General features: G+C 45.5%; 1 protein-coding gene, 1 long non-coding RNA gene and 1 other non-coding gene across 4 annotated transcripts; 1 reads left to right on the forward strand and 2 right to left on the reverse strand.

Moving 5' to 3' along the window:
- Nucleotides 1-6,747: 6,747 nt before the first annotated feature.
- Zbed3 (zinc finger BED-type containing 3) lies at nt 6,748-17,778 on the reverse strand. 2 transcript variants are annotated; one of them, XM_028871666.2, is made up of 2 exons: nt 17,696-17,778; nt 6,748-8,410 (listed from the first exon to the last, which is right to left on the reverse strand). In XM_028871666.2, exon 2 carries the CDS (start codon nt 8,394-8,396, stop codon nt 7,683-7,685), a length of 714 nt encoding a protein of 237 aa, XP_028727499.1. In that variant the 5' UTR covers nt 8,397-8,410; nt 17,696-17,778; the 3' UTR covers nt 6,748-7,682. The 2 variants fall into 2 exon arrangements, with proteins under 2 accessions (XP_028727499.1, XP_037065390.1); XM_037209495.1 differs by lacking the exon at nt 17,696-17,778 and adding an exon at nt 17,543-17,621.
- Nucleotides 11,540-11,678, reverse strand: LOC114694707. The gene has a single exon (XR_003734738.1). It is a non-coding gene; the product is annotated as a small nucleolar RNA SNORA47 (small nucleolar RNA).
- A 474-nt stretch (nt 17,779-18,252) lies between the features above and the next one.
- On the forward strand, nt 18,253-22,970 carry LOC119088733. Its single transcript, XR_005092435.1, has 4 exons — nt 18,253-18,333; nt 20,088-20,191; nt 21,222-21,332; nt 21,869-22,970. It is a non-coding gene; the product is annotated as an uncharacterized LOC119088733 (long non-coding RNA).
- Nucleotides 22,971-53,841: the final 30,871 nt, after the last annotated feature.

The following is a 53,841-nucleotide window of genomic DNA, read 5'->3' on the forward strand; positions in this document are numbered from 1 at the left end:
CCACAAGCTGGGTGCTGTTTTGGATTCTTAGGGAGACCACAATGAACAAAGCATACAGATAACCTGCTGCCTTTATGAATCCTTGTTGTAAATATTATTTTAAGATGTGTTACATTTGTTTTTGCAATGGAACATTTGTAAAGTGATGCAAAGATGTGTTGCATTCTTTTATGTTGCATTTGTCTAACTCTGAAGCTGTGTTACTGTGGCTGTCTAAAACATCTGATGGTCTAATAAAGAGCTGAACAGTCAATATCAAGGCAGGAGAAAGGATGGGCAGGGCTGGCAGACAGAGAGAATAAATGGAAGGAGAAAACTGGGAGAAAAAAGAAGAAAGAGCAAGAGAATAAGGAGAGGACACTAGGGGCCAGCTACCTAGCCACACAGCCAGCCACAGAGTAAGAGTTTAAGTAAGTTATAAGAAATAAGAAAAGGAAAAAGCCTGGAGACAAAAGGTAGATGGGATAATTTAAAGTTAAGAAAAGCTGACAGGAAACAAGCCAAGCTAAAGCCGGGCATTCATAAGAAAGAATAAGCCTCTGTGTGTGATTTATTTGGGAGCTGGGTGGTGCCCCCCCCCCCAAAGAACAAAGAGCCAAAGAACCAAAGAGTAAGAAAAAAAATCCTATGTTTATTTTCAGGTAGAACTGGGCAAAATGCAAAGGCCAAATGATGCAGGAAAGACCTGATAATGCTATGGTTTTGATTCCAAATAATTTCTATTCATTTACAAAGTTTTAAAGCTAGATTTTTTTTTGGGTGGGGTGTGGGAGTCTGCTGGAGTCCAGCTCTGACCTGTTGAAGGGTTCCAGGGAGGAGGAGAGAGGAATGAGGAAGTATTAGAAATATAGACCTAGGTGAAGAGAAAGACAGAGACACAAGATAGCTTTAGGAGGGCCATGGGTCAATACCCAGTCATCTCGAAATGTATTCTAATGGGCTTTTTATACACTACCAAGGGGAGAGGCAAAAGACCTCCCTCTTTCAAGATCAAAGCACAATGTACAACCAAGTGTAGACCCTTCAAAATACCTTCAAAATACCACGCCCCTGGCCAAATCATCCTATTATGCAGCCCTGCTGGGTAAAGCAAGCTCAGAGTCTCTGACCTTGAATAAGGCCTTACTAGGGAGCCCCTGTGGGCCCCCACAGTGTGTGTGTGGGGGGGGGTTAGGTGGATTTTTATCTTTTTTCATGTTTTCAGATCTATCTTCAAACCTATTTACAAGAGTCTTAGGAACTCTGTCTTTAACTATTCTTAGTCATCTTTTTGAGATTTGAGACAGGAGGATGACAGTAAAATCTTGCCAAGGCTGTGACCCCTCATTTGATGGCACATCTTAACACCTGAGGTTTTAGCAACAGCAGTGTAGACACTGGGCTGCACCCTTTTCAATCTAGCAGTAAATGATGGTCATGCCAAAAATCAAGACAGAAGCTGTGAGCCAAGCTGCTAGGTGCTTATGCTGACTGAGATGGTCCCTGGAGGTCAAAGAGGGGAGGCCCATGTATGTGGACAGAAGGGTGTCCCTGCTTGCTTAGGAAGAAAGTGCTCTCAAAGTTATTCTATGGAGAAGTGAGCTCTCCTCTGTGTGAAAACGCCATGCACTGCTCAGTGAGCAGAAGACAGTGGCTGGTGGAATGTTATTAGATGTATTTGAACATGTGAGAGTGAATTACTTAACTTCCCATTACCGGCAGACTCAAAGGTTAGGAAGGTCACCGGCTCATTCACCTGAACATTACTTAACTTGACCAAAAGCCCATGAGAATCATTCTGAAAGAACAAAGCCCTCGTTACCACTTAATGTTTCTTTCTTAAAGCCCTATTTTAATTCTAGGAAGTCTGATCTCAGAAATGTCGTAATTAAGGTTTTCATAAGAAACATTTAATACTGTTTAAGTACATAATAACTGCTAGTGTTCCATGTCATAAACCAACTAAAACGGCTTTAATCTCTTCCGTAACTACACCTGCCTCACTTAACCTAAGGTATGGTGCTGTCAGACCAGCTGATTAGGCACACAAAAATAATTACCATGGCTTTATTAGAATCTCACCTTATTAGTCAGAAGTATTAACCTCGCTAATCATGTACCATAGTCGCTGGGCTCTAGCACTATTTTTAAATATGAAAAATTTTCTGAAAGACGCAGATTTGCTAAGTCAAAGGCTATCTTAAAAAACTGGCTAGATCCAGTGAGTACTCAGGGAGGGGTTTGGAAGCAGGAAGCACTTTTGAAATGACTGTATACTCTGCCGGGTCACTGTGTAGGGACAACTTTTGTGAGGCTTGTCATGTGACCTATAATCACAGGTAACAATTTTGATTGGAGGGAGCAGTTCCTTTGGGGTTGGGAGGGAGAATGACTTTGTAAACTCTTTCTGTGGCTTGTGTGAGCCTCACTCAAGAATTCTCCCAGGGAGGGAAGCCTGTCCTTCCCAAGGGCCTTGGGGTTGGGTGTGAGCTCCTTTTCAGGTAAAGTAAGAAATGCAAGTCCTAGGCATGGGGCCTAACCTTATGCCAGCATTTGCCTGACTAGTTAGTATCTTCCTCACACCACCCTTGACTGTTGTTAGGCCCAGATCACGGGAACCCCCAAAAGACCATCACAGAGACCAAATCCCATATGTAAAAGCAAAGAGTCTTTATTTCAAGCTCCAGCTTGGTCTCTCTGTTCGACACAGCAGTGAGAGCAGAGAGCCCTGAGCCCAGGCAATGTGGGGTTATCATAGCAGAGGTAGGCAAGGGGACTTTCAGGGTTTGAGACCCTGATTTGTCTAGGGGTATCTGTAAAAGGGGACTAGATATATGCTAGGCTCAGGGACATCTGGCAATCTTATTGATGGTTGGAATGTTTGGGATCTCAGGTTCTTTCCCTTAGATGCTGGCCCATCGCTGGGTGAATCCCTGGGTGGTGTCAGCTTATGGCTTTCCCCGGATCAGGGTGTTGCCTGCCAGTAAGCCTGTCACGGCAGCTGTATCTGGGCCTCTAAGCCTGTCATGGCAACTGTGTGGTCAAGTTGCTTTGCTATGCGCCCCCCCCCATATGATATTGTTTCTAAATGCAGGTAATAAGGGAATCTTGTTAGCCAAGCAACTGATTCACTGAACTAGCGATTGTTGCTCCGGTGTCTTCCTGTAACAGTAGTGTATCAGAGCCAAGGAGACCTTAATTAGATTGTCTCATCCACGTTCCAGGAGCACACTGAGGGGAATGGTGGGTACCAAGTTCAGACCTTCCGAAATGGAGCTCTCGAGTCGGCTTGTTCCAGCTTCCTTTCTGTTGCTCCGACACAACACTCTGACCAAAGCAACATGCTGGAGGTGAGGGTTTGTTTGCCTGACACTTCAGGTCACAGCCAGTCATGGAGGAAGTCAGGGCAGGAACCTGAAGCAGAAGTCAGAAGCAATGCTGCTTGCCAGTTCACCCAAATACTCATGCTTTGTTACCTTTCTTACACAGCCCAGGATCGCCTGCCAGGGAACGGTGCTGCCCACAGTGGGCTGGCTTCTCCTTGTCAATCAGGACAATCCTCGACAGACACGCCCACTGGCCAGTTAGAGCTGGGTAATCCCTTAATTGAGACTCCCTTCTTAGATGATCTAGGCTGGGTCAAGTTGACATTAAGGCTAACTAGGGCAGTGTCCAGGAGAACAAAACGAAATCCTAGGCAAAAGGCAAAACCACAACAGTGTCTGTGACTCCAGTCTGGGATTTTTAAGGGCATAGCAGTCACAGTGGAAACTCAGTCCTCGCCAATCAAATCCAAGCCAAGGATGACAGATTGGTGGTATCACCGCCATGCTCCCCCTACGTTCATGCTTCTCCTCCGGTTTCCAACACAGCGTACATGGAAACATCAGGACAGGTGAGAGTTGTAATTCCAAGCACCCATGTTCTCCTCTCTCATTACAACAGCAGGACAGTGCCATCAGCAAGCCCTGTCACCTTAGACAGCCCCGATGATACACGCAAGACATGTCCTGGTTACCAGCCAGCAATGACGGCTCCCTGTGAGCAGTCTGCCCTGGCCAGAGGGTCGATCCAATCCCTGACCCCACCTCTGAGCTCTCAGACTCCACCTCTGCTGACTCCAGAATGCCAAACTGCCAGCTCTTCCCAAGAGATGTTGTGTTTGCCAGGAGCCGTCAAGGCCAGAGGCAGGATGCCTGTAGAGGAGGCTGGAGAGAGGTGACTGCCACCGCCAGTCTGAGTGGTCTGAGCTCATTTTCCTGTCAAATGATGGCAGAGTAGACTAGGGATGGATTTCTCTCTAGGCTTTTTCAGAAATGGTGGTAATATACACCCTTGGGTTTGACTAAGGAAATTGAGCACAGAGGGAAAGGGTTTGTCTGCAAATGTAGATGATTTTATTAGATAAGAAAGGTTTGGCATAGGAAATTGCAACTGTTGATGTCTACAGACAGAGTTAGCCTCCTCCTTGACTCCCAGACAGCACCCAAACCCTTCCAGCTCCTGTCGGTATTCTCTATAGTAAAGGATCTAAAAGTGTAATTCTAAAAGTGACTCCTTAGTTTGATGGCTCTGATCATTGGTGAGACAGAAGAGTAACATTTCTCAGGGTCTTCTTTGCTTCTAAAATATCTAACTCAGATCCTACAGCCTGATTTATAAATGTACCTGAAGCTAAATTCCAATCATTGGGAGAAATGACATTAGGCTAACAAACACTGCAAATAATTAATGAAATAGCAGGTTTGGGAAGCTGTCTTTCTGTTCTTAGACTGTGGCATGACATTCACATGACCTGTGTAAGAAAAGGGAGTATTACAAACTATTCTCCATGACAACCGAAATTTGTCTATTGGGGTCAAACCAATAACTAATAACCGGTGCCTTTAAAATCTTCGTTTATTGACTAAAGAATTATGCAAAATTGAACAGGGGTGTGCTGCAAATGCCTTTAATCCAAACACTCTGGAGGCAGAGGAAGGTAGAGCTCTGTGAATTTGAGGCCAGCCTGGTCTACATAGCAAGTCTCAGGCCATTTGGGGGGGGACACGCACGCGCGCACACACACACACACACACACACACACACACTCTACTTCTAGTTAATCTACTTTTCTGTTGGGAATTTTAGAGAATTAAAGACAAATGAATTATGACTAACTACAGAAGAACTTGTAAAGTATCAGAGTACACCTGATACCTCAGATACTTGTAAGCACAGGTAAGGGACACCCCCACCCTGCTGCTCAAGCCTTCCAGTAGGGAAGGCAAGACCCCAAGAGCTATGTGCTGGCTGGACTGTTCAGAGGAGTTAATACCTCTATACAAGAGTCGTGGTCTCACAAACCAGTGGGGATTTATCACATGCTAGGCAGGTACTCTGCCACTGAGCTGTACCCCAGCCCTGGGTAGAACTTATTCCTGGAGACTGAAGGGATTTAGAGGAAGGCAAAATGAAGCAGAGGTACTAAGAACAGGCTGTGGGCCAAGTTGAGAGATGGGGGCGGGCAGTGAGGCATGTCAGGAGGCGGAGCGTGCAGCGTTTCATAGGACTCAGTACTCCTTAGGATTCTGTGAATCCAGCAGTTCCAGCAGCTGCTTCATCGTGGTTGTGCATGGGTGAAAGCCTCTGAGCATGCCTTCTCCTCTACCCAATAACATGCCAGGGGTCACTATGTGACTGAGTTGTGTGTGTGTGTGTGTGTGTGTGTGTGTGGGTCTTTGGAGACAAGGTCTCAGGTAGCCCAGGTTGGCTTCACACTTGCTCTGTAGCTCAGGATGACCTCGAACACCTGATTCTCCTGCCTCTACCTCCCAGGTGCAGGGAGTACAGCAGTGCATCATCATGCGTCTAGTCTAGCACAGCTGTGGCCCATGGTGAATGCTCAGGAAATGTGAATGTCACTATTTTCACCAACTAGAAATGGAGGCAGGTGAGCTGTCCACACTCGGGGGTCAGTGCAGCAGCTAGGAAGGACATGACAACCTGCAGACAGCGGGCCACATGCAGAGCCTGCCTTGACCACTCCCCCAACTGTAATCTTGTACAAATTAACCTTCTCCCATTTTCTTTAAAAATATTTTTATTGCATTTGTGTGTGGGCGTGCCATAGTGCGTGCATGGACGTCAGAGAACAACTTGTGGGAATCGGTTCCCTCCTTCCACCATGTGGGTCAGATCCTGATTTTGGACTCGGGTCTTCAGGCTTGGCAACAAGCATCTTTACCCACTGACACCTTGCTGACATTTGTCTTGGGCATGACGCAGGCACAGTAGCAACACCTCACCTTGGAGCTGCTGTGTGCTTGATAGTGCTGGGTCCCCAGAAAATGCTAGTTATCTGGTGTTGGTGGTGGCAGATATGCAGGCAGTGGGAAGAGCCATGGAACAGGCAACTGGGCATGAATGTCCAGATCCAGGGCGGACAGTCACGGCTGGGGTAGCTCAGTGAGTTGCTGGCAGAAGTTACTTAAGCTAAGGAAATGGACCAGGGGCTGAATTTAGAAGTTGGCCTATCAAAACAACCAGACACATTTAAAATACAAGTGGATGCTTAAAAAAGCTCACATATGTGATATGAATGCATATATATATTCATTTTATTAGCCTTTCAACTTTTCCTAGATGGTTCAAGTTAAAAAAAAAAAAAAAACAACTTGAGTACAAAACTCAAGTAAAAACATTTTGGGAACTGTGTACACCTTTAGTCTCAGTGATCAGGATAAGGCAGGTGGATCTCTATGAGTTCGAGGCCAGCCTGGTCTGCACAGTGAGTTCCAGGACAGTCAGGGCTGCATAGAAAGACTGTCTCAAAAAAAAAAAAAAAAAAACTCTAGAAAAGCATGTTCTACATCAAAAGAAGGGACCTCAGAAAGGGAGAACAAGGGCTGTGGAAAACCATATTTGGTTTTGGGTGGTAGCTTAGCCCGCAGTGACGCATGGGAAGGGACCAGTAGAATGGGACATGGTGAGTGTGGGCAACAAGGACTTCTTGACCTTCAGGGGTAGCAGGCATTGCTGGAAACAGGATGGAGAAAGAGAGGGAATGAGATGGGTTGATGCTGTAAGGTGGCGGGGTGACGTGGCCTCAGGTTTCTCCTTTGGTTCAGGGAGAGGTCTTTGGGGGCCTGTAGGGCAAGGGACTGCTCTTTTAGTGACAGATGATGTCTTGCTAGTTAGGTGGCAAGAGGTGAGGCAGGAAATGGGAGAATAGACCTACCACTGGGTTCCATCCAGGGAAAGATGAGTTAAGGAAAGAGTTGCTCATGGCCTTGGGTGGAGGGGGAGCCATGTGAGGTGACTGGGGCAAAGAGGGGTATCTCTGGGACTGGCCCACTGCGGGGTTCTGTGGATGCTGAAGGCAGGGAGCCAGGGAGTCAATGAAAAAGTCCCGTTTTGGGACTTGGTGCTGGGCCAAGTTTAAACATTAGGAAAGAGTAGACCGGATTCCTGGATAAAAAAGCCTCATCTTCCCTCCCCTGCAAGGCGTATAGGCAGGCGGTGTGATGAGTCTTTGGTGTTCAGAGAACCTTCTGGCTTTAAAAGCCTCCAGCCCTAAGGCACTAGGCAGAGGTTGCTGGAGCCGGGTCCTCCTGCGGTGCGGTCCATCCCGTGCACCCGACCCAGGCTCCTGGAAGGAGTCCTTGGGGCGCTGCCTGGCGCCTGGCGCGGGGTGCTTAGGCTGACTCATGGAGGCGGCCTTGCTACAGCAGGACCTTGGTGATCACATCGTCGTCGCCCCCGAGGACGTCCCCGTCAGGGTCCTCCTTGAGGAGCGGAGGCGGAGGAGAAGGCGGCGCCGGGACCCCCAGCCCCGAGCTCCGCTCCCGCAGCCAGACGCTCAGCGCCTCGCGCTCGGCCTGCAGCTGGCGGCGCGCCTGCGCCATGGCCCGCTCCTCCTGCCGCAGAGCCCTGCGCCTGCGCTCCAGCGCGCGTTCGGCCTGCCGGAGGGCCGCCTCGCGCCGCTCCAGCTCCTGCTCGCGCCGGCTGCCGCGCACCGCCAGCTCGCCCATCTGCTCCAGCAGGCGCGCCCAGTCGCCCTCGGCCGCCGCGGCGGTGGCGGTGGCGGGCGGCGCAGGGCAGGGCGCGGCGGGCGGCGAGCCCCGGGCCCCGCTCTTCTCCAGCTCCCGCAGGTGCGCGCCGCTCAGGTGTCGCCACAGCGCCCGCGTCCACGCCTGGAAGCCCGGGTGGCCGCCCACCCGCTCCCCGCACAGCCGGCAGGTGGCCCAGGTGCCTGTCGTCGTCGGGTGCCCGGGCCGAGCCGGGGCCAGATGGAAGTAGCCCCAGGCCTCCGTGTAGGGCGTCCCCAGGTGGCCCGGCGCGGCGGGTGCCAGCCCGGGACAGGGGCCGCCCTGGCCTGCGCTGTCACCAGGCCTCCAGCTGTCTTCCATGGTCTCCAGGGGCTCTTCACTCCTCATTCCTTCTGCAGTGTCTGCATCCAGGGGGGAAGAAGAAGAACAGTAACCCACTGACCAATGACTAAGTTCTTTCCATGAGGAAGACAACTCACCCACACAACACACTCCCCCCACCCCCAAAGCCTTAAAAAGGTGGCATCTGCTCTTTGATGGACAAGTTGGAATGGACCAAATGTGTGGATCTAGACAAACTTTCTCTGAAAGTTAAAAAAGAAAATAATACTTAGACTCTGAGCTCTTCTGAGGACTTATCTCAGGAAGGATCATAGCCAAGGGAGAATCAGGCTTAGTGAACTAGCCAGTGACTGCTCATACTACCAGGCCCTGAGGGACCAGCAGCAGAGATCGTAGAATCACAGAATCTATCAAATCAATAAAAAGACCAGGAGAAATATAACATCTGTATATTACATGCTGCATATATATATACTTACATATATATGTATATATATACTTACATATATATGTGTATATATACTTACATATATATGTATATACATACACATATACAGTGTATATACTTGGGTTCCCTATTTTACAAAACAAATAATGGGCATAAAGGGCCAGAAATGTCCTGACATAATAGTTGATGCTTTCAATACTCAATGCCATCTCCAGACAGATCATCCAAACTAAAGATAAAAGAAATTTCAGAGTTAAACTATACTTTAAATTATAGATATATGCAGAATATCCACCCAAAAGACATGGGCTGTAAGTTCTTTTCAGTGGTCTACGGAACCTTCTTTAAAACAGGACTCCTTGTAGTTTTCAAAGAAAGTCTTAATAAATACAAAGGCATCAGCAAATCATAGTGCAGTAGAACAAGAAGTCAAAAGCAATCTCTTTTGACTGTCCATACATTTAGAAGTAGACCACACTTTTTTAAATGAACAGTGGATCTTGAAAAAAACTCAGGAAATTTCAAATGAATATGAAAGCAGAACCTCTGGGATACAGCCAAGGCAGCTCCAAGAGGAAAACTTATAGCTCTGCATGCTTACATTAAAAATCTAGACAGGTTGCAATAAACAGGCTAATGATGTACCCCGGGGCCTTACAGAAGGAACAAGTTAAACACCAAAGGAGTAGATGGCAGGAAATTATTAAGACAAGGACAGAAATTAATGAAATGTAAACTAAATGAATAAACTAAATGAATAATATATTAAAAATCAATCACAAAGTCAGTTCTTTGAAAACAACAATCTCAGAATGACAACCCTCTAGCCAATATAACCAAAATAATGAGAGACTATCCCAGTGTGTAAAACTAGAGATGGACTGAAGGAGGGCACACCAGATCCTAATGAACTCGGAGATTAGCATGTTTTTGAAGATGTTTTCCAAAGCACTGTAAAATTCAGAAGGATTAGGCAAATTCCTGACTACATATAACCTACCAAAATTTAAATCTAGAGGATATGAACAATTTAAACAGCTTAGTAACAGGCAATGGCATTAAAGTCTCCCAACAAAGAAAGGTGAGGTCACTGCTGAATCCTATCAAACATTTAAAAGAAGAAGCTAATACAAATTCGTCTCAAAACTGTGAACATAAAATAGAAACATTACTAAACTCTTTACAAAGCAAGCATTCCTCAATGCCAAGTCCAGATATGGACTCAACAAAGAAAACTACAGACCAATATCTCTGATCGCAATAGGTGCTGAAGTATGATCTGTCTTTCATTTCTTCAAGGCTTTCCTGCACTTATTGAGATCATATGGGTTTTCTTTCCCTTAAGCCTATTTTATGTATGCTCTTACATCTATCATCGAGAAAACCATCACCAACAAGTGATGGCCAAGACATGGGAAAAGGGAACCCTTCTCTAAGGCTGGTGGGAATGGAAATTAGTGTAGTTATTATGCTCAGTGTATGTGGGGTGTTCCTTAGAAAATTAATGCCATAATACGTTACTATCTATCTGTACCATATGTGGTGTATATATGCCTGAACAATTCAAAGTCAACACACCACAGAAATATTTGCACATCCATGTTTATTGCTGAACTATTCATAATAGTCAAGATACGGAACCAGGGGCTGAAGAGATGAATTAGCAGTGAAGGGCACACATTGCCCTCTCAGAGAACTCAAGTTCAGTTCCCAGCACCATGTTAGGTGACAACTTATAACTCCAGGTCCAGGGGTACTTATGTGCATACACCCCCAAATACACATAATTAAAAATAAAAAGTACTCTTAAGATACTGAACCAGCTTAGATGTCTGTCAACAGATGAATAAAGGTGTGGTATGTAAAGAAAAGTGAAATTACGACATTCACAGGGAAATGGATGGAACTGGAGAGCTGTATGTGAATAAGCCAGACTCAGAAAGACAAATGCCATGTTTTCCCTCAGATACAGAATATAGATGTAAGTTTATTTACAAACGTTAGGTATTTGTGTAGGACATGGATGTAGAAAGTAGAGAAAGGAGTCTATAGGGCTAGGGAGGGGACAAGAGAGGACAACAGAATCCATATGTCATAGGAGCAGAAGGTAGAATCATTTAGGGGAGAAAGAAGACCATTAAGATGGGTGAGGGGGGCAAGAGTAAGAACAAAGTGTGGAGATATATCTATGTATGAAAGTGTCACAGTGAAACTTGAATCTATCCTTTCCAGGGCTCCTTTTAATTACTAGATATAAACAGAAGACGGGATACTATTATATTGAATCTAATTTATTTCATAAGTGTAAAATGATTTGACTATCTGTACCATATGTGGTGTATATATGCCTGAACAATTCAAAGTCAACACACCACAGAAATATGTGCACATCCATGTTTATTGAACTATTCATAATAGTCAAGATATAGAACCAGGGGCTGAAGAGATGAATTAGCAGTGAAGGGCACACATTGACAGGCATGTGAGCCTGCACATTTTTTTCACCTGTGTCAAGGGCTCAGAGTCCCCATTGCTGATGCACCTCTAACAGTGCCAAGGGTGACTCCTGACTGCCAAGCTTTTGGCATCCCCGTGAACTGTGAGCTGGGTTGCCTGTAAATTCTGAGATGCGCAGAGGAGAATCTGACATATGTGCTATCTGCACTGGAAGAGTTAATGTGGGCACAGCAGGAGAGTGCTGGTTTTATGTCCCTCACCTGAGCCAGGGACAAGCAACACTGAGATGTGGGCCAGCACAGTGCTGCCCCTCCAAGGTGCTGGAGAGGGACATCCTTTGCCTGGTCAGCCCTTTACTGTCGGAGGTCTTAACCAATGGAAGGCAGCATGGTATGGAACTGCCCCACCTTCTCAGTCCTCCATAGTGGGCTGCATTCTGGCTCCATGTGATGGGACTTTATATCTAGGGTGGTACCCCAGTCCTAACATCTGTCCAGCCCTGGAATATAGCCCGAGTTCATTTCAGCTTCACCCGGAGCACAGCAGAAAGTCCAGGCTCATCCATCTAGCACTGGAACTCCTCGCCACAACAGAGCACACCAGGAGTTCTTACAGGGGGACTTTAAAAGGCAAATGATCCACTATAAAACCAGGCAAGAAACATGAGCAGGCAAATGACTTCAGGGCCAATTCAAATGTCTGTGGAAAGGCAACTCTGTTCAGGGACGTCTATAAGGGCAAGAGCAAACTGTCATCCTAACATCCAAAGACAGGCAGGTGTAACTATCGAAGTCAGGAAGGGGGCAGAAAATAGGGCACATTCACTTTCCTGCTGAAGGTTGGAGCGCTTTGAGGAAGGCCATCTGGAAGTTTCTACATTAGTTAAAAATAGATGTGATATCCATTCTGTAGAACTAAAGTTATATGTGGTAGACTGTTTTATTTCATCGTTATTTAGAATGGGAATCATGGCTGAGTATATAATGCCTGTTTGCAACAGAGAATATTATGCAGTCATTCAAAGGATGGGGAATCTGCCAGGTGTTCTAGGGAAGTTTTGGGGGTGGGGAAGAAAAGCTAGATGTTGTAAAGTGTATACAAAATCCCATCATTTCTAGATAATACCAGATCATTATAGTATTGTAAGGATACAGGTGTGCCTCAATTCATGATGCAGTTACAGCCTAGAACTCATCATATGTGGAAAACACTTTGAGGAGAAACTGCATTTAATATAGTTAGTCTACCAAGCACCATGACTGGGCACCATAGGGCACTACAGAGCATCAGCTGTTTCTTCTCATGACTGCCAGGCTCCGAAGAGCTGCAGCTGGACATTCCTGCCCAGCTGCCCCTGCTGTGTGCTGTGTGCTACTAGCCAGAAAAGATCAAGTGTCAAAATAAAAACTACGGCTTCTATGGAATGTCTACCTCTTGCACACCACCATCGTGTCCAAAACTAGATGGAGCCATCTCCACAGATTTAGGTTGGGAAAATAAGGGAGGAGACACTACAGATTGAGGCGGAAGGTGATGGGAAAGTAGGAACCACAAAAGCCAAAGAAAAAGCCTCTAAGAAAGCCATATGGTCAAAGTATATATACAGCAGGGTCTATATGTAAATAAAAAGTGAGCTTTAATAAACAATCCTCGGCATATCAGCTATGAGTTCAGATAGGGGCAGACCTTACTTAAGGAGGCTGAAGGCGATGGTCCCAAGGGTAAAACCCCTGCTGAGGCACTTGGGAGATCCATATGCACAGGGAGATGCCATCGAGAGGAAGGAAGTGAATGTCTAGGGTCAACCAGTACGGCATGGTTTCCATGTGCCTTGCACAAGCAGGAGATCCTGTACCCACTGGAAGCAGAGGGCGTGATGGGAGAGGAAGGGGCTCAACCTGTGGACCTCCTTGACACAGAGCAGACACGTTAGCTGCGCCCGCTGCAGGTGCCTCTCCCAGGATGAGGATTACATGCTTCTAAAGGGTGGCCGAAGTGGGGGATGCCGGACTCCCAGCACCATGCAAATTTAAGGCGTGGACTACAGAGGAGAGACTGGCATTTCCTGCTCAGCTGCCCATACACGGAGATTTCAGTGGCTGAAAAACAGTGTTGTGTTCCTGGTGGGCATTCAAAATGGGAAGAATCCCTAAGGATTCGTAATGCCAAAGGGAAACCAGCGAGGGTAAGAGACCCATGACCACTGCTCCTCAGATTTATTTTCACTTCCTAAATGGACCTTCACACAACAAATAGCCTGCTCATCACTCAGGTCCGGGGGACTCCAGGAAGGTGGGCTAGCCCCAGCTGGGCGATGTCTGTTCTCCTTGATCGAGCCCCAAATCACGATGCATAACCATTAACTATGTGAGCAGCTAACAGAAAGAAAAGGCAAGACAAGAGCACCCCTTCATTCTTTTCCTTAAGCATTTTTTTTAAAAAACAGGCACAAAGTGGCCAAGAGATGCGATTATTTTGCTTATGTCCACTTGCTCCATCCCACTCTCTCGTCCAAATGTTCACTATGCACCTGCTCAGAGTTCCAGACGAGCCTGCTGCCGACCAGACCAGCTGAGAAGAGCAGCACAGAACTCTGCCTTCTGGTACCTCACTCACCACCTGGGAGGGGGTGAAGAGATGTTTCCAGTGCTAATTCTGATATCCTTGGTTAAGTTAGACCAGGGTTTGGCTCCAAACGAGCTCTACTTTGTTAGTCTATAACGCGGCGTCTGAGTCACTGTTTTAACATGAAACACAGTCAAGCTACACCCAAGTACTGCTGGGATGGACACAACTCAGCCACAGCAACTTAACAATAAACTTTTGAGTCCAGTTTCAAGGGTGACAAGGCCAATGTGAAGTCTTTTGTGGCAAGAAGGGAGCTGAGCTTCACTTGGGGATCTGCTCTCTAGAAGGAGGACGGGTAAGCTTACATCTGCGGGACATAACAGATTCCCATTCATTATTCCTGCATTGGAGTCTCTCCTGAGAAATTCTATTCTTCTAGTAACCTATCGGGTTAAATCCAGAGTCCTCACTGTGACCTCCCCAAGTACCAACCCAGAAGCTGAAGGAAGCCACTAAAACCCGCTGAGGTGGCTCAGCACGTTAGGCACCTGTCCCCAAGCCTGGTGACCTGAGATTGAGCACTGGGACTCACTTGGTATAAGGAGAGAACCAACTCCCACAAATTATCCTTAGACCTCTACACACGTGGGCACCCACACACATACACAAAAAACAAATGCAAAACTTTTAGAAAGCTACTGGCATGGTCTTCTTATACACTATACATATGGCCATATACATGTATACTTGTATGACTATAAATTTTGTCATAAGACAAGCAGACATTTCCACTATTGGCATAGAAGCACAATCTCTATTAATTCTTTCGTTGGCAGGGGTTCTTCTGTTTTCTTTCTGTGCTGTTGGAGACTGAACCCAGGATTCACACACACTAGGTGAATGCCCTGGCACTGAGTTACAGCCCCTATAAATGGACTTAATGAGGGGGGAAAAAAACCTATATTAGGTCTCAAACTCAGGACAAAGAGCTAACTGAGGTGCCTATCAAAGGGGAGGACGGCCTGGTGGCATCTCTCTCAACAGCACAATACCTGTTACAGAGTCCTGGCTCCTCTCAGCACTTCTCAGCCTGCCCCTGACCTTAAACCCCCCAGCTCAAGGGCTGGGCTTCCCTTCCCCCAGTCTCTGATCCCTATGTAACCTCAACCATTTTGGCTACCCAGGCTCTTGGTGTCTTGCCCTCCTGGCTTTCTTCTGGCCTCTCAGCCCCTTTTTTCTCCCCTCTTCCTCTCTTAATCCTCCCCACACCCCTCATGAACCGGTTCAGTCTGGACCCTTCCAGATGCCTCTGGCTGTGTTCTCCCTCATCTCTGCAATAAACCTCCTCACCCCGTACCTAGGAGCATCTCCCCCATCCTTTCCACCATTGGCTGCAAAGCCGCCTGCTCGGAAGTACGCCTTTATTTCAGATACCTTGCTTTGTGTAGTTCATACGGTCATTCTACAAACGACCCATGGAAATGGATTTCGCTAGTGTATGCTTATGCTTGCACACCTTAGAAGAACTGGGTAGGCAAGGGGCCAAAGAACCAGGAAATGTTTTCCAAAGGCAATGACAAGGGAGGCAGTACAGTCCTGTTTGTCCTGCAGTCAAGGCTAATCACCTCAGTTTGCGGGGCGGAGTAATAAACAAATATGTGCTGATTGAGCCTGGGTCTACCATGAGAAGCAGACACGATTATGAAATCCACCGATTATGTGGAAGCACTAACGGCATGTTCGTCTCCTTCATCCAACAGTGCTTTAAATCAGAGCAGACCACAATTGAACAATTAGCCACGACAGCTGAGGTGTCAAGGAAACTACAGTCCGTTCACCTGTGATCTGTCTATCTCCGAGAACCTATTAGTTCCCTGCCATGTGTTCATATATTTACAAATAGACCCAGACAACTAGAAAAATTAGTCTGTAATCATCAGCCAGAAGGCACACATGAAATTAAAAGCCAGTAAAGGGGCTGGAGAGATGGCTCGGTGGTTAAGAACACTTGCTGCTCTTCCAGAGGACCAGCATTCCATTCCCAGCATCCAGGTCCAGCTGCTCCCAAGAGCCTGTAACCCAGCTCTGTGGAATCTGACAGTCTGTTTCCACAGGCATCCCTCATGTACATGCACACACACGGGGTCGGGGCATACACATAAAAATAAATCCTTTTTTGAAGTTGGTAAAAATGACTGCAAAGTGTAAAATGTATTGTGAAATAACAGGTTAGTGTGAAAATATTAGCAAAAGGTTACATATGGGCTATAAAACAAAACAAAACAAAACACACACTGGATCCGTAGCTAATGACGTTACCTTAATGTTTTAAGCTGAATTCTCAGCTCTTTCTACTATTAGCTAAAGGCCAGTAAAGAACTCTGTTAATACATTTTAAAATGAAAAGTATAAAGCATTGTGCCCTAAAGTGGACCTTTATTGCACTTGGGCATTAGTTTATTATATATACATATATAATATGTATATATGTGTGTGTGTATAACACACACACACATTCCCTTGGGAAAAGGTGGTGATCCAGTTTATCTTGAAGACCCCCATTTCTAAGGAATCATGAGGATTTAAAAATGCTCTGCTGCCAGGCAGTGATGGTGAACACCTTTATTTCCAGCACTCAGGAGGCAGAGGCAGGCGAATTTCTGTGAGTTCGAGGCCAAACTGGTCTACAGAGTGAGATCCAGGACAGGCTCCAAAGCTACACAGAGAAACCCTGTCTTGAAAAACAAAACAAAACAAAAATAAAATGAAATAAAATAAAAATGCTCTGCTTTGAAGACCTTTGTTTTAAAATATTTTTAAGTTGAGAATTACCTGGTTTTGGACTCTTGGTATTTTTACACAATTTCCTAACTTTTTTTGTCACTTGCCTCGAACTATTTTGGAGGCCAAAAGGTGTACTAATACAGTGCAGGAAACTGCCAGGAGTGGTGGCCCATGTTTTAAATCCCCCACTTGGCAGGCAGAGGCAAGTGGTCTCCCTGAGACCTAGGCCAGCCTAGTCTACAGGCAAGTTCCAGATCACCCAGGGATATACAGTGAGACCCTGTTTTAAAAATAAAAAAAAAAAAGTAATAACACTAATTATTTCAATTTATGAAACTAATCCTTTAGCAGCTGTTCTAAACCCCGGATCTCAGCGATGGCAAGTACTTATTTCTTTTTTCTCCCAATGAGGAAACCCCCAGCCTGTTTAGGAAAAACTTTGGGAAGGGTCACGGACGGCTTATGCAGCCACCAGCTCCAGTCAGTGTGCTGGGAAGGATGGGGGAACTCTTTTGTTTGTGTCTAGTGGAGGAGGGGATACTGGCTCACACCGGTTTTCTTCCCTGCACAAGTGGGAAACACGAACTAAGTCCACACAATTCGTGCAAGAGGCCCCTGCTGGGCGCACAGCTACCGGCTGGGCTCAGAGTCAGTCTTCAGGGCAACTTTACAGGGATGGCTTTTCCTTCTTCCCCGGGAGCTGGGAAGCCCAGAGGCCTCTCTGCCAAGCCAGGGGTGGCAGGCACCCCCGGCAGGCACTCACGGATCCCGCTCGGGAGCAACACAACCAGGGGTCTCCCGAGGTCCCCGCGGCCTCCCCGCACCCCACTCACTGCGCTCAGGCCGCAGGCGTCCCTCCCCTCCCGCCACGCCTCCACCCGCGGTCTCCCCGGTCCCCGCCCCCAAGGCTCTCCCCCCCGGACCCCCAAAGTACCGCAGCTCCCGGGTGTCCACGCAGTCCCGTGATGTCCTCGCGGTCCCCCGTGTCCCCCGTCCTCCCGGCTCCGCGCCGCGGGCGTCCCTCCCCTCCCGCCACGCCCCTGCCCCCCGGACCCGCCGCGCGCCGCAGTGCCCCAGCCAAGCTCACCCGGACGTCGCCGCGATGCTCGCCCCTCGTCTCCCGGCTCCTCGCAGACATTTTGTCCCGGACGGAAAGGGCCGCTTCCCCCCTTAAAGACACAGCGCTCAATTCGAGCATCTGGGGGCGTCCGGGATTGGGGGTGGGGGAGCGATGACGCGTGGTCTGGACGCCCGAGCGCCGGGGAGCCCCTCTTAAACCCATCCCGGTCGATGAGGGGTTTAGAGGAGCGGGTGGAGAACTAGTTTAATGAAGTGAAATTTTTCCGGGGTTTTAAAATGATGCAAGAGCACAGTGATGCTGAACGCGTTAACTGCGGTTCTGCACGTTTGCGTTAACCTTCCAAGACCTGGATTCAGCTGGTCCAGGTCCTCCGCGGGGCGCGGTGCTCGCGATCTTTCATCAGTTTAAGATCTCTGATAGGGCACAAGTCAGAAATCCTTGCTATCAAGGTCTGAAGAGGAAAAGGTGTCCACCAAAACATCAGCATGGGGTACTACTTTTGTCTTGATTATATCCAGTAAAGCGTCTTCGTGATTTACAACAATTACATCAGCTGCGCGCGGCTGCGTTCTACGGCGGTTTTCTGTACTCCACGCTCTGGGTGGAAAGATAAACTTTTTCAGGACTTGCTCGCTGCAGTGCGGGTGAGCGCCCTGGGGCTTTGCAGGTTGAGGGAGGAAGTCCTGTTGTCTAGTGTTTGCTGTTTCAGCCAAGTAAATATTCCCACCAGGTGGATTTTAATCTACAAATAGTCGTAAAGAAATGACTTTGCCAAGTTCCTGGATGCACCAGTTAGCTCTTGTGAAATGGCACATTCTGCTCTTCGTTTATTCATTTAAAAATTGCGCTGTTTTTTGTTTGTTTGTTTGTTTGTTTTAATTACTGGTGTATTGGGGCAGTGCAGAGTGGTGGATCTGTGCGTGTATGAGTGCAATGCCAGTGGGGTCCAGAAGAGGGCGATGGATCTCCTGTAACTGATTGGGCGATTAGCAATGGCCTGTAACTCCAATGTGGGCTAGGAATCCAACTTGAATTCTCTGGAGGGGTGGTGGTACCTGCTTTTACCCTCTGAGCTATCTCTTCAGTCCAAAGCCTTGCTAGCCGGGAGACGATGAGCAAACAAACATAAAAATAAAAGAAACAAGGAATGATTGGGTAAATAGTACAATCCATGTTGATTGCTTGGGTTCAGTAATTTAGAAATGGAATTGCTGGGGATGAACCCTTATCCTTGCTCACACTAAGTGCTTGCTTGCTCGGCCATGGAACTATTACTACAACCCTCCTCTTTTTTTTTTTTTTTTTAAACCTGATAGGTAAACCATGGAAAGTCTATTTGTTGACTTTTCTTTTTACTATGCCAAGAAAGATTTCAGAAGAAAGAAAAGCCTGGTTGGGTATCTCTAAAGGAATAATTTTGCAATGGAGAGGTTAATTATTAGATCCCTTACTACCTTTTAAATTGTATTTAAAACTGTTTTCATACACTATTTTTTATCATAGTCCTTTTTTAACCCACCAAATCAACAAAAAAGCACATAAAAACATGGTATATTATACTTATAGAATGAATATATATATATATATATATATAATGAGAATGACTTACAGGCTGTGGCCCAGATAATCAGCAATGGCTGCCTATGAACAGAAAGTCCAAGAATCCAGTAGCTGTTCAGTCCATGAGGCTGGATGTCTCAGCTGGTCTTCAGTAGACACTGGAATCTCAAAAAAGTAGGCTCTAATGCCAGTGAAGGAATGAACTTGCTAGCAAGCAGAGAGTAAGCAGGCAAAGAGCAAAAGCTTCCTTCTTCCATGCTTTATATAGGTATGGGCCAGATTAGAGGTGGGTTTTTCCACCTCAAAAAAAAAAAAAAAATCGGGATTACAGGTGTATCGTTGCAGAGTATTTGTTTAACTATGCAAAGATGTGTTGCATTTAACTATGTAAGATGTGTTGCATTTATGTTGTAGAATGTTTGTTTAACTATGTACAGATGTGTTGCATTTGTTTAACTATGTAAAGATGTGCTGCTGTTTTACCTTGCCTGCCTAAGGCACCTGATTGGTCTAATAAAACGCAGAACCGCCAGTAGCAAGGGAGAAGGTATAGGAGGAACTTCTGGGCAGGGAGCGTAAGTAGGAGGAGGAATTTAGGCTTGGAGGAGAAAGAAAGAAAAAGAGATGCCAGGGAGATGCCATGGGCCAGCCAACCAGATATGAGGGAAACAGGAAAGCAGGACATACAGAATGAAAGAAAGGTGAAAAGCCCCAAGGCAAAATGTAGATGAAGAGAAACCCGTTAAATTAAGTTAAAAGAGTTAGTGGGACAAGCCTTGGCTAAGACCTAGCATTTCATAGTTAATAATAAGTCTCTATGTCTTTATTTGGGAGCTAGTTGATGACCCAAAGAAAATTCCAACTACAGTGTATCTTCTTACCTCAAAAATACTGAATGGAAGTGGATCTTCTTACTTCAAATTATGCAAAACTCCCTCACAGGTATGCCCTCCATTTTTGGGTTTTAGTTAATTCCAGATGTAGTCAGGCTGATAACCAAGAATAACCACCACACACGGAGATGGGTTTGTGTTGGCTAATTACTCGGAGCATGAGGCCTGGTGTGTGATTGATGTACAGTATTACTCTGTTGGCAAACAAAAGTCCCCCTCTCTCTCAGGGGGAGTGGGACTTCGTGCGGACTTCTTCCCGGCACTGGGTTGTTGTCTGGCTGGTCCTTTTGCAGGCTTTACACCCTGTCACATCTCTGTGAGTTATTATGTGCATCAGCCTTAGTATGTCTGAAGGATACTGTTTCCTTGGAATCATTCACACCTTCGGTCCTTACAATCTTCCCACCTCCTCTCCTACATAGATCCCTAAGCCTTGAGCGGAGAGATGTGATGGAGACATCCCAGTTAGGACTGAGTGCTCCGAAGTCTCCCACTCTCTGCATGCTGTCCAGTTGTGGGTCTCTGTGTTAATTCCTGTCTACTGCAAGAAGCTCCTCTGATGAAGGTTGAGTGCTGCCCTGATTCCATCTGTGGGTGCAGCAGTGTGTCACTAGGAGTTGCTTATTGCTGTGTTAATTTAGCAGAATCTTACTAGTAGGTTTTGCCTCAGGGGCCATAACCTATCTAGTTTCAGGCTCTTAGCCTCATTGACAGTGCCAGGTATGGCTTCTATCTCATGGAGGGAGCCTGTCTACCACTTTTTTTTTTTTCAAGACAGGGTTTAATTTTGGAGCCTGTCCTGGAACTTGCTCTGTAGCCCAGGCTGGCCTCGAACTCACAGAGAGCCGCCTGCCTCTGCCTCCTGAGTGCAGGGATTAAAGGCATGCACCACCACTGCCCAGCCCTGCCTACCACTTTTTATCAAAAGGACACTTAGCGTTACAGATAACTGATGAAAAGTATCTAACATGAGTGAGTTCAATTAAAACTGTCTCTTAATTCATGTTTTCTATATTAATGAACTTATCACACTTGGTATATTGTTTAGTAAGAGGCCTCATTTATTTGCTTGTTTTCAGGGGTGGCGACGGAACCCATGGCTTCTCTGATGCAAGTGCTCCATCCTGGGGCCACATCCCCAGCCCAAGGTGTCATTCTTTGAGTGCCAGAGAATCCATTTGGCAGCTCAGGTTGGTGGCACACTGTATCTGAGGCCTAGGCAGAAGGAGTCCAAGTTCTAGGCCAGCCTGGACAGTTTAGCCAGACTCTATCTCAAAAGAAGAAGGCTGAGGCTACAGGCCAATAGTTGTGGGTACAGGGTTCAGTCATCTGACTTCAAACCGAACATGTAATGAAGTATATGATATTTTTGTTAGTTTACAGTATGGTGTATTCTCCTTTTTTTTTTTTTTTTTAGATTTTAAAATTATATTATTTATTTGTGTGTGTGTGTGTGTGTGTGTGTGTATGTGTGTGTGTGTGTGTGTGTGTGTGTGTGTGTGTGTGTGTGTGTTGAGGTCAGAGGACAACTTTCCAAAGTTGATTCCCTCTTTCTGCTATGTAGGTTTTGGAAATTGAACTCAAAGTCATAGAGTTTGGTGGTGGCACCTGGATCCTGCTAAGCCTACTTCATTGGCCACCCCATTCCCCCTTCTTTTACAATTGGTCTTATTATAAACCCAGGTTGTCTGGAGTTGATGACTGGTCCTTTGGTCTCCCCTTCCAGAATACTGGGCTTACCATTGCGTACACCACACCTGGTGTATCTTTTTCATGATGCTTCCAGATGGAGTCTTGACCAAATACCAGATCAGTCGGCCAGCTTTAGAATCCCTATTAGCTGGGATTGTGAACCTACAACGTGGCATCCACCAGACAAGCAGAAACTGGGAACTGGGAGTAAGCCCGGAGTTTCATAAGAGCTGCCTTCAAGATTTCAGCTGAGGGTGATGCAACTCCAGGAGAGCGACGATGACGTAAGAGGAAAGTAGTCCAGCCCCATAATGAATTGAGAACATCCAAAGACATTTGAAAGTGATAACATTTCAAGACCTGAAGATTTCGGGACTTGGTCTCCAGGCATTATGATTTGTTATGCTATCTAGATATGTTTGGTCTATTTTTTTTTAAACACCAGAGGAAAACGAGTCTGTCTTTCCTATGTTTGATATCACACTTAACAGTTTCTATAGTCAGACATCTCTTCTTTGTAGTTTTAAATTAATTTTTAAATCCAATTACAAAATATGCATCGAAGTAACTAATAACTGTAATAAACGCTGCTTTCCCTTACGTTTTTTGCTTACGCTCCAGCAGGAAAAATATTCTTCAGTTCATATCTGTTAGTTCACTCAGTGGCAGTGCTACAGACAATGGCCTATGATGATGGCCAGGCCCAACCCAGGCCAGATTCTTACCAGGTAAATGGAAACCTAAACTCAGCATTCCTCAGAAATCCCTGTGAGGTGGCCTTCTGCTTGCCAGAAAAGCTGCTGCTTCTCTTCTCTGCCCACAGTGGTCAACCCACCTTGGGCAAAGGGCATCTAGTTCCCTATTAACCCAAACAGCCTGCTCAGAAACCCCCACATGCTGATGATCATAAAAATCTGCTTGTTTTCCCAGCAAGCTTCCGCTCTCTACTCCCTGAGGCCCCCAGCAGGTTGTCCCCTAATAAACTGTTTTTCTACACAAGGAGTGGTCTAGATTGGTGGTTTCACTGGACCTTGCTTATAATATCTTGGTGGGGGCAAGTCCTCTAGCTTTTACTGTTCTCTTAAGAATATATAAATAGTATCTAATTTTCATTTAAAAAAAAGTCCCTCGGCCAGGCGATGGTGGCCCACGCCTTTAATACCAGCACTCGGGAGGCAGAGGCAGGTGGATCTCTGTGAGTTCTAGGCCAACCTGGTCTACAGAGCAAGATCCAGGACAGGCACCAAAGCTACACAGAGAAACCCTGTCTGGAAAAACAAAACAAAATAAAATAAAATATTAAAAAATCCCTCATTTCTGTGTGCTACCCTGGAATTTGGCAAAGAGTAGGGGCTCAAATTTCATTGTTAAGACAGAATATTTGTAATCCAGATTTGGGCCAGAAATAGCTCAAAATCAGCTGTGTCATATTTATTTAAAAACAAAAACTGTTTGAAAAAAGTATTTATGGAGATTGCCTAAGATATACAAGCCCTGAGCCATGAACTTGGAGTACAGCATTTTGGTGCATCCTTGATGTGGGTTTGCTCTGTAGTTTTTTTGCTTTTTTAATACTACTTTATCTGGTTTGTGTACCAGACTAATCTGGCCTCAGTAAATGAATCGAGAAGTGCTCTTTTCTCTTCTTTTGTCTTAAAGAGTTTATGATGATCTGGAAACACTTGAATGGTAAGAATGTCTTTTTTAAACAGAGGGGACCATCTGGGTCTTCCCGTCATTATGGACACACTTTGTTCTTGTCTCACAATTCCACACATCTCTAGAATGAGTGTTAGTCATTTTCAACATCTCATTCCCTGTCTGGCCCCCACCTCTCTCCTCCTGAAACCCTTATTCTAGCAAATGCTCCTCCTGCTTTCCTGCCTTCATATGTGGCCCACTGAGTTTAACTAGTTGTCTGCAGGAGTGTGGGTGGGGCATATTTACTGGAGCAAAGGTAACTTCTCAGTGGCCGTACCACTGAAGAAAGTGACACCCTCTACCCCAACAGCCCATAGCTCCCACCTGTCCTTCAGGAAGAGGTAGAGCGTCTCATGGGCCCCTCCACAGCCCTGAGGGAATGTTATTGGGCCCAGCCTCCTGACGTCTTGTTCAGATAACCACAGTTTCAAGCTGTTCCTGAGTGCAATGGTCATCTTTTTGTTGTACATCTCCCCATTCTCTGGCTCTTGCATTCTTCATGCCTCATCTTCTATGATGTTCTCTGATCCTTAGTGGGGGTGATACAGTGATTCCCTTTAGGGCCGAGCACGCCACCATCACATATGGGTTTCTGCACTAACCACTGTCCACTGCTGTGAAAAGATTCTCTAATGAAGGTGTAAGGGACCAGCCCCCACACTTATTTACCCCAGGAACTCTTGAGGCTTGAGCGATAAGAGACTTATTAAGAAGCAAAGAGAAACAGAGAGAAAATACAGGATAAACTCAGGTGGGCCTGGATCTTTATCCACTGGTCCAGAACTTTATTCCAAAGTCTATTTATAACAATGCCAAGGGGTGGAGCAAAAGCCCTCCCCCTTGCTAGTTACAGTCAAGTGTAGACCCTTACAAACACCTGGTACCCGGGCCCGTGGTCCAATCAATCTCTTATACGGTCCTGCTGGGTACAGCCACTAGGAAACCTGGTGGGCTCCAACATGAAGGCTGGCTGCAGCATTAATCTATGGGTATAACCACCAGGATTTAGAAGACAGTTTGACAATGTGATCCTGTAGCTAAACAATAGTACTAGCTAGATTCACCAGTAGGGCCTATGACCTCCCAGGCCACAGACTCTGGACCAGATTTACAAAACCATTCTGTCCTTTGCAGAGAGCTTCAAATCTAGTCAGAGAGCAGTAGGTTGCCCTCATTTTTTAAAGATTTATTTATTTATTTATTTACTTATTTATTTATTTATTTATTATGTATATAGTGTTCCTCCTGCATGTATGCTTACAGGCCAGAAGAGGGCACCAGATCTCATTACAGATGGCTCTGAGCCACCATGTGGTTGCTGGGAATTGAACTCAGGACTTCTGGAAGAACAGCCAGTGCTCTTAACCTCTGGGCCATCTCTCCAGCCCCGTAGGTTACCCTCATAACAGCCATGCCAGTATTGTACTAATTAGCACATCTTGTCTGGCAGTTCATAACTATAGCTCACAGGATTCACAGCTGGATAAGACTGTTGATCATACCCTCCCTCTCCTCCCTGCAACAGTCTGCCCGGCACCTTCTGGCACCATGAAAAGCTATCCAGGAGGGAGGGGCTCCCAGCTCAGGTCCAGCTTGATTTCTCCATGTCCTGTGACCAACGCCAGTGGCGTGTTCAGCAATAGGGGTCTTACTCTCCAATGGGTAACCGAGCGCAATGGCAGTAGCCTGTATCCTTTCAGATGGATGTATCTGAACCTGCCTGGCCCACATCTCAGAGGGAGCTATCCTCCACCTGGCACTGGTTCTTCTCTTTAGGAGCCCGTGGCTTCTGGGAGGAGCATTATCTATTCACGGAGGGTAAAATGGATCATTCTTTTTTAAAAAGTACTAATTACATCTCTTCATGTGTTTGAGGTCTAGATTGTTTCTTCTTGTGCCAGTTTTGGTAGTCTGATAGTGTGTATCTTTTAGGGACCCATTCATTTCACTTTATATGCTGGGTACAGTTGTTATAGCATTTAAGTCCTTGTTATTGCTGTTGGTTGATGGTGACATGCTCTCTTTCATTTGGTTCCCATACAGGGTTCTATCAAACTGTCTCTTGATGTCATACCATCTGCCTTCAGTGAGGCAGCTTGTAGGAACACTTGCCTGAAGTTCATCATCAGATGATGCTGCCCCCTTACCACTGACTACTGCATCCCAAGTTTCCTCTCTGTAGATCCGGAGACTTTCTCTGATGTCATAGTGTCATAGTGCAGTGCATCTCCAGGACAGCTCGGACCTGGTGTATATAACAAGCTGTCCTCTTGCTTTAGTTCCCCGGGAGGCTAGTTCAAATTTAGTGCATCAGTTTCACAAAAGAAATGGCTTAATGCATCAGATAGGCATTCTTTCATAGTTCTGGTGACTGGAGGTCAAAATCAAGGTGTCAGCAGGTCATGCCACTCAGTTTTTAGGAAAATATTTATGGAGATTTCTCCTGAGGATATGAATTATAAAGCTGTGTTTTTGCACCACTGTTTTGTAGCAGAAAAAAAAATGGCTGTCTTCCTATGGGAATTCTCAGAAAGTCATTAGACATCACTTTATATTTCTTAGAACTATTAGGAAGAAATGGTTTAGAGATTTGTCCCAGATTTCCAGCTCATTTTCAGAATCCATTAGTCCACTCTCCCGGCAAGCCTGCCTCTATTATCTCACACTCTCCTCTCCCGCGGTTCAAAGGTGCCCTGGAAAGGCTTTTCTGGCCGTTTCACTCGGCACCACACTTGCAGTTTCTGTAAAAATGCATTTAGGTGACCCGATCGTCAGAATCAAACTCGTCTACTGCAACACATCCTGAGAATTGTTTCTGTCTAAAAGTAGGCTTCTGTTTTTGCCTTTTAGTTGTAAATTAAAGGACAGGGGTAAATGTTTTGGTTTATTTTCCACTGTCATAACAAAATCTCAGAGGCTGGATACAGTACAAAGAAAATAGGTTAGTTTAGCTTATTTTTTTTCTGAAGGTCCAAGCATATGGTACTGGTATCTGTTTCTCTCATGAGGGCATTCACAATGGTGGCAGCCTATGTAGAGGGGTGAATGGCAGGCTTTCTTACAGACCCAATCCCTGGACAACTGATTTAGTCCCAGAAGACCTTCATTAATCCCTTCTAAAGGAAACGCCCATGACCTAATCAACTTTCCAGTTGACTCCAGCTCTCAACATGCCTATAATGGAGATCAAACTTCTGGGAAAAAAATAGGGTATTTGGGGGAACTTTTAGAAGAAACACATGTACTAATTGCTCTTCTCTTGTGGTCAAATACTTGACAGTAATAATGTAAGAGAGGAAAGAAGCAGGGGTATAGAATTGGTAGAGTGCTTGCCCAGCATGTACCATATCCTGGGTTCAATGCCCAGCACTTTATAAAGCTGAGCCATGCTGGCACGCATCTATAATCCCAGCATCCAGGAGGTAGAGACAGGAGGACCAAAAGTTCAGGGTCATTCTCAGATACAGAGCAAGTTCAATGTAACGTGAATCTCAAAAGACCTTATTAATAAAAACAAACCCAGAGCCAGATATTGAGGTGAACGCTGAAAGATCAGAGAAGCAGAACAAGCCACAGCTAACCTCACCTCGTCAATTCCTCAGCTGATCTTGTTTCCTCAAACTGGAAGCCTCTGAGTCCTCACCTGAATGGATCTCAGCTGAACTGTTGCTAAAAGCCTAAAAGCTTAACAAGCCCTCTAGTTCCTGGTCCTCACGCCTTATATACCTTTCTGTTTCCTGCCATCACTTCCTGGGATTAAAGGCATGCGCCTTTTCCAAGCAAGACATGAGATCTCAAGTCCTGGGATTAAAGGTGTGTGCACCATGCCTGGCTTCTATGTCTATCTAGCGGCTGTTCTGTTCTCTGACCCCAGATAAGTTTATTAGGGTGCACAATATATTGGGGGACACAATACCACCACAGTTCAAGACCAACCTGAGCTACTTGAGACACCAACTTAAGGAAGGGACTTACTTGGGCTGTGTGAGAGGGGCCAGTCCATCCCCGTAGGGAAGTCATGGCCACAGGAGTGTGAGGTGGCTGGTTTTATCAGACGGGCAGTCAGGACACAGTGTGGGCAAGAAGCAAGCCTGAGAGAGCCCGCAAAGCTCACTTCCCGGTGACCCATTTCCTTCAGCTGGGCCCAGTCTCCTAAGACTTTCATAGCGTTTCAAAAACAGCACCGCTGGCTGGGGAACCAGGAGTCCAAACACACGAGCCCAAGGGAGACATTTCACACGCAGCCAGAAGCGTTCTCAAGTGATAGCACGAGAGGAGGGACGTGAAAGCAAACGGGAAGAGAGAGAGCAGCAGCCTCAGGGCCTCGTCTGGGATGCACAGAGGGGAGCAGAACAGGGGACAGGACACAGGGAGAGAGTCCCCACTGCTTGTTCTGCCCTCCAGTGTGGCTGGCTGGAGCAGACGTGGGCTGCAGGCCTCGCTCTCTGAGATTTCAGGAGTCCATCTCTCCAGCTGTGGTCAGGGTTGACATGACCTGGCCCGGCTGGCCAGACATTTCCCACAGGTTCCAGAAGGTTTTATACATCCCTTTTGTAACAGGAAAAAGATACACTTGCTCAGAAGTGCTGGTTTAGAGATTTTTCTGAGAAAATTATAAAGACCAAGACCAGAATTAACTCATTTTTTCTTCCTTCCTTCTTTCTTTCTTTCTTTCTTTCTTTCTTTCTTTCTTTCTTTCTTTCTTTCTTTCTTTCTTTCTTTCTTTCTTTCTTTCTTCCTTCCTTCCTTCCTTCCTTCCTTCCTTCCTTCCTTCTTTCTTTCTCTCTCTCTCTCTTTCTTTTTCTTTTTTTTTTTTTTACTTACTCTGCACCAGGAGAAAATTAAGTAATTACCCATGGATGTGAGACTTGGATTAGACAAGTAGACATCTGATATTCAGGTCCACAGTGTGTTGCTCTGTCTCCAGAGAAACTATCAGAACACTATTACATTGGCTTTGTCTGGCTCTGTGTGGAGTCATCCAGCCTGCCTGCCTGCCTGGGATTTAGTCACTCCAGAATCTTCTTCTCTGACCTCCCAGATGTACCTGTTATTTGAGTCCCAACTCTTATGAAGACTTTTTAGATCACTTTGAAATGGCAGGTGCCCCAAATGGTATATTTTATATATTCTCCTCTATAGAGCCAGGTATTGTGGTAGGCAATGATAGATTTCAGTAAATACTTGGAAGGGATTGAAAAATCCAACACAAATAGCATGATTAGGAGTAGATCTCAGCAATGCAGCATGTGCTTAGCATGTTTGATATCTTGGGTTGATCCCTAGCACAGTCACCCACCCACACCAACACATGTGATGCACCACTTATGTATGGCAATAATAACCAGCTTTATGGACACAGAAAGCAGAATGGCTGGGTGGTGGCGGTGGCGGCCGTGGTGGCGCCGCACACCTTTAATCCTTGGGAGGCAGAGCCAGGTGGATCTCTGAATTTGAGGCCAGCCTGCTCTACAGAGCGAGATCCAGGACGGGCACCAAAACTACACAGAGAAACCCTGTCTTAAAAAATAAAAAAAAATAAAAAAGAAAGAAAGCAGAATGGTAGTTGCTGGTAGCCAGAGAAGAAAGAGGGGGCCAGTGATTAATGTGGACAGTGTTTCAGACTGAGAAAGCCTCTGAAGTTTGCATGACAATGTGATGCACTGAATGATACTGAACCATGCTTTTGAAGTCCCACTTTGAACAGCATGTTGGGCAGACTCTAGTTCCGGAACTCAGCATCCCACTTGCCAGCCCCATTTTTTTAAACTGAGAAGCTTTATAGCAAGCTTTTAGTTTAGGTTGTTTGTGGGAGCCCGTTTTCGGGTTCCTCGTAGCTTTACCCAGCAGGTCCTCATAGAGGATGATTAGGACCACGGGCCTGAGTGCAGGTGTCTGAGATGGTCTGCACTTGGCTGTGCTGGGGGAGGAGGTCTTTTGCTCCACCCCTTGGGGTCTTTATAAATACCTGGGGCAGAGACAGTCGAGGCCATTGGAATAGGTTCCAGGCCCTCTCGAGGCTATCCTTTATTTTCTATCTGTTTATCTCCACAAGATTCTCAGCTATAAATCCTTCTATCTAATATTTCCTGCCGCTCACACTCAAGAAAACTCTGGGGAGCTGTAGGGGTGGTGGGTAAACGCCCCACAGTTGTTGTCTTTAAAGTTCATCTGCATGAGAAGAGTTAGGACAGTCGAAACCCACCACAGCAAAGTTCTCATGTCTCAGAGTCTGGGGGGGGGGCGGGGGGAGATCTCAGGAATGACATACTCATGCATGGGAAGTTTCTCATCTGTTCTCTTGTTTTTTCTTCTGTGACTTCTGTGTGGATTTAAGCACAGCAGACCCCACTCATCCCCTGGGATGTGTGCCCTCACATGTACCCAACCCCCTGGAAGACACCAAGCTGGTGGCTGGGCAGGGGTGGGGGTAGCTCTTTTCTTTCAGACTGACTGTCCCCACCCAGTTCAAAAAAAGCCACCAGTGGCTCCTGGGCTTATGTGCTCATCTGTGCTCTTTTCTTTAGATCAAGTTACCTCGGTGGCTGAGGTGCTATAGGGCACAATGGGAAGGGTAGTATCTCCTGTGGGAGGAATCCCTTAAAAATAGGACTGTGGGTAGGGAAAAGTAAGTTCTCCATCCTGCCCTGCACGCTGTGGGCAAGCCAAAGGGCCAGCAGCTGCAGACTTCAGCTTGAAGGCCCCCTCCCCTTTTTATTGATAATTATTAGTATGCTCTGACACCTGTTTCAAGCTCTAGAAAGTTGGCATCTAAAATTATTTTTTGCCTTGGTTTCCTATTGGGACATTTATGACGTTTGACAGCAGAAATGTTTCATGAAAAATACTTCCAACAAACCCAAGACGTAGTTTACACTTTGAGATGGCTATCATCCTACTTCTGTTTATTAGTATGATACTGTATTATTTTACCCCATTCCTCAGTACTATGGGATACTTCCCCCCTTTCTTCAAGTAGGTCTCCATTTGATGGTGACCGAGAGTTTCCATTTTCTCCATAGGTTGTACATTTATAGCCCCGGGGCAGAGCAGGGATGCTGGATACCTCAAAAACACTGCTGGGTTTGAATAACATAAAAAACGACTTCATTGAATTCTAACTTTGGACCCTGTGCATGTAGCTAGTGCAGAGCAGAGACCAGAACTCAGGATTCTGGCCTCAGTCCCCAGTTCATCTTACCTGTTCTGAACGGAAACCGTCCACTACCACGTGGGAAGGGCCCAAGAGCGAGCAATGGGGAGCAGAGGCACGTAGCGGAGGACACGGGCTTTGACAACAATGGCTCTGGAGTCGGGTTCCACCATGCCCTGGCTCTGAGAGCTTGCTGCGGCCTCTTTGCCTCTCTGCCCTTGTGTGACTTTCCACGGGAGACTGTTCCACCCAGATGGAGAGGGCAGTGTCAGACCAAAGAACGAACTCCATCCAAGTGTAGTGGTGAACCAGAGATTTTTCTTCGAGTTGCTTATAGGAGCTTGGATGATCTGTGCAGTTGTATCAAGAGGTTTGCCCCTCACAGGGTGGGGAGGTGGTGGTGGTGCATGCCTTTAATCTCATCAAAAGCAGAGGCAGGGCAGATAGATCCAAGGCTGCACAGAGAAACCCTGCCATGACTCCCCCCCCCCAAAAAAAAAAACAGCCAACAAAAGGAAGTTCACCTCAGCATGGGTGACATCCCCTGAGAGCCTCATTGCTGGTGTTCCCCATGAGGGTTATAGGCAGCTACAGTACTGAAGCATCTCCCCCAGTAATTATTGACCACTGTTGTGAGCTCGGTGAATATGTCCACTCTATCTTCCCTCCACAAGGCTCTGCCAATAGGTCCCATCTCCTGAGGGTCTCCTGTGGTGATTCAAGATGGCAGCCATCATGTCTGACCCAGACAGAACCACTACACAGCAGCTCCGTGTACCCCTCCTGGTAAAGTGGTTTTTACTATTTTCTGTCTGTCTGTCTCCTCTGCTGCATCCTTGCATGGCTTCAGTGACTTGGACCTGATTGGGGTGGCCAGAGAATGAAGACAGACGACAGACAGACAAAAAGCTCAGATCAGGTGGCCTGGGCTCTCAGCTGGGAAAGCTTCAGCATCACAGAAGTGCAGTGTGTTTATTATATGGAGTTGAACAGAGAGGTGGGGTTATTGTGTACAGCAGGACAGGGAGGCGGGGCTATTACATAGAGATAAACAAGGAGGCGGGGCTATTACATAGAGATAAACAAGGAGGCGGGGTTATTACATAGAGATAAACAAGGAGCAGGGTTATTGTATACAGCTTGGTCGAGGGGATGTCAGTCTGGATAGGAGCAGTCACTGTAGGGGGCAGTCTTCAGGATGTAAACATCTGGGGTGGGGGAGAAAGCTATAGTAGACACACTACGCTCACACTGTCTTACTCACACTAGGCCTCCCGGGGAAGGCTTTGCCATGCTTCTGACTTCACTCTAGGGGAGGCTTTACCATTCCTCCGTGGGTCTGAGGCTCTGGGTTCTTTGACATGGCTAGCTCATGTCAACACATACACCTGCTCAGCCTGGGCTTTCTTCACTCCACATTCCCCTCTTTCCCTGCCTTTTTCTCAGTGCCTAGGGCTTCTGATTAAATATCAAATGAAACTGATGAGAAGGGCATCCTTGTCTGTGAAGTTCCTTAGAGAAAAATATCCAGGTTTTTACCATAATATAGGGTAATGACCTGTTGGTTCTTCACAGGCATGCTACAATCTGGTGTGTGTGTATGTTTTAAATAGCACCCTATTCTTTCAATTCTAAAATAAAAGCCAGTGATAAAATACTATCACACATACACCCAAATCTTTTGTTGGACTAAATTCTAAACAATTGCTGAAATTACTCTTGAAATTTCATGGATGTGTTATGTGCATTTCAAATCCACACATTTGTGCCAAGTATCCTTTAATGATGGTATTTTACATGGGCATTGAAAAGAATTACCAGTTAGGTCTAGGGAGATGACTGAGTTGGGAAGTGCTTGCCTCGAAAGCATGAGGATTTGATTTTGATCCCCAGAACCCCTGTAAAAAAAAGTCCAGGCGTAGTGACCAATGCTTTAATCCCAGTGCTGGGGAGGCAGGGACAGGTGGATCCCTAGGGCTCGGTGGTCTGCCAGTTTATCCTATGTGGCCAGCAGAGGCTATCCTTTGGCCTCCACACATGTGCAAATATGTCATCCACCATTCATACACAGGTGTACCTGCGTACACACACACACACACACACACACACACACACACACACACACACTTCCCCAGTTATGTGGGTAGTGCTGTGTTCCCTACCTCTCTTCCAAGCATACCCTGAATTGGCCCCAATGCATGGTTCTTTTCGAGAAAAACTTTCTAACAGGTCCCTGTTAGAAATCCCTGCAGCTTGCTTCTAGTGCACTTTGTATCTCCACTGTTGAAGATTCCCATATTCCCACATTTCAACCTCCAAGTCCTCAAAAAATTTTTTTTGGGCACAATGATTGAAAGATGAAGAAACAGAACTTCCCTCTATATGACCACTGGAGATTTTGTGTTTAAAATTTGAAACAGTGGAGCTGTCAAATGTAATGTTTTCATTTGGTGAGGGGAAACTTTTATTCCTATATTACATATTTTACTGATTTGAGCAAGATCTTTAAAGTTGAGTTTTTTCACTTTAATTATGATGATTGTTGCTTATTACTAATTATAATATCCTTTTTTTGGTGACAGATCATTATGCATGTCTAAGACTATTTTCCTTAAAAATACATCGGCGTGTCTCAAGGGTATGGAACTCAATAGCAGAGTCCCTGCTTCCCATCATCCATTCCCTGGGTCCCATCTCCACCCCCTCCAAAGTTAATGGAATGAAAAAAAGTCATCATTTTTACATATTTGTACTGTAATTGCTTCTTTCTATTCTTATTTTTCTACTCTCTGATTTATTTGAATGCTTCTGTATAGAGGAGTCAATCAAAGAAACTCTTTCAGAGCCAGCTTTCTACCTCTTGGGGTTGAAGATGACAATTTTAAGAATTTGTTCTGGTTGTGAAATTCTATGAGTCATCTGATCAGGACATATAAGGAATTGTTCTTACTGTTGTTTGAATTAGTGAGCAACAAAAGAGACTCTGGAGACTTCTCAGATGGGATTGAAAGAACAGCAAGATAATGAAATATTGAAGCGCTTTCTAAAGGCAACAATGAGTTCGTCCTCAGCTGTTTCAATTGCGCTCATTTCCATCACAGATGATGATTATACACTTTGTGCCCAAGGTGATGGGGTCTTTGCTAAGTTAAACTGGAGAGGTAGACTCCAGTAGTGACTAACCAAAGCTGTGTCTATCCCCAAAGCTTCTTCTGGATGCTCAGCTCACATCCATCTCTGCCTGAGCTGGGAGATGAGGAAGAAACTCATATTTGATGCTGTCCTTTTACTGACAGATGCATATACAGTATCAGAGGTCAGACCTCAAGATGTCCGTGGGCCAGCTGCATCTTCGGAATCACTGCAAGAGCATGCATAACCACGGAATCATATCTGGGAGCTGGGAGGTGTCCTTGAACGTATTTGTGGTTTGGAGAATACATGATGAAGTTTGAGCACCATTCATGTAGAAGGTATGGTCAGTGAAGAAAACAAGACTGGAACCATGGTACAAGGCTGAGAAAATAAAAATTAACATAGTTTTACTGCCTTTGTTACAGCACAATGCTTCTAATTGCTAAATGGATATTCTTTTGTCCATAAGACTTGTTCTGCAAAATCAAGACCTATTTCAAAGTAGGGCCAAGGGCTATAGACTCAAAATAGAAGATGCTGCTGCTAAGACAAGTTCCAAAGCGACACCTATCACCCGCAACCCATGGCGTAAACGAAAGGGCAGGGAAACCGTGGGTCTCTAATGAGAGTTCAGTCTCGTGAACTCTTCTCTGAACAGACTTGCAATGGGGGCTTGGCCCCTGGGACTTAGTAGCTAATTATAAGGACTGCCAGGGAACAATGGGTAATCTGCATCTCAGCTTCACGTTAGATTTGTCATAATTGTGTCTGTCATGGCAGCCAGGCAGAGGGAATGGAGACAAGCTGCAGCTTTCCAGAGAAGTTCCAAGATGCTGCTCTGCAGGCTGGAGACAGGGTGCCAGTTGTCAGCCACAGATGAAGGCTGAACCTCTCGTGTCGGAGGATGCAGTACACGCCCAGGTGCCTCTGTGTCAGAGGTCAATGACCCCTTGCCCTGGGCCATGAGGTAACTAGTTTTTCCAGACAACACTGCCTTTTTAGTTATATCTCTCACTCAGCTGTTTCCCTTCAGTAAGTTGGGTATCAGGCAGTGAGCTTCCAAGTTCCATGTCAAAATCATTTGATACAATTCAACATCTTTTCAAAGGTCCTCATCAGACTTGAAGCTGAAGATGCTGTAAGCTGCTACCTGGGCTCTTTTAATAATTAAGAAAAATCACTTTGACTATTAAATTAAGAATGGATTGTGGTGAGAGAGGCAAACGTCAAGGACATATCTAGGAAGGTATTATAGTAGGTCAGGGAAAGATGAAACCTGAGACTCTGGAGGCATTCAAAGAAAGGGAAGCTATTTGGTAAATTAAAATTGACAGGGTATATTCGTAGATTGGCCATGGGGATGAGAAAAATTACAAGGGTAGCATCCTGCTTGGTTAGATGGGCAGAGTTGCCCTTACCCAGGAAAGTCAGAGTGACGGGGAATGTCCATTCTCTTCTGGAGGGACCCAGTCTACGCCACAGGCCCCTAAGATCAATGATAGGAGTCTGATATCTGTGGGAAAAACTGTGTGATACGAATGGGCATGAGGTAATTCCAAGCATGTGAATAGATTTCAGTATGTCAGAATGTCGATGAAGGATGTTCTGAACAGTTCTGAAGCAAATTGGTAGGAGGATGGACCATCATTGATGCCAACACCAGAGAACAGGTAAGAAAGGTATGCTCTGGGGGCCTTTACAGCAAAGCTCTTTACTATTATCTCATTTGGACATTGCTCTAGCCATGTGAGGTAGATGTTGTTGTCCTCTTTTAGGTAACTGGTGTCCCAGTTTATCCAATTATCTGCCCAAAGCTATTGAATAGTGAATGGGTTTTTAAATATAAAACTTCTGAAGCTGGAGATCCTGTAAGTCCCACTGAGGATCACTAGGAGAGCTGAATAGAAAACCTCTTTAAACCTCTGAATTAAGACATGGTCTCCAGCCGGGCGGTGGTGGCGCACGCCTTTAATCCCAGCACTTGGGAGGCAGAGCCAGGCGGATCTCTGTGAGTTCGAGGCCAGCCTGGGCTACCAAGTGAGTCCCAGGAAAGGCACAAAGCTACACAGAGAAACCCTGTCTCGAAAAAACCAAAAAAAAAAAAAAAGACATGGTCTCCAATGCAAGTGTTAAAAAAAATGGAGAAGAAACACTATAAATGGGGAAGAAACAGATATAGAGGTCATTACGATTGGCTTTGGTGTGACTTGACACAAGTTAGAATCACCTGAGTAGGGAGCCTTACCTGAAGAACTGTCCTGGCTGCCTCGATTGATGTGGGCAAAAATCATAAGGTGCAAAAATTCAAATATCTAAACAGATGAATAGATAGAACATGGCATTCACAGATAACGGAATACTTTGTAGTCCAGGCTGGCCTCGAACTCACTGTTTCGCAGGAAGGCCTTCCACTGTGGCAGTCCTCGTACCTCAGCCTCTTGACTCCCAAGCTTGCAGGTGAATACACCATTCCCAGCTATCATTTATAGTTTTGAAGTTTTGGTTGGGAATCTTAGCATTTAGCAGCTGAACTATCTTTCCAGCTTTATTATTCATATTTTAAAGGAAATGAAATTCCAACATATGCTACAAAATAAATATTTGAAAGCATGAAAGAAAAGGTTTTATATAATTCTATTAATACAAAATTCATAGGACATAAAGGTTATTGGTAGGTGGGGTAAGGGGAGACTGGGGGGATTCTGTATAGTAGACAGTTTCAGTCTGGGCTGCTGAGACTGATAGATGGTGGTTATGGCTGTCCATCAGTGTATGTATTCTTAATGGCACTGAACTGTGCCCTTTAAATGGGCAAAGTGATAACCTTCTGTATGTTTTATCACAATGAAAACTGTCTTGAAAGTGAGCTCCGCATGTTCAAGGAGGAACTACGTCTGATTTGTCAGAACATGTCATTTGATGGTAGCGACACAAATTCAGTTTTATGTAGTGGTATCTATGTGTATTTCCTACAGAGCTAAACAATCTGTTTGCATAAATCTAAATTGCATTTCCCTCTATGATTTCCATAACATGTTCAGAGATCTGCCATAAATGAACAGTGGAAAAAAACAAAACAAAACAAAAACCTCTTCCCATACTTCCACATCCCAAGGCTTCCCGCCTCCTTCCTTAATGCTATGCCAGGAAGATTCTAGCATCTGGACTCGATTTATTGCAGATCGTTATTTTGCCAAAGTCTGAGGAAACCATCCTACTCTTGGATTGTTCCTTGCCGGGACATAGATTTAAGTCAAGGAAGAGAGCTCCGGCATCCACAGAAGTCTCTGTATTATTCAATTTTTTTTTTTTTTTAAATTTCTGTTCTTCCCCAACAGCCTCAAGACCTGGTGTCACAAGCATGCCTGGGGTCCTGCCCATGTGCTTTAAGCAAGTCCTTTCATTTCCTCAATAAGTCATTTCCTCCTAGAGCAGAGCCACGCTTTGCCATCTGCTGAGCCGAGTCCTGTCCGTGATTGTGTTCCTGGAGTCCGAGAGTAGATGTGGGTGAGGGCTGGGAGAAGAGCAAGTATCTACTCTGCAGGGCAAGTGTCTACTCTGCAGGTTCAGGGTCGCCTAGCAGGGTGAGCCTGATCCCCTGGACGGTTAAAACAGACCCCGTGATTCAGCATTTTCAAACCCTGTCTCGGGTCTTTAAACCTTCGAGTTTTCCTAGCAGGAGCCCGACTTTGCAAGAGGACACCGACTTTAGCTTTCATCCAGTCTCTTTCATAAGCCTTACTGGATGGCTTAATTTTCAAGACAGTATCCCCTGCATCTGCAAAAGATGCCTCTCTCAACGTTGCCATGGCGATTTCTTTCTCAAGCCCCACTGCATTTGAGTAGTTAGTAAGCTCACCTGACTCTGTCATTTCCTTTCTTCAAGACTTCCAAAGCAAATTCACAAGGCTAATGACTATTCCGTTCTTTACGCTGTAATTAACGTTGCCACAATATTGCTCAAATACCACAGCTTCCACGTGACCTGGGGCTGCTCTGTCCACTTGTGTGTCACCCCCGTCCTCCACAGGTGAAAGTCCTGTGTGGCCACTCCGTCTGCACCTACTGTCCGCAATGGCCTGCTCTTTCTGTCCCCTTACGACGCCCCAACCACAGAGAGCCCAAAAGGAGGAATTGCCCAGCATTTCCCAACTGTGTACTTGTGCCTGCACAGCAGCTACCCAGGGCATCATGGATGCTGGTGTCAGAGAAGTGCTAGAGTGACATCTGGAGGTCCAGTGTCTGGACTAAGACGCCATCACTCTGTGTGAAGCTAGCTGGTGACCTCACGGAACTGTGACTGGATTGAGTGACTAGTGCTGTGGGATGGTCTGTATGTCAAATCTGTTGCTCTGATTGGTCAATCAATAAAACACTGATTGGCCGGTAGCCAGTCAGGAAGTATAGGCGGGACTAACAGAGAGGAGAATTGAGGAAACAGGAAGGCAGAGAGGGAGACTGCCTGGAGCCGCCACCAGAACAAGCAAGGTGTAAGGGACCTAATAAGCCACAAGCCACGTGGCAAAATATAGATTAATAAAAATGGACTAAATGTAAGAGTAAGTGCTAGACAATGATAGGCCTGAGCTAATGGCCAAGCAGTTTAAATAATGTAAGCGTCTATGTGTTTATTTTATAAGTGGGCTCCGGGACTGGGGGGACTTGGTGGGACCCAGAGGAAAAATCTCTCCAGCTACAGACTAGACTAAAGGGATGTGACTCTCACTGCTCAAGGTTCTGGTAGCCTCTCCCTGGGATTAGCGTTCTAAACAGTCTCGGCTCAAAGCTGAGCCTTTACTTCAGCCCATAGAAGTTGGAGGGCAATGCTTAGGTACGTTCACCAGAACAAGGACAAAACCTATTACATAACAAATATTCTGACTCCTTTTTGCCTGTGTGGTGGTTCAGACCCTGAGCTTGGCCAAGTCTCAAGACCATGATCACAAATCTACTTCTCAGGGGACAGAGGAGATGGCTTAGCAGGTATGTTAGGACACTTGCTGGGTAGGTATGAGAACCTGAGTTCAAATCTCCAGCCACATGTAAAGAGCTGGGCATGGCTACAGGTATGTCTGTTACTGGGATGTGAGGGTTGGAAACGGGATGTCTGGGGCTTGCTGACTACCAGCCTAACTCTAGGTTCAGTGAGAGATCCTATCTCGAGGGGCATAGTGTGGAGCATGATAGAGCAGGATGCCCAATGCACTCCTCTGGCTTCCATGAACGTACACAAGTGTATGTATGTTCCTGTCTCCGTCTTTCTGTGTTGTTCTTTGACTCTGTCTGTCTGTCTGTCTGTCTGTATGTCTGCCTCTCTCTCTCTCTCTCTCTCTCTCTCTCTCTCTCTCTCTCTCTCTCTCACACACACACACACACTTCATAGTGGACTAAGGTAGAAACTAGGTTTAAGAGTCCTAAACTTGGTCGATCCCGGTCCTCAGGGGAGACCTTGATCTGGAGGAGGTGGGAATGGGGGGTGGGATGGGGGGAGGGGGAGGGGGGCGAGAGTGGGAGAACAGGGGAATCTGTGGCTATTATGTTGAACTAAATGATGTTGTAAAATAAATTTACTTAAAATAAAATAAAAAAAATAAATAAATAAAATAAAAAAAAAAAGAAAAAAAAAAAAAAAAAAAAGAGTCCTAAACTTGACTGCCTTGTCGTTAGCCAGATGGTAACTTAATAGTAACTTCATTTGCTAGCAGTTTGCAGTGTAAAAACAGCTCAGATAGTTTCTTTGTTCAGCTATTCAACATGAAATCTGTTGTGTGATCTAATATGCTCACACAAGAAAATTAACAGTTTTTCCATGCTACTTTATTGCTGATAGGACCTCCCGGTTGAAAGTATATCTTGGTATGGGAAGAAAGACACACACTTGTTAGAAAGCCATCATGAGTATTTACCAGTGGTTGAAGTTACAGCTGTGTAAGGCTTTCCCAAGACATATGGGAAAATTCCGAACAGAACACAGAGAAGAATGAAATAATAAATCCCATCTTCCCTTCAGCAGCATCTTCACCCAGATGCCCGAGGAATCTGGAATGCTAGGCATGCTTTTGTGGGTAGCCGGATGGTCATCGTAAGAGAGGAACATTTTTCTCACTGTTCTCATCCCAGCTTGAGTGAGCGATCACATCGCCTAGCTTGGAAATGGATTTTTCCCCTCCGCAGTAGGTTTATTTGCTCAGGTTTCTGTTTGCCAGAGGAGGGCTGAGGGCCCGGGGCCAGGCACAAGGCATGGCTAGCTGTGCACACTGGAGAGAGCCGTGTCCTCCTGTTTTTTGGTAATTTGCTATAAATTGGTGCTGCTGATCCTCAGAGTTTTATCTAGTTCTGTTCTTCTCCTGTTGGAATAGCATTCGTTTTCCTTGGCTGTGGGATACAGTCCGTGATCTTCGCACTGGCCCTCACATTACTGGCTGGTGTTTCACGGTCACCGAATTGGCATAACGTCACCCACCTTCTGCATAGTTGACTCTTGTGTTTTCAGCAGCAGGGGCTGCTCACTGTTTTCCATCTTCGTTCAGGGAAACCAGAAAAATGTTGCTTTGAAATTGATTTTTTTTAAAAAAAAAAGTATGTTTTTCTAATGAGATTCTTCTGTGACCTTGATTGTGTTTTCCCAACTCTCTTTTGATTTCACACCGAGACTCAGTTGTTTTCGAAGTCTGGAGCCCAGGGGAAAAAGTGGGGAACTGTACTCTATGCTGATCAGAAGCCATATGGGTCTCTGGGGTTTCATTCGTATAGAGTTATGGAGGGGAACTGCATTTAGAGGGATATTTTGGCAAACTGGAGTGCGTCGGGGGAAAAGCGAACAGGTTGGTCCAAGCAATGCACGATGAATAATTAACAGGGAGAAGTAGGCCTGGGCGAGACAATAGCTGTCTGTAAAGGCTGTGCCGAAGTACAGATAGGACTGTGGGGCAGTTAGTGGGAGGCAAGCTGCAGCTTATTATGGGATTGCATTGGAAGCAGTCAGTGTTGAAGCTGGACCGACTCACGGAGGAGTGCATTTCCCTCTTTAGAAGTTATACACAAAGCCAATATGCAAGCATCGAGGCAGGTGTGATGGATGTGACTGAAATCCCCCTTGGGAGGCTGAGTTAGGTAGGAAGGTCACTTGAGCCTGTGAGGTCCAGGCCAGCCTGTGCCACATAGACACTGCTTTTTTTCTTTTCTTTGCAGATGTGTGTGTGTGTGTGTGTGTGTGTGTGTGTGTGTGTGTGTGTGTATGTACACTTGTGTGTTGAGACCCTGGACATCTTCGCCCAAGTGCTATGCACCATTTTATTGATAAGGTCTCTCACTAGCCTATGACTTACTGAATAAGGCTGGCTGGCTGGCTAGTGACAGGGATCCATCTGCCTGTCTCCTCCTTTCCATCCCTGGGATTACAGCAGTTACCACCCTACCTATAAAAAATATCTTCAAGTTTTTTTCGACAGTTTCAAGCATGGACATAAGGAATTTTAGTTGTTTTCACCTCCCCCGATTCTCCTTGCTCATTCCCCTTCTCCTGATGAAGCTCTTCTTCCCAGTAAGTGCTCCTTGGGTTTTCATGTCTTTTTTTTTTTTATTTGTTGTGGGTGGGAGGTTACTCAGTGGAATAAGGGAAAATTACCAGTGACTACACCACTGAAGAATACCTCCCTTCCCCAACAACTGTTAATTGCTAGCAGTTCCTCAAGGAGCATGGGGCATCATGGACTCCCCCCCCCCCCAATTCATGATGAAGTGTTGATGAGCCCAGTCATCTGAAGGTATTGTCCAGCCCAGCTTCTGTGAGATCGTAAGTACAAGTGCTATGTCATATCCGGAAGACATCTTTTTGCTTCACTCCTTGCCTTTTTCTGGCTCTAATATTGTTTCTATTCCCACTTTAGTAATATTTCCTGAGCCTTGATGGTGGTGATATAGCTACCCTGTTTACAGGGGAGCACCTCATTACCATGTATTCACAGCATTTTGGTCAGTTATGGGTCTCTACATTAACCTATACCCAATTCAGGAAGCTTTTCTGACAAAGGCTGGGTATGGCACTAACCTATGGGTATAAAGATTGTTGACAATGGGACCCTTTAGCAAAGCAGGGGTCCTAGATTCCCTCGCTCTGTCTGTGACTTCCCAAAATACAGACTTTTGACAGGGTTCACAGAACCAGGGATAAGTTCTCTCCTGTGGAGAGGGCCTCAATTCCAATCAGGAAGCAGTTGGTTACCCACATAACAGTCATGCCCCTGTTGCGTTAGACAGTGTTTCTTGTATGGCATTTTGTAACTGTAGCTCACAGGAGTCACAGCTGGATAGGACTGCTGATCATTTTTCTCTCCCTACAGTCTACATAACACCCTCTGGAGCTATGAAAGCTACCCAGTAGGGAGGAGGCTTCCAGCCTATCTCCAATTTGATATCTCTGTGACCAATGCCTTTAGTTTTTTTTAGCAATGGAGTATTACCATCAGGTTCTGGTGGGCAACCAAGAGCAATGGCGACAGCCTCCATTCTTTTGAGGGTGTCTCTGGGACCTCCCTAACCGATGACTTGAACGGAGATATCCCACTTCTGGCACTGGGATTTTTGTTTACTAGCTATGACTTCTGGGAAGGAATTATCCACCAGGAGGGTACCTCTGTTTAAAGCTTTTGTTTTTAAATAATAATTGTTTAAAAAACTTGTAAAGTAGTAGGTTTTCATGTGGCATTTACACACATCCTTAATTTTGGTTACCCCTCCTTTCCACCTTCTCTTCTATACCTTCCCAACCCTTCTGCTTAGACCCTCCCACCTCCCAGTATTCTCTTCCTTCACTATTGCGTATATGAATTACATTTTAATTAATTACCATCCATTGATTGACATTTGATCTGGTTACATTTCCTCACTCTTATGATCCACGGGTCCTATGGAAGTCCTGACTTTGGCTTTTTGAAGAACCTCAATACTGACTTCCATAGTGGTTGTACCAGTTGACACTTGCATCAACAATGAACAAGTGTTCCCCCTTCCCCATATCATCACCGTCATCAGTTTTATTGATTAATAGCCATCCTGATGGATTAATTGTAAATCTCACGGTAGTTTTTTATTTCCCTGGTGGCTAAGGATGTTGAGCGCTTTAAAAAAGTGTTTCATTATTCATTTGTGATCTTTTGAGGGCTTGCTGTTTAGTTGGGTAAACCATGTTCTAATTGGGTTGTTTGTTTTCTGGATGACGAGATGTTTTAGTTGCATGTATATTTTGAATATTAGTTCTCCGCCAGATGTATATCTGGCAAAGACGTTTTCCCATTCTGTAAACTGCCTTTTCATTAGATTGATGTTTTTTCATTTACTGTGTGGAAGCTGTGCAGGTTGGTTTTTTATCAACTCGACACCACAAACCTAGACGTATCTTAGAAGAGAGGATCTCCACTGGGGAATTGCTTCCATCAGATTTGCCTGTAGACGGGTCTGTGGGGGCATTTTCTTGATTAATGATTGATGTGGGAGGGCCCAGCCCACTGTGGGTGGTGTCATCCATAGGTAGGTGGTCCTGGGGTATTAAGAGAGCAAACTGAGCAAGCCAGGAAAAGCCAAGAAGTAAGCAGCACTCCTCCATGGCTTCTGCTTCAGTTCCTGCCTATACTTGGGTGTTTCCACTTTCTACAATAGCACCTCTCTCTCTCTCTCTCTCTCTCTCTCTCTCTCTCTCTCTCTCTCACACACACACACACACACACACACACACACACACACACACACACGTCCTCATATTGCAGTGAGTGTGGGACCACTCATCTCTGTGCCTGTTTCAATAGTGGGGAGCTTCTGGGTGTCATCTGCCTGGGAATTTCCTTCATCTCTTCGTGACAGATTTTCTACTTCCTGTCTTCTTCTCTTTTGGTTCAGTCCTTCTGTTTGAGTTTTTTATTCTCTAGTAGTTTTCCTGAGAAAAGACACCAACAGAGCAAATTAAATGGACTGCATGGCTCCAGCGCCTTTATTCTAGCCTATGACAGACTGGTGATTTAGATGGATCTAGGTATGAACTCCCTTCATTCAGAATGTGGGCGACATTCCATTGCTTCCATCTTTTGATGTTGCTCCTGAGAGGTTCTGCCAGTGTGCTTTTCAGTCCTTTGCACAGGGTGACTGCTTCTCAGTGCTGGGATTTTGTCCGGGTTGAACCTGTGTGCACCTGTGCATGCTGTCACAATCTCTGTGGGTTCATATGTGTACCAGTCCTTTAGATCTAAAATTCCACAATCACGCATGTGATAGATTAGATTGTTCTTCACAGTATTTACTCCTTACGGGCCAAAGAGATGGCTCTGCACATAACAGAACTTGCTGCTCTTGCAGAGAAGGGGGGGGGGGTCAGTTCCCACCACCACTAGTGGTGGCTCACACCTGCCTGTAATGCCAGCCCCAGGGAATTGGGCTCTCTCTTCTGGTCTCTGTGGGCATCTGCACATTCATACAAACAGACACACGGACACACAGAGAACATAAATAAAAATAAAATCTTTAAGAGACTTATTCTTTTTTGTGTGTATCAGTGTTTTGCTTGCATGTATGTGCACCGTGTGTGTGTGTGTGTGTGTGTGTGTGTGTGTGTGTGTGAGAGAGAGAGAGAGAGAGAGAGAGAGAGAGAGAGAGAGAGAGAGAGAGAGAGAGATACCTGCAGAGACCAGAAGAGAATGTTGGATCCCCTAGAACTGGAATTATAAATGACTGTGAGCTATCATGTGGGTGCTAGAAATCAAACCCGGGTCCTCTGGAAGAGCATCCAGTGCTCGTAACTGCTGAGCCATCTCTCCAGCCCCCCAAAAGTAAAATCTTGAAAATATGGATCTCCTCTCCTCTCCCTGTCACTTACGTTGGTGGGATGACTTCCCTACTCCTAACTCCAGGCCTGGCCACTTGGCTGACTTTGTCAGTATGAGGAGGGCAGCTGAAGAGCCAGCAGAGGCTTAAAAAGCACACGTGTGCTTGGGTTTATTCTCTTCTATTTATGCCATCAGAACAGAAGAACACGCTGGTGGTCCAAAGAGGAAGATAAATAGCATGTGAAATGAAGCCAGTTAGTTCTAGCCAAGCTAAGCCTGTATCAGAACCCAGCTGGGCCCAGGCTGCAGCTGCCAGCACTCAGCTGATTCACAGGTCACTGAGAATGTATTGCTGTTATTTTAGGCCACTGTGGTTTTGGATGTTTTCCACATGGCATTTTGTGAGAATAGCTTTGGGTATTGGACATTGGTACCTTATTGGCATGAGAAATTGATAACAATTATGTGAGACAGATACAAAAAAAAAAAGCAAAAAAAAATGGCTTTGGTTTGGGAGACTCATGGGCACAAGCAAGCTATGATATAAGTTAGAAAGAAAATGGCTGTGTTATGCAGGGAGGAATAAAGTATTTTCAAAAGTATCAAACTTGGAAATTGGAATAGATACCAAAAATATTTGAATTTTTGCTGAAAGATGTCCAGGCAAAGGGGTGAAACTGAGAGCTAGCTGTCATGAGCTGCATATATATTATAGATCCTATTCCATCAGAGAGAGAAGCGTTCAGGAAAGAGCCAGTTTTGAAGGAAAAATGTACACAGACAGGAGAGAATCCAGGGAATTCTGGGATTGCTGAGTTGAAAAATAAGGCTTCTTTATCTTGGGTCACTTGAGGGACCATATGGAAGTCTCCTATGGTAGAAGCTCCCTAAAATATATACACATATGAACAGAATCTTAATGGAGTCACCCAATAACATGTGAGACAGAGTCCCAAACAGACAGGCATCTCTTGCCACCAAGTGAAACCTCCAATGCCAGGAATGGGTTACATCTTGTTGAATTGTTGGCCAAAAGGGTCCCCATAGACCCCCCCCCCCCCAACCTCAGGCAGTTGTCAAGGCTTTTGGTGGCTCCTCACAAACTGATAGTAAGGCCCTGGAAACCAAGAGGCAGAAGCAGAAGTGGCCTTGCATACTATGATTTCTAATGACCCACTGAATTTTTTTTTTTTTTTTTTTTGCTTTGTGTTTCTGCACCTCTGGACGCCTCAAGGTTAGAAGTTCTGTTTCTCAAATAAAACATGCTCTTGATAAAAAGACATGCAGCAATGGCCTCATTGTGCCACATTTTTTTTTTTTTTTGGTAATTATAATTTTTGAGATAGGGTCTGGCTATGTAGCCTAGGCTGGTCTCGAACCATGACCTTTCTTCCTCAGTCTTGCAGGTGCTAGGATTTTAGGGGCGGTGGTTTGAATGAGAAACACCACCCACAGGCTCATGTCGTGAATACTTGTGTCCTCAGCTGACGGTGCTGTTTGGGAAAGTTATGGAACCTTCAGGGAAGGGAGCCTTGCTGGAGGAAGTGTACCCCCGGGGTGGGGGTGGGGGGTGGGGGGTGGGGGGTGGGGGGTGGGGGTGGGCCTGGAGATTTGATAACTCGGCCTCACTTTCTGTTCCCTTCATCTACTTCCTGTGTGCTGATGAAATGTTACCGGTCTGCTCCTCAACTGCCAGGCCAGCCTCACACTCCCACTGCCAGGCCTTCACCACCGCGATGGACTGTCTCCCCTCTGGGACTGCAAACCAGAACAAACCGTTTCCTTCTCTAACTTGCCCTTTTCAGAGTATTGTGTCACAGCAACAGAAAAGGAACTAACACTCAGTCTGTATTTGTCTGCACCTTAGACCGTTTGTATCCTAAGGCCCAAGGTCAAAAGAGGAGCAGGATTCTGGCGGAGGAAATTGATTTTTGGTCAGAAGTAAGATGTGGGACTACTTGTACACAATGTGGGGAGAGAGGAAGGCATATGTAGGTCACTTGCAGGGATCCTCATGAACGTCTTTTCAAATCTCATCCTCTACTTGTAAATAGACACCACAATCAACTGGGCTAAAAAGCTGTTATTACCAATAGCTAAGACATTTCTAGAACGATGGTAAATCACTGGGAGAGCCATTAAGAACTGCAGAACTGAGAGTGAGGGATCTTAGACTGCATGGTGCAAGAATCAATATTGCTTGTGAGCTCAAGACAAACAGTAGCACCAGACGTTATGGTCATCATCAGAAGAGAGGCCCATCAAAGTCATGGAGAGTTGGACCTGTGCAGGAAAAATATGGACTATCTCAATCACAGAGGCACTGCTCATGCGTCCCTTTAGGAGAATCTGTCATGGAAGGCATAATTGACTGACAGCACCAGGTCTCTGCCTTTGGCTCCACCACGATGTTGGACAGAGGCCATGTTTCCTTAGATTACACTGGCCAATTATTGGATAAGATGCTGATGCCATGCTGTGCTTGCCTGTTACAGGACCCTCTAATGAACATTTGCTTCAGAGGCTCCCCTTTGTTGTGGCTAAGACCTTCTCAGAACAGTGTTGGAGTCTGAAGAATTTCCCAGTCTGGCCTGTCTTTGCTATTTCCTGGGTACTGACCTGCACTTTGGTCTGAGGCCTCTCCCACCTGCTCCTGATCCCTACCCCTTCACCCTTTACAGGTAGTTCTCTCTGTAAATCTCTTCCAAACCCATTCTCATACAATCATATGCTCAAGAAAATCCAATGCTATAAATGCCTCGTGGCGCTTTATGGCACTAGCTAATTGATTCTGCATGCATCGTTTTCATCCACTGTGCTAAATAGGAGAGACTCTTCAGCTGGGGAACTTCAGACTTCCAGTTGGAGGAAATATGTGTTGCTTTTGAAAACCTTCTTCCCAAATTTCTCTTTCTAGAAGTCCTAGGAGTTGAATGTCGGACATCAAGATCAAGCTTCTACTTTTTAACTTTCCTGTCTAGCTCTGTTTTCTAGAGACTTCCACGACATCATCATTCCAATTTTTGTTCTTCACTTCTAAGAGCCTGTTATTGCACTAGTTATTTCCTTTCCGGATGATACCATTTTCAACCTCATGAACGCCCCCCCCTCATCTATTTAAGGATGGTGTACTAGTTACTTTTCTTGTGGCTGCAACCTAATACCCAACAAGGAGCTATGTTAAGGAGGAAATGTTTATTTTTGTCCTCAGTGTGAGGACACAGTGCACCAAAGTAGGGGCAGGGTGGAGACGTAGGTGGTGACTTCCGGATGTGGCCGCAGGAGTGTGAGGCTGCTTGTTCACATCCAGGAAGTTCTGGGAGCAGAAAGTGAGGAATGTCCATGTTAGTCTGGCTCCCCCAACCCTTCCCTTCTTATTTAGTCCAGGATCTCAGGCAGTGGATTGGTGTGTAGGTTCCCCCCAATCCCTGTTAACTCTTGTCTGGAAATGTCCTCAGACATGCTCAAAGGATGCTATGGTGGTTTGAATTAGAATGGCCCCATGGGGTCATATATTTGAATGTTTGGTTCCCAATTGGTAGATTGTTTAGGAGGGGTTAGGAGGTATGGCGTCGCTGGGGGTGTGGGCTTTGGGGTTTCAAGAGCCCACATCAGGCTCAGTCTTCCTCTCCTTACCTCATACTTAGAGACCAGATGTAAGCTCCCAGCTGCTGCTCTGGTGCTGTGCCCATTTACCTCTGGCTGTGCTCCTCACCATGATGATAGGGAACTGACCCTCTGAAACTGCAAGCACACTCAAATTAAACACTTCCTCTTTTTTTTTTTAAAGATTTATTTATTTATTATGTATACAGTGTTCTGTCTGCATGCCAGATTTCATTACAGATGATGGTTGTGAGCCACCATGTGGTTGCTGGGAATTGAACTCAGGACCTCTGGAAGAACAACCAGTGCTCTTAACCGCTGAGCCATCTCTCCAGCCCAACACTTCCTTTTATAAGTTGCCTTGGTTATGGTGTTTCTGCCCATCCATAGGACAGTAACTAAGACAAATGCCTTGATGATACCTTGCATATTTATTTATCCAATCAAGTTGATAATCAAAATTAACCATTACAAGCCTACCACTTGTCCTCTTGACACCCAAACACATCACTTTAAACCATGATAGCTCAGCCCCTGGTCCCCAAAATCTCATAGCCATTTTACAACGTAAAATGCAATCAATCCAGCTTCCAAAGTCCCATAGTCTTAACAGTATCACATTGTTCAAAATTATTTTACTATAGTAGCAGGAAAAACAACTAAGACAGACTTCCTTTCAAAATGTTCATGTTAGACTCTTGCTCCCATGTGAACTCTTCTTGGCCCTCATATTTTATGGATTTTGTTCAATTGGAGAATTTTCTACCTGCAGGAGTAAATTATATATGTATATATGTATGTATTTACTTATATACATACATATATACATCTGTATATATATGGTGTGGGGTAACGTAATTAAATCACCCCAAAGTCCCAGTAGACTTAGGAAGACAGCGAAACCTTAGACTCACCACTTATCACAAGTGTGTTGCTCACCCTAGAAGACATTAAAAACAAGAACGGGTACCTAGATACCAGAGAAGACACTGTCTACTTCCTCCTGGTCTTCTGTCTTTGTAGAGCATCACTAAGAATTCATGAAGGCAGTGGCTCGGTGAGCTGTCTCTGTCCTAACACTCATCTGAAGCAGGTTTCAATAGGAGGTGAGGTTTGTGCTCAGGAGGTGGGCTCTAGGATGTACTGAAGCACAGGAGGCGGAGTCTATCGCGAGATTTGAAGGAGACACATGCCGAGAGACGTTTGTAGGGCAGCCGTAGGGTTATAGAAAGGTCAGATACTAGAATAAAGACCCAAAGAAGACAGTGAAGGGCAAATAAAGATGTGGCACAAAACAACAACACACCATGTTAAGAATCCCCCTGCTGGGGCTGGAGAGATGGTTCAGCGGTTAAGACTGCTGGCTGTTCTTCCAGAGGACCTGGGTTTGATTCCCAGCACCCACATGGTAGCTGGCTCCTGGGACCATCTGTAACTGAAGTCTCAGGGGATTTGAGGCTCTCTTCTGGCTTCCTAGGGCATCAGGTATGCACATCCTGCACAGACATATGTGCAGGCAGGACACCCATACATATAAAAGAGATTAAAAAAATTAAAGGTCATTAAAAAAGAAGACTCTCCTTGCTGAGAGCAATTGCTAGTCTATTTTCTTTTTGTTTTTTAAGTTACCTTTTATGTATCTTGTGTGTGTGTGTGTGTGTGTGTGTGTGTGTGTGTGTGTGTGTGTGTCACATGCCACAGAGCATGTGTAGGAGTTTGCAGGACAACATGAAGAGTCAGCTCTCTTGTTCTGCCGAGTGGGTCCCAGGGATTGAACTTAGGTTGTCAGACTTGGTGGCAAGCACCTTTACCTGCTGATCCATTTCACTCTTCCCAGAATAAGAGAATTCTCGCTCTCTAAACCCAGCCTATAATACCATTATTGCCCTGTGGATGAAACTGTCTTTTGCTGGCTGGACCAGGAAGTCCATTATCAGCTACAACATTGGTTCCATGGAAAAATGTACCCAAACATCAAACTGGATGATCTACAAAGAAAGTTTTAAACACTCCCCATTATACTCCAAGGAGTCTTTAGGCGTGTAAATCTTAGTTACAGCGAGCTGTATTATAAAAGAAATATTTTCACAGAGATAACTCTTTTAATCTATAGGCAATATAGGTCATTAGAGCATTCTGCTCAGACTTGGGGCCCATAAGTGGAGGATGTTATGGAGAGATTGGAGTGGAGCCAGGGGAGACAAAGTGAATGATGAAAGGTTTTGAAATACAGCCCTTCAGGGAAAAGTCTCCATTAGCTCAGAAGAGAGAGGTGTGCATAGACTGAATATCAGCCTTCACACTATGGAGGGATGCTACATTATTGACACCTACTCGTTTTTTCTCTGTCCACAGAGGGCAGTATCGAAGGAAATGAGTTTAAAATGCAGAGGAAGGGATTTAGGCTGGTCATCTGCCAACCCAAAGATCAAAGGCCCACTCCAAGTACTCAGGAGGCCATCTCACCAGGGAGCAGCTCATTCCTGAGATTCTTTTTGATTTCTCTGATTGTTTGCATGTCAAGTTCATGTAGACCTGCTCATCTGCTTACAGGTGTTTATTTGTTATATTTGTAAACTGGTGAGCTGGGTCCAAAAACACAAAGTATGAAGTGGACTGAAGTGTGAACAATCCACATAAGATCAGTCTCGGCCTTCAGCCTGTCTCTGACAATGCTGCCCAGAGGAGAATGGGGTCTGGAAATAGGGTGGTTGGTAAGATTGTTGATTTAGCTCTGTGATACACTTGGTACCATCAGGCCACATCTCGGGTCTTGTGGGGGCAGTTCTTTTATTTTTATTTATTTATTTTTGGTTTTTCAAGACAGGGTTTCTCTGCATAGCTTTGCACCTTTGCTGGAACTCACTCTGTAGCCCAGGCTGGCCTCGAACTCACAGAGATCCACCTGCCTCTGCCTCCTGAGTGCTGGGATTAAAGGCGTGTGCAGTCCGTATGTGTTCAGGGGAGTGTGGACAACACAGAAAAGAACAACCAAGACGGAGAGAAGAATCTAGAAACTGGGTCACGTGGGACTAGTTGCAAGGACTGTGTGGTGCTTGGGAGGTGAGGGGGCAGGAAAGAAGCTGTTTGCAAAGCTTTTCAAGGGCTTTCAGGTGGAGAGGAGATTAGAATGGTTGGTTCTCAGCAGTTCCAGAGGGCCAGCGTGGGGACAAGGAGCCCAGGTTGCAGGGACAGATTGTCAGCCGAGAAGGAAGCAATTGTAATTATTGCAGATGATCAAAGGGATTGCGGTGCCTAGTGACGTAGGAAATACTTGTGCAGAGATTAACTATCGAAAGAACACTGGAGGGGGAATTTCTGAACTTTTTTTTTTCATCTTGTTAATCAGATAATTTTTTTTTCTTTTTGAGATAGGGATCCAGCAAGAAGCCCAAGCTGACTTTCGACTTGTAATCCTCCTGCCTCAGTCTCTCCGGAGCACCGGCATCAGATGCACAGGGATCACCACCACACCTGGGCTCAGCTGGAACTTCTTGGAAAGTGAAGGCTTAGCAGAAGTCTTTTTTTCTTGTGGTGCTCTAGAGGGGTGAGCCTTGCAGTCTTAACCACTAGAGGGACTCAGGGCAGCAACATTGCTGGGTCACCATCCACTCTGCTGTGAAATCAACGGACGCTAGCCCTGGTTTGGTCTCCACAGTTCTGTGGCCTGCCCTATCTTCCCCGTAAATCTTGCTGGAATGAAAAGATCTTATTAAACTCATCAACTTCCTAGAGGCCTCTGTACATGAGGAACACTCAGGGCTATTTACCGTCTATTCAGTGTTCCATTTGTATACTAAACAGGCCTCTTCTAGGAATCCAAGCACTTCTCAAATAACAACAACAAAAAGAATTAAAACCTGTGAATTTAGAACATATAAAAATTTGCAAGCATTTAAGCATTGCTTGATACGTGCATTTACATGTGCACACACATATATGTACATAAGCATGTATATGTATAAATGTATATATATATCCATACACATATGTACATATATATATTTATTCTTCTAAAATCATAATATATCTGAAACTCTTAAATGCTATGAATGTCCTATAGGCAGAAATGCACAGGCGAACCATCAGAATGCTGCATACACGAAGTAAGCGGTGGATCTGGCTGTGCAGTTGAGATGATTCTCCCCCCTCCAAAATATTGACAGCGCCACCTGGTTTCTTCTCGGTACTTAAGGTAAAATGCTGGAGGGCATGGGTGGCAGGGAGGCGCTGGCAAGCAACAAAAGGCACCGGAACTCAATGGTTTTTGAAAATCCTCAATCCTTGCAGAGGCAAAAAGATGTAAAATTAAGAACTTTCCCAGTGGCGCTGGCGAGATGGCTCCATGGTTAAGAGCATGTGCTGCTTTTACAGAGGATCAGAGCTGGGGTCCCAGTATCTGCTTCCCTTGGCTCAGAACATCCTCTAAGCCCAGCTCCAGGAGACCTGCTCATGTGGGCACCTAACTCACATACATAGGTCTACACACAAACAATTAAAATAAAAATAAAGTGCATGAGGGTGCACGCCTTTAATCCCAGCACTTAGGAGGCAGAGGCAGGCAGAGTTCTGTGAGTCTGAGGCCAACCTGGTCTACAGAATGAGTTCTAGGACAGCTAAGGCTATGTCTCAAAACAACCAAATAAAATAATGGAAACTTAAAAATAAAAAAAGAAATTATGTTGGAGCAAGGAATTCAAATGGAGGGGGAAAAATCTCCAATGGAGATTGAACAAGTTTTGTTAAAACTGCAAAGATGTCCAGCATGTGCAAGTCTTCCCAAGACACAAAGGATAAATGAAGTTCACAGTTTCTGCCTAGTGATGACGTCATTTGGAAGCTCAATGGAGCTGTCCTTCAATCCCTCAGGAGGAACCCACATAGATAAAGAAGGGCTCAACTCAAAAAGAGCTGCGAACACAGCTTTCATGTAAGGGGAAATTCATAGGAAACCCACAAGGTATTTGAGGAAATCATTTCTGCAAAAACACCACCAAACTGAAATGGATGGAAAGGGTACAAAATGATAAGGCAGCTAGCTGGTGGATCTCAAAATTGCACCAGCAGGGAGCAGGTTCCCTGAAAAAAGAAAGACCCAGAGGGTGTGATCAGCCTGGCCTGGGGGAATTCTTCAAGAAGCCTTAAGGTTGCAGGTTTTAAGACTGGCAATTTTATTTATTTATTTATTTTAATCTACTCTTATTTCTAGATAGGGTCTTGCAGTGTATTCCAGGCTGGCCTAGGACATGCAGTCCTCCTGCCTTGGCCTTCTGTGGGCTAGGATGTGGGAGCCCACAGAGGTTTCTTAGTGAGATCTGAGCTTGCTTTACACAGTAGGGCTGCATTAGGGGGATGGCTTGACCACGCACATGGTTAACCAGGTATTGGGAATGTTCTGCACTTGGCTGTGTTAGGGGGAGGTCTTTTGCTCCACTCCTCAGCCCTTGACCAGAGACAGAAGGGGCTGGTGGGTTCAGATATGGCACAAAAGCTGAGGTTCTTCATGATAGACCTAAGCACACATGCCTGTCTGGCCCAGGAGTCAACAGACTGAAAGAGAATCTGGGGAAGAGTAGGTGCCAGTCCAGATGCCCATCC

This window comes from Peromyscus leucopus, chromosome 11 (genome assembly GCF_004664715.2).
Source record: "Peromyscus leucopus breed LL Stock chromosome 11, UCI_PerLeu_2.1, whole genome shotgun sequence".
NCBI lineage: Eukaryota > Metazoa > Chordata > Mammalia > Rodentia > Cricetidae > Peromyscus > Peromyscus leucopus.

Bases quoted from the DNA above. Each gene is read 5' to 3' on its own strand.
- Zbed3 (XM_028871666.2), bottom strand. From the start codon at position 8,396: ATGAGGAGTGAAGAGCCCCTGGAGACCATGGAAGACAGCTGGAGGCCT.